The sequence below is a fragment of the Equus asinus genome, chromosome 4 (assembly GCF_041296235.1).
Source record: "Equus asinus isolate D_3611 breed Donkey chromosome 4, EquAss-T2T_v2, whole genome shotgun sequence".
Classification (NCBI taxonomy): Eukaryota; Metazoa; Chordata; class Mammalia; order Perissodactyla; family Equidae; genus Equus; species Equus asinus.
In genome coordinates, this window is record NC_091793.1 from 56,111,037 (window position 1) to 56,183,125 (window position 72,089).

Genomic DNA, 72,089 nt, shown 5'->3' on the forward strand with positions numbered 1-72,089 from the left:
GAAAGATGATGTAAAAAGTCATTAAAATGGTATCAGTACAGGTGGGGTCTGGTTATTCTGTGGTCATATAACTTTAGATATGAATCGGGTCATATAGATCGGCATGTAGGCCAGGACACCTTGGGCTTCTCTCCCTCGGGCAGCATTGATCCTCATCAACAGTACATTTTTCAATGTTTGTCTCTAGATATACTAAAGGATATAAACCTCACACAAATTTAGAGTCTATTTACCAGAGTTCTTAGACCTGATATCAAAAGCATGAACCACAAAAAGGAAAAATTGATCAATTAGACCATATAAAAAAATATTTTGTTTTGCAAAAGACCGTGTAAAATGATGATAGGATAATTAAATATGTAATAGTGAATTCTGCATTATATTCTTTACATATATGCCAATCACCTAAGTCATTTAATGTTATCTTAATCAAATATATAAAAGTCCAGCATAGTAGTTGTGTTGCACACATACCAATTTGAAATAAAATGTGGTAAGTATTCTGGTTGTTTTCATCACAATAATCAGTTCACTTTGCATCTACCATGACTGAAAGCAGAAGTTCTCAAATCAATTTTCAAAAAATCATTTAATACCCCACCTCCAAAATAGCAATTATTTTTCTGCAAAAGCCACATTGATGTAAAGACAAAGAAAGATTTTGTCCTATACGGATTACTCAATGATAATGTAGACAGATGAGAGAGAGAAAGGGTGGTGCAAAGAGGCCTGTTTGTAAGTATAACATCGGGTCTGGGTAGGGAAAAACGAGCTCCTGATTTGACTAGTAGCGGGGTGACTAAACTAGAGATGACAGATAGAAAAATTATTGACAGGAATACTTCATTACTCTTATTGTTCTTCCTCATTCATTCATTGCTTTGTTTTGTTTTAAATGCAGAGCTTTTGATGTTAAGTTGCCAAGCTGTAAAGCAGATTAAAAAGTTAAGACAAAAGTTAAAGCGTAACAATAGAAGGCTATATTTAAAATTTGAAGAAATCAACTAGAAGCAGTATTTTCTAAGCAATAGAATTCTTTGTAATTTGTGATTATGTATTTCAAAACCGAAGAGAAATTGTCTAGTGAATACTCTAAATTACTGCGTATATTTTCAAAGATGTAGATGTGTTAACACTGATATTTGTAGAATAGCTTTTAAACGTCTACACTTTTAAAAAAATGTAAGCAAAATTAACATTAATTCATGATGGCCTTTGAATTTACTTTTATTCAACAATGAATTACTTATAATCAAAGGATATGTCAACAACTAGTTTTGGAAATTGGACATCTCTAGGTCAAAAATGAAAGAAAAAGAAAAAAAGACCCAGTTCTACACGTTATACAAAAATGTTCTCACAGATTTACATGTGAAACATAAGTTATAAGATATTTAGGAGATTATTCTTGCATTTCCAAGGAGATACTGACTGATAATGGGCACTTGGTTTTCTCCTTGATAGACTCTTGCATACCAGTAGTTTTCTTTGTCATCATCACTACTGAAAACGTGTAGCTACCTGAAGTTTAGCAAATGGAAGTACCTTTGCTAAAATGTAGAATTTCTTGCAGTGACCAGATGTTCTTCTGCAATGGATCAGCAGACTAAATCTTCTTCTTGTACAAAACAGTGAAGAACTTAGTTATAATTTAAAGCAAATATTTCCTAGTCATGTAATTATATTATTTCTTAAGTTTGTAGGCGAAAGTGAATTGATAAGTTCAATTTGAATAGGAACATATTGACTGGTCAGTTGAAAGTACAGGTCTGAAACTCAGAAGAAATATGGTGTCAACAGAAGAAAGTTGATGCCAATAGAAGTCAGTGGTACATAGATGGTATTTCAAGATGCGTGGGTAAATAAGATCATCCTATGTGAGGCACAAGAATGGGCTCAGGACAGAACCTTGTGTAGTGGCTATAATCTAAAGACTAAATGCAAAAGCAAAGAGAAAAACATGGCCCAGGTGTTCAACAAATATTTGAATAAAATCTAAAGGGAAAAGTTAAATGTTGAATGTACAAAAAGTAATCTCAAATTCTATTTGTCTCAAATTACATTTCCCATCTCTTTGCTCATTACCTATAAGAATTTTGAGCATCACTTATCGTATTGAGATGCTACTGATTAACACTCTATTAACCAGGAACCAGCTAGTGGTGTAGTAGTTAAATTCACATGCTTGGCCTCATTGGCCCAGGGTTTGCTGGTTTGGATCCCGGTGCCAATCTGCACACTGTTTATCAAGCCATGCTGTGGTGGTGTCCCATATAAAAGACAGAGGAAGACTGGTACAGGTGTTAGCTCAGGGCGAATCTTCTTCACAAAAAACAAAAAGGAAAAAACAAACTCTATTAACCATTTAACAACCATTGTCTTTATCGGATAATGGGATCTTCACCTCATATATATAAGGGTATGAGTCATATTTCTGAAGTATAAGGGGAAATGCAAATAGTCAAAATTACTCTTAAGTTTTTCTCAAATAACTCCACTTAAGAATACAACCACATACAGCAATATGCATTTTTGTAATATATTGTGCTTAGAACTACAAAATATATCATTCCATTGTGGAATGCTATTCAGAAATTAAATTATTCAGGGGCTTCACCACTTGGAATACTTCAGCAATTCACTGAATTGGTACTAACTTATCTACAATTGATTATCTGATTTGATTAGACTTAAAGGCATTAATGAAGAGACTGCTAATTTATCACAAATAGTGACAAAACAGTTACTTCAGTTACCACAAATAGCCACTTATAATCAACTGTCTATAAATGACAAGGCACTAAGGTAGAACACTTAGTGCGGTAAGGGGCATAACAGGCTGGTTGGCTGCATGCAAGCACATTGGAAAACTTGAGGAGAGAAAATAACGTGCTCAGGGCTTTAATTCCTCAGCTTGAAGCCCAAGTGGTAGGGAGCTCCTCTGATTGCCCTGAAAGAAGCATAGCTTCTGCAGCTGGCACACTGAAATTTCTGAAAGCCAAACTGAAAGCCTCATGTTGCAGATGGCTGAATTTTAATATGAAATTCAGCTTCCAATCTCCTGACATCTCTTTTGTTAAAATTAGGGTATTGATTGGGAAGGTAAGGGGCCATGAAAATTGAGATAGCAGACATACCAGCAGATTGTCACAAAGCTGGAGAACTTGAGCTCTTAATTCTGTGCAGCCTCCTCTTCAGTCCTCTTCTCTACTTGACGAGACGGCTCTCCTCTTGCCTGAAGAAATCTATTAGCGCCCCCCACCTCCATCCAGCCCCAAGGAAGTTGCCTTGGAAAGTACTCCTAGTCCTATATAGATTCCACCCTCACCACCTCTATTTGCTCTTAGACCAATAAACAGACTCAGATCCCAGCAGGCCCCAGAAGATGAGGTTCAAAATGTGACCTATGAGGAGGTATTGATATTCAAGAAAAGAATTGCACAATTTTATTAGTTAAGATAGACAGAAAGCTGGGGAACATGTGCAGGAATACATTCAAAGGGTAGGGGATCAGGTTGGAATCATGTAACGCTGGATCAGGAAAAAATTATTAACATGGCTCACTCTGCAGAGATTCCGGATTTATGGTGGTATCCTGAGTGGCTGGGATTGACTGTAAAAGTTTGCTTAGTTGGTTCACTAAACACCAGATATACCTGTGGCTTATCCTAAAGGAAGTCGAAATGCCAAAAAAATTGTTATACTGTAGAAGTGGGTGTCCCAAGTCGTACAGATATTGGAATGTTTGAGTGGATTTGTCATGTAACATCTGCTCACTAATTATGTTTCTTAGGACAGTCTAGAGGAAACTCTAAAGCAATTTTATGAGAAATAAATTTATGAGGGGAGCCGTGGCACCCTAAATGAGCTCTTTGGTAGCTATTCATTGTAGGCCAAGAATAACAGTGGGAAGTGCCTCCAGAGAACTCTTCAGGTATGAAGGTTTGGGCCATCCACAAAAGACAAAGAATCCTGGCCAACTGAAGCACTGTCTTAGAGCAAAGGGAATATGAAAAGATAGTGTAAGAAAGTAGTTGTGCATACCAGCTATGATCACATGATCATTTGTAAACTGAGGACTATAAAAGCTTGAATATTTTCCCTTTAGCTTACAGGATATTGTGTATGCATCTATTAACCACTTTTGTCATCTTCCCATCTCCCATGTCCCTACGTTTCAACATAATATGTGTTAATAGTTATGGACCTTACAATTCAGTATGTAAGTTATAATATATGAAAGCTGGAGTTCGACAGAATTAAAGAGAAATGAACGTTACCTAAAGATTAAGAAAAACAGTTGTATCCTCTTCCAATGAGAGGATTAGCATGTTTTCAATTGTGCAAGGGATATATGTGTCCTATAGGCAGAAGAATGAATTTGTTATTGTCTTTATTTGAGATTTATTCCAATTAAGAGAGATGAGAATGGATGCCAAGTGGAGAACATATAGAGAGTGGCTTTGTATTGCAGCAATTTAGCTAAGCTGGAACTATGTTTCCCAGAATCCTTTCTTTACATGCTTGACAAGCAAAATTTATTTTTGTTCGATTTGGAAGATGTAAGTGAAGCAGCAGCCTTATTTTTATCCTCTGAAAGTTGGTACGGGGCACCAGGCACTGTAGCAGTTCATGCATGTTATTATTAGCCTTGCAGCAAACTTTATTGGTGTGGAGCAGCACCAGACCTGCAATTTCTTCAGATCCTGCCAAGCCACTTTCTTTCAGATTTTCTGAGTCTTTGGCCAAGCGCATGTGCAGCTCCATGATGAAGAGTACTAGCTTCTCTATCAGAGGTTGGAAGTCGTGAGAGAAAGACACAAGTTCCAATTTGCTCTCACAGGTTCCATTTGTCTTCACTGATTCCAGTTTGTTCATGCTCTTGTCCATGTCAGCTTTCCTTCCCCACTTCTGGACAGGCTAAGCTATAGCAAATTTGGCTAAATAATTAACACAGAAACAACATCCATGCATGAACTCCTTCACCAATTTCACAGCTGTGTAAGGTCTGATCCCTATAATGTCTGTATCATCTATAGTGGCTCTGTTCCTCTTAATGAATGCTGACTAAGCTAGTGATGGATAGATAGATAGATAGATAGGTAGATAGATAGATAGATAATAGATAGACAAGTAGATAGTTTGATAGGAAAAGTAAATAATAGTGAAAGAAGTTGTATCAGAAAGAAATATTTCACTACTACGTTGTTCTGTATTGCCTGAAAGAATGTAACTTACGTAAATTCCACAATTTGGATACAGAAGCAAACAAACAAACAAAACTAAGATAGGAAAAATAAAAGAAATAAAGCAAGGCACAGATTTTTCTAAGATCTCTTTATAAAACAAAAATATGAAAATACCCTCAAACCATCCAGTTTAACAAAAAAAATGATTTAACAGCTCCATGACGCGTTGTTTAAACGGTACATTGAAAAAAACGTTATTCTAGAGTTACGTCAAATTTGAAATGATTTAATCTAAAGCCCTTAAATGTTTCTACTTTAATGAAGTATATAGCAGTCCGTCTTTAAAAAAGGACTAAAAAGCAAATTTAAATGATGGGTATATTGTTATATTTTTAAAAATCTTTTATTCTAGTGTAGTAAATAAGAAAACCAGAAGTTGAACTCGTATTTTCTGACCTCAGAGTGTATATGCTTACCTCTTTGACAACCATCTTTGAAATTCTCAGGAAAACTTATTTGAAAAATACCAAAATATGAATCAACACTAACCTAAAAATATGTTGAAGTCATTATTCCAATCTGTGAAATTCTCTCTCATTATTAGGTTACCTGAGAAGATGAGGTTGAAGAGATGGAAAGAAGGGTCAGATGAGGAGGACAGCCCATAGTTGTATACCTGTGTACAAATCTATATACATACATATGCATATCTATGCTCACATACATGTGTATATATGTATAAAAGAAGTAGAATTAGATACTTGATAACGAGACATGGAAGCACTTTCAAATATTTTCAATAACTTTAGTCGTTTCTTCTGATACCTGAAACCCCATTCTTAAACATATATTTATGCTTTCATATCTTCTTGTTTCATCTGTAGATGCTGTGCACTAATCTCCTACTGGAGAAGATGCTTTGGACCTCCTATGCTACACCGAACAAAAACGTTTTCCCTCACGTCATTCTCTCAATGACGTTTAATCACAGTTATTTAAGTAAATATGGTTTATGTTATCATGATCATGCAAATATTGGTCACATTTGATCCCTAAAATGTGCTATAATCACATAATTTGAGGGGGACTTACGACTGGTGTTTTTTGGGGAGAATAATTACCATGTTTTCTGTTTTTCCTGTTTTTCTATTCCTATCATTAATTCTTCCCCAAACCTAATACTTTATTTGGTATAGTCAATCACATTTAACCTGCAATTTTTTTTTATTTGGAAGCATCCTTCTGGATTTTTCCCTCTTCCACCTCCCCTCTGAGTTGTTGGTCCTTCCAATTGTGGCATGTGGGACACAACCTCAGCGTGGCCTGATGAGCAGTGCCATGTCTGAGCCCAGGATCCTAACCAGCGAGACCCTGGGCCACCAAAGTGGAGTGTGCAAACTTAACCACTCAGCCACAGGGCTGGCACCCGATGCCAATTTATTGACTTATCCATTGTTATCGAACAACTTACTTATCTAATGTAATCTCATTATACCTGCGTATAGTACATTGTAATAAAGAAAAGTCAATCTGAATGATTAAGGTGGGAAACACTATATAAATTAAATCTAGGTTTCATAGTATTATAGAGACTGTTTATAAGAAGCTATATAAAGACATGATACTAAGTACATACTTTTTGAGATGGTATAAGAAGTACTAGAAACAAACTTCCAGCTTGGGAAAGAAATCATTTCAAGTTAGACGAAGGGGTCATATTAGATAGGATCCTGGCTAGTGTGTAGGATTTGTTTTTTGTTTCTGAGATAGCAGCATGAGGATGGAAATCCCAGCACATATTTCTGAGCTCTTCTCTTCCAACTCCTTGACAGGGTAACTCAGACATAAAAATTACCGTGGTTACAAAAAAACCCAAAAACTAAAAATCTCCCAGGTACCTTTCATTTCTTGTGAATTCTCCACTGTCCAGCAGACTCTGACAGCCTGATCTTCACAGGCCTTGAAGGTCTCACACCAACTAACGTGAACAGAGAAAGGAAGATCCCGACCTTCACACATCCTATGTGTCATAGGAAAGACCACTTTCCACAAATACAAGTTAAGAAAACTTTAACCAAAATAAATGTGAACCCTTGAGGATGAGCAATTAGAGTAACTTCTAAGAGTACCAGAGGGGCAAATAGATGCCACAGGGGCACAGTGGTGGCTGAGGCAGACAGGCAGCTCACAGGCAGGGGAAAATGATGAGGCTGAGGCTCAGAACTCTGTGCTGTGCGGAAGACTAAATTTGTTTCCAAGAGTGTTAGACATTGTGATGGACAAAAGGGTAGCAGACTTCCTTAGACTCCTCTAACTAGTTTAGAGGAAGCCTGATGAAGCAGACGGACTCAGGCCAGCTGGGATGAACAATGGCTGGGATACAGTCTCAGATAACACAGGTATAGTTGGAAAAAGGACAGATAGACCAATAGTACTTGCTGAATGATTTAAAACCAAGTACACTATCACTGACTCCATAACACATGATAGGAGGCTAGCTTGGAACAAAATTAAACTTAAATACTCTTATATTATTCTTATTAGATTCTGAATTTTGTTAACATCATTTACAATAAAACCAGAAAAAGAAGTATATTTCTAGTATCCCATATGGTGAAGTTCCTATATATGTGTAACATTCAGTGTTGGAATCATGAAAGGGGGCTTCCCAGTACAATTTTTGCAGTATATAATTAGTATTCTACCATCTTTGTGTGAGATAAAAGGATTATGAATTGACAACTAAGAAAGCAAATGGTAAGAAAGCAAACCTTTGTGGGAGCACCATAGAACCTCTGAAGATGGAGGTTTCTGCAAGCATTAAGCTACATCACTAAGCCATTTCAGGCACTTGAGAATCTCAGGTCTGGAAGATTCTGATCTGTGGGACATTTGAGAGACGGGAAGCCTATTTTTCCCTGCCTTTATTTGCTGACAATCTGTAAAATCCAGGATCACGTGTAGTGGCCGTACATGACTAAAAAGCAAACAGTACTACAGATGAAGAGTAGCAAAATATAAGAAATACAAGCAACAACAACAGAAATTATCGAAGCTCTCAGATGAACTCGTGGGCAACATTTTGGTATCTGGGCTAATTAGTTGAAAGTCAATACAGGACACCAGCCATCAGCAGCTCGTGAGGCAAACCTGGTACATTAGCATAACAGCCCTGGGTCAACCAACAGTATTTCTCTTGCTTAGACTGAGTTTCATGCAGTGAAAGTGGAAAGTAGAAAATGATGTTAAAAATTAAAATGGAAAAAAAAATCTATAGGCATTTAGTAAACTTTATTCCATTAATAAGTTAGAGTTATGGTTTGATTCGTTTTGCTTTTCAAACAGAGTAGAATCTTGCAAGTAGAATCTTGCCTAGGAACACAAACTCTGGTCCCCAACTGCCTGGGTTTGAATCCTGGCTCTAAAACCCACTAGGTCTATGGATTTTGGTAATTTACTTAACTTCTGTGTCTCAGTTACCTCGTTTGTGAAATGGATATAATATTTCAAACTATCTCATAAGGTTGCTGTAAGATAATCAACTCATAAATTAGTTAATCTGCATATTGCTTAGGACAGTACCTGCACATAGCAGTTACCATGCAAGTGTATGCAATTGTTATCACTATTTTAAGAAATTTTATGAATCTGACTTTGTACCAGGCACTGCAGGAAACATTCTCAGTTTTTCCTGACATCCACCTCTCCCTCCCCCTGAAAAATCATAAAGATTAAATTTGGCATCTAACGTCATAATCGAACATAATTCGTCTTGAAATAGAAAAATAAATGCCTAAAGCTGTCAAAAACGACTGAGGTAAGTGTGTGATGTCACTGCGTAACAGCCAAAGTAAGACTATTGTTGAAATCCTCAGAATCGTCCGCAGTTAGGTTGCCCTCGCGTTCCCTGAAATCCTCAGAATCGTCCGCAGTTAGGTTGCCCTCGCGTTCCCTCTCCTCTCTGTTGCTGTGCTCTTTCCTCTGCTGGTAGGATTGTCTTCCAGGACTGACGCTCCTCTCTGTACTGGCTCCTCGTCTAGAGAGAAAGGAAATCATCTGATTAATTAATTAATACTGAGTAATTTATTGACTTTAGCTTGGCCTTCTGGGACAATATAATTAAGGAATTTTCAACTATCGGAGACGTCCAATAGCATTAAAGGATACTTTACAATGTGCTATGCTGACCAATCCTAGTGCTCTTTGAAAGCAGTAACACACCTATTATTTATTTATTTTTTGTGAAGAAGATTTGCCTTGAGCTAATATCTGTTGCCAATCCCCCTCTTTTTTGCTTGCAGAAGATTGTCACTGAGCTAACATCCGTGCCAGTCTTCCTCTGTTTTGTCTGTGGGATGCTGCCACAGTATGGCTTGATAAGCCGTGCTGGGTCCGTGCCTGGGATCCAAACCTGTGAACCCCAGGCCACCAAAGAGGAGAGCATGAGCTTAACCACTACACGATGAGACCTGCCCCTAATTTTTTTTCCTAAATCAATCTTCAGCAATCGTCGATCTATGATCAATAAATGTTTGCTGTATTAGTTGTACCTTTGTCTTGATGTATGTCAATAAGAGGTATAGATTGTTGCAAAGAACGGGCATTGGCACATTTAAATCAAACATAGTTTTTTATCTGAAGAAGTAAGGGTACACAACAAAGATATTAGTCACTTACCCGATGGAAGTGTAGACATCGTGGCCTCTGAAATCCTCAAGAGTCCCACCAGGAAGCACACGGTTGTCTGTGATAAGTTTGAGCGAGGGTGGGTTGCATCAGATATCCTGCAAGATCAACTTTCTCTTCCAAGCCTGGGCCTATCTGTAAGGTTGAGACAGTCCAGCTTTGAGCCTCAGCTGGAGCCATGCTATAGACCACCTCACCTGGACCAGGGGCACCTCATCAGAGACTTAGGCCTGAGCTGCTTTCTAACCCAACAGGTTCAGTCTCATGCTCCTGTATACCTCAGGAAAAACGTATTCCCTTACTCAATTTTCCGAACTAGAGCAAGGACGAGTTACCCAGATATTTCTGAGAATTGTGCTCATAAGCCCTTAGAACAGCTAGTGTATCCTACCCCGTGGTAGTGAATAAAGGGGAAAACTGTGAAGTGAGACTTTTCTTATGTTGGAGATTATACCGGAAAAGTTAATAATAATAATTTGAATAACGATGCTAATAGTAAACATAGCGTCAACTTACTTATATTTGTAAAGTGTTAAAACAAAGAACTTTGCCTGTATTTTTTTTTCATCACTACAACACTAAGCCAGGAGACTGAGGCTTAAGGCGTTCAAATGTGCACCAATACAAAGGCAGAGGTGCAGCCATACTCGGGCAGTTTGACTCCAAGGCCTGAGTCTATATCACATCTAAAATCGAATCCTGAGTCCTTCTGAGCTTATTGCCAGGCAGTCCCACCATGTACACTATGCTCTTGTCCTGCTACTGACTGTTTCTCAAGGAAAGCAGGGAAGTCATGTAGGTGAACTCACGAGTCCTGTGAATCCAGGACATTCAGGGAAACTAGCAAAACTCCTAACTGCTTACACAGCCAACCTGAGCACGCCACCCTGAGCTCCAGAATCCGTGCTTGTGGCGTGACCTAGCATCGTAACCTATGCTTCAGGGGACATCCCGACACTCTCAGAATTTTCCTGTGTCAGCGCTGGTGTTATTTTCTCAGGTTGAGTTTCATGCAATTATATATGGCCCTTTTTTAAAAAGGACTATTAAGCCATAGACTCCAAATACTTTTACAGGAAATGTAGGAAGATGATCTTCTTACCACAGGAAAGGCAATGTAGAACCACAGTCCCACTTTTCAGCACATCACTAAAAAATCACAGAAGTAAATACGCATTTTTGTGGTTCTGTTTTCCTGACAGAAAAAAGTACCTGAAGGCCACATCATATGAAAAGTATACCTATTTCCACTGTTGTTTCTGCACGTTCAAAAATCCTGTTAACAAGAATCTATCATACAATATGTTAGCACCAACTGTCTGTTAGCAATCAGCTCGCCCGTCAGTGATGCGGTCTAAAGATCCTGGTTTCACTGATACACTTCCAAAACAGATTTCTTAAAAGGTCATTTTGTGAATAATGTTTTAAATTACATATTAATATAAAAGAAAATCTCTACTGCACAATAACAATTTAAATTGAAGAAACACTTAATCACACACGTTAGGCTTCTTCTTACAAGGCCTTATGCAGTAAATATACATTTGACAATATAGTGTAATCCTTCGTCCTGTTTCCAGGCTAGTGGAAACTGTCCTTTTTTTTTTTCTGATGACAGTAATAGGCCACAACATATATTCCCTTGCCTTGTGCTATTAGCAGCCACTTAGAAGAGCGGCCTCTTCAACTGAGTACGTAAGACACAGCAGGCTGCGGAGAGAGCAGCCACTAATCAGCAGGTTTACTGGATATGCCAGCAGGTAGATTATTTTAAAATTGAAGCTGCGGAGATTTTGTTCTCTGAAGAGTCTGTGTGTTTTTTTGTTGCTTTTGCTATGTCTTTTGTAGTAGTGAATTTCACATTAGCACATACTACCAAGAAATTTTGACACCCAGATCAGAGAGAGTTAATTGCTCGCCAGTAGGGCCCTTGTCAGTGAGCTTGCACTTAACACTGGAGGAAGAGAGATTGACAGTCTCAATTACGTGGGTGCAGTAAACCAATCTTGGGAGTATGTTTTCAGTTCTTGGATTTGCATACATTTACTTATTGTATCAGAGCTGGTTGACCTAAGACAAAACATCTTCAAATCCCAGAGTGATAAATGAAGTAGATACTGGAGAATCATGGAGAAAATGGATTATTAACTAAATGCTTTTTCTCACTCATAAAATTTCTTAAGCAACACTGGGTCTAGCTGCAAAATAGCATTTTGTAATTATGGTAGCCAGTAGCTACATTATTGAGGTTTACCACACCCAAGGCACTGTGCATGAGTGTCACATGCATTATTTCTAATCCTCATAATCTATTAAGATAGTTACACTTCTTCTATTTTAGATATGGGAAAAATGAGTCTAGGTTAATTTAAATAACTTTCCCAGAGCTAGTTAGCATCCAACCAGTTTGTAAAAATATGATGGCCCAGAAAATTAAGAAATCTTAAATGATCTTCTACAGAGCCACAGTATTGCTGCCTCCTTCTGGTAATAACCACTATAACAGTGATTTTTATAACAATATAAAATGTTTTTATGAAACAGAAAATTCAACTACACCTGAATTAAAAAGTAAGGAATTTTTTGGCTTTATAACTGAAAAACTCACAGGCAAAGATTTGACCTAGAAGGTTAATATGATAATCAAAGATCCTATTTCTTTTTATCTCTCCATTGTATCACCCACAGTTTTGTCTTGGTCTAAGGCTGCTGCCACTGCAAATGTAAGACAGATGCCAGCAACCACTCAGGTCCATAGTCTTCCTCATCATGGCCAGTGGTGGTGAAGCAGAACCTTGACACAACCATCAGAGGGAAGTTTGAGCTTTGCGCTGATTGGGCCTTTCTAAATAGATCTGTAAACCAATGCCATGCACTAATTGCTAAGACATCTCTACATGCCACTGTGGCACAGGGAATGGAACTTCAGAGCCTATATCTTGGACAAAGACTCCAATCTGAAGTGAGAAAAATCTTGGTGTTTTCAAGAAACTTAAAATGCCAATGAGATTGAAAATCACTTGAAAAGACAAGAACAGCAAATGTTGTGGCTGGAGATATTGACAGAGGCTAAGTCATATGACGTCACCATAGGTCATATGCAAGCATTTAGGTTTTATTCTATATTTAATGGTTAAGTATTCACAGATTTTAAACGAAAAAGGCATAGATCTAAATTAGGTTTTAAAAAGATTAAGCTGGCTTTTGTGTGGAAATATGATTTCTAGGGAATAAAAGCAGGGAGTTTTGTTCATACTTGTAGTCTAGGAAAGAGACGATGGTCTCTGGGGCCAGAATTGTGTCAGTGCAGATGGAGGTTGGTAAATTGACTTGAGATATATTTTGTAGACAGAATCAACGGGACATGCAGATAGCTCTGTGTAAGATATTTTGAATAAAATATTTTCTTAAGAAATTATATCTGAATAGATTACCTAATTAACTTTTTCAGGCCTTTTGGGGGAAAAACTGAAAATGATTAATAAAAAGGAAAAACAAAAAAGCAATCTAAATAGAGAAAACTACATACCTTTTTAGCATTCTCTTCCCACCTTGATTATAACTGAATTTTGAAGATCTCCACCACTTAGTCAATGGCTGAAGTCCTATCTCTGCCTGTCATCTCCAGCAGGACTTGGAGAGTATTAATCCAGAGGAGATTTTTAAGGCCTGTATCTATGCTTATCATAATGTTCTTCCCGGAATGCTGCAGCCCATCTCTAAATAAACTTTGCAGAATGATGCCACCGTATTAAGAGACACTGGAAATCCAGTTAGTGAAACTATGGATTTACAATAATAGTGTCATCTCCAAGAACAAATTATGATATTGAGGGATAACAGCAACAAGCAAAATTTAAGTTGTGTTTAAAACATTGTGCGAAAAAAATAGGATTATTAGAGGTGAGATAATAAGTGCCTTTGATGTGTCCTGGAGGCCAGATTTTCTGGTTGAGAGGTCATCCTTTGAAGCATCATCACTCAAGGAATTTACAGGATTTTGAAGACAAGATAATTCAGATGGTTTGTGTCCTTTTACTTGGGCAAAAGCAGATATTTCCCCACGAGGAATTGGCCGCATGCCTCAATGCCCTCGAAAACCCCACTGCTGATTGAGCATTCCCTGTGCAGCCCAAGTTGTCCTCTTGACCAGGGAAAGCTCTTATCATTCAGATGTTAGGAGCTTTCCTATGTCTTCTCACACCAGAAACTATGAACGTACCTGAAGAGAATAGCATGGCACCTTCCAAAAAAACCATAAAAATTTGTTCTGAATCTGCAACCTAAAATATATGCCCTCCTGCTTTATGCTACAAAATAGAACCATGTCAATTCCAGTCATTAGTTCCATTTTGAAAACTAACATTCATAGGAGATTTATTTCGATTTGTTCACTCCATCTTTTTATCTATAGTCTAAATTTTATTAATTAATGACAGTGCACCATTACAGAAAAGCATATGTATATCACGTCATTAATTGTTGCATACTTGGTTTTATGATTCTGAGGAGGGAATATACACTCCACTTGCATATAGAACTTTATTTTTTTAATAAGTAGCCTTATTAATCTCAATATTATCATTTGTCATTGACCTTTTCTTGAACTTTGTCTACTAAATCATACTATGCCCTTTAAAAGGACTCATGAGAAGGCTTTATATCTGGGTTCAGTCAAACAAATGATAAAATTCTGAGCAAATGGTTTTACTTGTAGACACAGTGTATCTTAAATTTGTTTTTTTTAAAGATTGGCACCTGGGCTAACAACTGTTGCCAATCTTTTTTTTTTTTTTTTGCTTTATCTCCCCAAACCCCCACTGTACACAGTTGTATATCTTAGTTGCAGGTCCTTCTAGTTGTGGGATGTGGGATGCTGCCTCAACGTGGCCTGACGAGCAATGCCATGTCTGCGCCCAGGATCCGAACCCTGGGCCACCGCAGCAGAGCGCGAACTTAACCACTCAGCCACAGAGCCGGCCCCCATATTTGTCATTTTTTTGTATGGCTCAGCTTCTAAGAATTCAGCGGCATGTTTTCTTCTCAACTTCTACAATTGCCTAGAACTTAATAGCATGCTTTATGACATTATCTCTGGGATTATTTTAATTTTTAATAACTTATCCATAGTGCTTTCAAATTAATTACAAACTTGAAATCATATTATATTTATGTATTAGCCACCTCAAATAATCTTTGACAAAGAACATTCTACAAAAATAAATAAATAAAACGATAAATTTTCAAAAGATTACTGTTCTCTGAGTGTTTGAATCTGGCAAACATAAGTGCCAGCTGCAGAGGAACATTAAGTGCCAGCTCGTTCTAGCGTGCTTGGGTTGAGGGTACAGAATATTCCAGAAAGTGTTTTTATAGTTATAATCCTATCATATAGCACTTTAAAAAATGTTAATAAAACTAACCACACTATTTGATAGAGTGAAGCAACATAAAATATTGAAAAAGGATCATTTTTCTGCTATATTGGCTTATAAGTTAAACAATGGGATTTTGAAAATTACTAAAAATCTTTCTTGTATATGAAAATTTATTTCTAAATTAAAAAAGATTAAGTAACATAAAATTCACTTTACACCATCTCTGTTCCCCTTCTTATTTATTCAGTCTCAATTAAATGCTCATTTATATCCAGTGAAGTTTGTTGCTAAAATGTTAATTTATTCATAAAGACCAGAACTAAAACAAATGCACCTCTTCAATGAGATAATTTTTTTTAAAAAATACCTCTTTTTTCTCTTGATTCTATCAGATATGCCCACTGGAGCAGACTTAAAACAATATGGAAAAACATACCTGCCTGAGATCCCACTTTATTTTTATTTTCTCCACAGTAGGGAATCATTCAGTAACATTTCAGAGTCCTTAAGGAACAACTGTAGGTGACAGAAGTGTGGCCCAGGTTTTCCCACTACACAGTCATAGTTCCCATCCTATTGGTGGAGTCCTCAGCAAAGTCAGTGAAGTCATGTGCAGTTCAATTCAAAAATAAGTATCAGGTGTTTCTATGCAACACTATGATGTGTTTCAAGGGTAGATTCTCTTCAAAGACAGATAAAAATACCCTTCAGATAATTTGTGGCTAGGAAAACAGATAATTTTATTAAAAACTATCTTTAATATGGTTTGGTAAGAAATGCAACTAATGGGTAAAAAAAAAGTGCTATAGAAACAAGTAGCAATAAAAAGAAGGAAAAACTTACTTCTAACTTGCCTGAGGGTTTGAGGAAAAAAATTAGAAAAAAGAAAATAGTACATTATTTATTTAGTTAAAAAATGTCATAGATTACATGTTTGCCATCAATGCCAGTCTGTCAAAGATATATTTCAGCAATATGAAATTTGGACATCTGGTAAATCACCTAATTTTTTAACAAGGAACAGAACTCTCAAGTCACTGTTCCACTTAATGGTCACAGGCTATTAGCATAAATAGACTTGTTGGCCACGGACATAAACGCAAAGTCCAAAATTGCTTTTCACACATTTCAGGCTGACATTTATTGAACACCAACTTAGTGCCAGGGTAAGCCTATTTCAGTCTCAATAAAAACACAATTTATTGCAAATCATCTTTCAACAAGTCATTCTGTTAGTTTTTCATTTAGTCATTCAACTAATATTTATAAACACTTAGTGTGCCAGTCAGGCACTCTGACAGCCACTAAGGGTTAAAAAACCAGACACATTCCCTTCCATATTATTATTAGTGTGCACAAAAACTAACATGCTATAAAGAAGAGAAACAGTTATAAAAATTGTAATGGATCATTTGATAGTAAAAGATACATGGGAAACTGCCTCCAAAGTGTAGTTGTACAAAGCAGAGGACTCAGGTAAACTGAGTGAAAGGGGAGGAAAGCATAAACAGGCAGAGGCGAAGCATATGCAAAATCACATGTGGAGAGATGGCCTGGTACGAGGCCTCAAGGAAAGCCACTGCAGCGGCATTAGGAAGAGTATGGCGTAGATGAGTTGGGAGGGGTACGTGGATGCCAAACGTGCAGAGACTTTAGACAATGTCAAGGTAAGAACAGCAAGAAGCCATTGAACTGACTTATGTATTGGAGTGATACTTTTGTATTTGCTCCCATAAAAAATTGCTCTGGATAGAAAAAATTTGAAGGGATAAATAAGAATATTGTTAGATTAGAGAAGAAATGATGGTAACTTGGACGAGGGGAAACCATGAGACGTGTTCAAGCTTGTGAGATTTTTAGTAGGTTAAATTAATAGACTTTTCTAGTGGTTTGGATAGCAGGAATAAGGGAGCAGCAGATGTCCTAGATGATCCCCAGTTTGTGGCTTACATAACCTGATCGACTACGGTGCCATTTATGAAGAGAAAGAGTGGTAAAGGACTAGGTGTGTGGATAAAGATCATAAATTTAATTTTGTTCTTTATCGTGGAAGAAGGCCTGTGAGATATCCAAGAACTGATTTCAATTAGGTAGTGAAATATATGTATCTGGAGTGAAAAGAAAATTCTGATCAGAGAGATCATTATTTTTGAGAACTCTATTTAATGTAATAGCGGCAGTCACACATAGGAACAGAATTGCCTAGAAGTACAGTCTCGCTTGTGACAACTTGAGATCCTGGGACTGAGATTTGAGAAAATCTAACAATTCATTGTGGATTGAAAAGGATGAGAGGTAGTAAAGTCTGGAGAATTTTTAAAATAAAATCTAAAGAGAGCGTTTGGAGAAGGAGGGAGTACTCAGTAGTAATCTAAAGACCCCTCTCCTTCCAAATAAAGAAAAACACCTACTGTATTTAGTGACATGGAAAGTAATAAGGGGCTTTGGAAAGAATTTCATCAACAGAGAGATAGAGGCTGGAAGGCAGATTAGTGTTGCAGTGAGAGGGAGATGGAAAAGAAAAGTAGAGTGAAGGGTAACATATAGGCAAGGCTTTTGAGCCCTTTCTGCAGAGTAAGAAAGAAGACTAAATCTGGAGAAGTTTAACAGGCCACGTAAGATTCTGTTCCTTTCTTTTTCTTTTTCCATTTTTAATAGGATATACTTGAGTTGATTTAAAAGCCAATGTGAGTGATGCAATTATGAGAGAGACATGGGAAGTCAGAAGTAAGAATAGATAACCAATATTGTATTGAGAAAGCAGAGAAGGAATGAATTACCCTTAAACAGGAGGATGGATTTCACTGTAACATGAAAAATGAAGACAGAAGGGGAGCAGACAACACTAATAATCATAATAATATAATGAATGACATAAGCTAACATTTAAGAACTGTATCCATGAAAAAAAAGTAAGGCATGAAAAATTTTGTCTTTCCCAAGCTCATCTTGTAAAAGTGAGTAGGAAGAAATTGAAAGTTGGATATTTGTGGGGAGTAGAATAGGGTTGTTAGGTGACCAGAAATGTAGAAGGAAGGCAGGACAATGTTGGAGACCCCAATTAAGGTTAGTGGTTAAGAATTTATAGTGGAGGGGCCAGCCCTGTGGCCAAGTGGTTAAGTTCACACGCTCCGCTGCGGCGGCCCAGGGTTTCGCTGGTTCGGATCCTGGGCGCAGACATGGCACCACTCGTTAGGCCACGTTGAGGCAGCGTCCCATATGTCACAACTAGAAGGACCTGCAACTAAGATATACAACTATGTACCAGGAGGGATATGGGGAGATCAAGTAAAAAAAAAAAAAGAAAGAATTTATAGTGGAAAAATTCCTGTCGTGTTATATGAAAATCTCAGGCAGGAATTAGATGATCAGATCAGCCTTGGAAAATGATTAGGTTCAAAGAGGATGATATTTTACAAAACGTGTGTGACAACAATTCAGAGAGGTAAAAGAGACTTACATATAGCAAACCTGTTCTTGAAAAAAGGCATCATGAAATCAATAAAGCTGAATAGAGAGGAAATGGAGGAGATATCTAATGAATTTGATGAGAGCAGCAAGTTCAAGTAACTGGAAATCCTTAGTAAAGTTAAAAATGCTGGAAGTAGCTGAATAAGTCATAAGGAAAAGAGACACTGGCTATGAAGTGGGATTATTGGGTTAGTGATTTTTGAATATTGATCAGATACAGGTTATGAAAAGACTCAAGGTATGAACACAGGAACGAGTGACTTAAGTGGAAGAGATATAGAAGCTCCTTGAGCATCAGAAATTTTAAGAACTGAGGAGCTCTGGAGCTGGACATACTGTGCACATGAACATTTATGTAAAGCCACATGAAGTTAGGACTTAGGATAAAGACAAACATCTAAACCAGGGACCAAAATCTTTGAGGCATGGAGGAGACTAGCTCGAATGTCCATGGATGACAGCGTTAGGGAGAGGGAGAGACGGCTCAGGCTCAACTGCTTCATCCTCAAAGGATCTTCATATTCTTCTCTTTTTGTTTTCAACAAAGATGAAGTACTAACGGTCTGGAATTTCTAATGGAGAATAAGAAGATTGCCAGGCTTGTCTCCTACCTGAAAAGCACATGAATTATTTAAAAAATAAATAAAGTAAAATAAAAGAAAAAAGAAGAAACAGGCATTGCTGGAGCATTCTGTAGGGGAAATGGTGTTCTCAGAGTCAAACCTGATTTCTGTTAAGGAAAACAAGTAAAAAGGGTGATACAAAAGGAGACAGAGAAGACTTATACATTGTGACAGGGAAAGTATGGTAGAAAATTCAAGGTTAATATTGACAGATAAATAGGAAGATGGAATGCCTGAGAATTTAATTTCGGTAATCCTCTGAGAGACAAGGAGGAATATATCTTGTTTTATTTGGCCAGAGTAATATAGAGCCAATTGTAGAGTCAATACTGAAATATAATGGAGAATATCAACATATTTATAACATTACAAGCCAGCATGAATAAAAGAAAAAAACATATAAAAATATGATTGTGTTATCTATCAAACCACTATTACGTGGCTCGGTACCAAATGAATAGAGACCTAAGGCATAGAACATCAGTTTAGTAGAAAAAGAATCATAAATGCTTGCGTGTGATAACAAGTCTTAACTTGGCCTTATAAGTTATCAAGCATAGACTTTGTCTTAAAGGCAATGGAGGAGGGAATTTTAAATAAACGCCTGACAATCAGATTTAAATTTTTAGTAAACTCACTCTGGGAATAAAATGCAGGATAGATTGGAAGGTGATATGTCTTAAGATTAACATTCCAGTTAGAAGATAGTTGAAATAGTTTATTCATTCATTATCTTTATTTGGTTCTCATTTGTAGTTCTGGGCATCCAAATTAGAGATCCAAAATTTTAGAAAAATATGATTCATTTCATTCAGAAGATCAGTTTCATGGTAGACTAGGGACAGTGTTGGGGACAGTGGTTGAGGAGGAGGCTCATTACAATCCTGAATTTATTTAGCAACTTATGTGCTGCCTTAAGGCACTGTTCAGGCTTTCGAAAAACTCTTCTCTTGTGTAAAACATTGAATTACTGTTCCCAATCTTTGTTTCTTCCCTGGAATAGGATGTTATAGCTATGTTCATTGTCATATACTTTCCCATGGCTCACAGGAAGTAACACGTCTTCATCTCCACTGACTTTGGGCTTGCTCATATGTCATGCTTTGACCAATAAAAACCGGGGCGATGTGACAATGGGCCAGTTCCGAGCTGAGAATTTAAAAGGTATTGTGGGTTTTCATTTCATCTTCTTAAACACCTTCCCTTTGCCCTGAGAACAATATGTCTCAGATAGTGACTGTTTCTTCAATCTAAGTCCTCAAATGAAAAGATATGTGCAACAGATCTGATTGTGACCTGCAACCTAGAGCCTGGCCCAACTGAGCCCAGCCAAACCCGCTCAGCCCAGCAGAGTCCAACAGAGCCCAGAGGAACCCAGCAGAACTGCAGCTGAGAAACAGTTTGCCGGGGTTAACCACTATTTTGTGCCTATTTGTTATGCGTTATTGTTGCAGTAGAAACTGAATATCACATCTTGATTTTTACCTTTTGAGATTATATGCATACGTAATGTATATATATGTATATTTCTGTACATATTTGTGTACATATGTATATTATGAGATATATATATATATATATATGTATTCTCTTTTACTAGATTGCAGTACCTTGTAAAAAATAGATGACTAGATACCTTTCAATTGACCACCAAAAAGTATTCATACAGCTTTGGATCTGTTTCTATTAATATTTTAAAATATTATCCTATGAATACAGGTTTCCTTTCTCTTCCTTTATATTTACACTTTTTCAAAAACTCAGAATCAATAAGTGAATTCTTCTTCCACTGTAAATCTCCATGGCCCTACCCCAGGTGACAATCTATGTGAAACTATTAATATTGACTAGCTAGATACTTCTATGAAATATAACTTTCCTAGAGTAAAGAAATCACAATGTCCATTCCCTTGAAAAGTGTAGATTTTCCAAAGGAAAATGAAATAAAATAATCCCCTTTGCACCAGAATTAGCACATTTTTCGTTTCCTGAATTATTGAATCACGTTGTACTTTAATACTTATTTTTCTTTCCAATGCATTAAATAAGAGATTGTTATATACTCTAAGTTCAAATACAGAAAATAGTTAGCCCTGCTTTTATATAAAATTATCACTTCCCTCTTTCTGTAGTGTCCAACTCAGTAGATGCATATTCATAGTGTTCATCTGCTTGAACTTAATGGGTAACAGTGAGAAATTTCTGGTGCATTTGATGGAGTCCAGCCACGAGTCATTCAGTTTTTGAACGTGAGTGACTGAAACAGATTAAAGGAAAACTTCACACTGTAAGAAATGTTTCACAATTGCTTCTTTCTGACCTGAAGACATTGATATATGACTTCCTAGATGAAATAAAATTCCTGTTCTCTCTACACATGGACTGGGTGCTTTTCTATTTGAAAATATGAGTGGTTAATGTTAGTCTTCCATAGCTCTAACACCTTATTTGAGATTAGTGATGGTCAAAACTTGGGATATGTATTCTCTAAGCTTTCAGTTGCCTAACTTTCTAAAATCCTATATGCTTATTTCTCTTGCTTTCATCATCAACTGTGTCTTGACAAAGAAGAAAAGATTTTGGATTTTCTATTTATTATAATAATCATAAGAAAAACCCATTGATAAAACTCTTATGAAATTATGCTGTAAATAAAGACCATTGGCAACATTATGTTTTTTCACTTAAAACACAAAATATGGAAGAACTATATTTACACTGATATCAGGGTCACTACACCTTATATTTTAGCATTTCCAGTCCAAGATGAGCGAAACACTAAAGACCATGTGGGGTGAAAACTTTAAAAAGCAAAGCAGTGACATACATTATAGATGATTTTTACTCTTAGAAGATTTTCATATACTTGTACTTTGCCCACAAATAAGGAAATCACAGAAGATTAGACTGTTTTATGATCATTTCCTAGAGTTAATATTGTATATAAAACAATCGTATCTGTGGTATTGATCTCCTGAGTTGATAGAGTTGATCTGCCCAGATAAGTGAGTAACTTCCTTCTCCTTCAACATTCAACATACTTATTTCTTGAATATATACACTTCTTAGGACAGAATGGTCCTCCTGGGTAGAGAAACCTATATTTTTCTCAAGATAAAAAAATTATGTTCTTCATTGCAAGAACCAAAACAAGTTCTAAAAACAGATCTAATTTATGCTAAGGGAAATATCAATTATTTAGGATGTTCATAAACATTATCTATATTCATATTATTGTAATAAAGCAGTTTAGAATATATAAGATATAGTTCTATCTCTCCCAATGTAGTTTCTGACAAAATAAAATCAATTAATTTTACTGTTAATAATCCTTCTGTGAATGAAAAAGAGGATCTGTTGTATGAAATCCCCTTAGATATAGAATTGATATAGGGACAGCACAGCAAAACAGTCAAATATTGAAATCTTGTCTTGTTAAGTTGCAACATTTTACTGGTTAGGGTAACTCCAGCTGCTATGACAAACTGAAAATAGATGGAAGCTTAAACATAATAGAATGTTATTTTCTCTTCTCATAATAGTCCAGAATAGGTGTTCTTGGATGACAGAAAACTTTTGTTTTATGTTGTAAATCAAAAACTCAAGTTCATTTCACCTTGTAGCTCCATCATCTCCACAACTACATGGTTATCTTCACCTATTCAGTGGAAGAGCTACATGTAGGGTGGTGGTAGGGGTACACGTGCATCTTAAGTGTCTTGGCTCAGAAATTGACACATAAAACTTCTGCTCATATTTACTACTAAAATACAGTCACATGTTTCCCATTTAATTGTAAAGGAAGTTAGGTATTATAGACTAGCTGTTTGCTAAAGAAGATCATTTTTTAATGAAGAGATAATAGTCCCAACCATAATATAAATTCTCATCTCTCCATCCATTTGAAGATTTCTTTCAACATATAGAATGCCCTCAAATTCCCATGCAAGGAAGACAATCCAAAATACCAGGCTGTAACTATATCCAGCTCAAAGTCTACAATCTATTAGTGATGCGTAGTCCAGATATAAATGGTCCAGAAACATAGACACTGAACAATAAGTAAGATATCCTCATCACATTCAAGATACAATAATGAGGCACCATTAGAATAACGGAAATAAAAACTTCTGTTCAAAAAAGGGAGGAAGTGAAATAAATAATAGTGTGGTTCATGACAATTATGCCATTCTGCTGGTCAAGTATTGTGAAGATCCTCCTGGACTAGCTATGGAGAAGATTAATAGACCTTGAGTCTTGCCTCTGAGAGGAAACTCCATGTTCATTACACTTGTTATGTCAGAAAACTTGGAGGGTTTGAGATATTTCCCCCACTTGCCAGATAAACAAGTTAGCCTGACACAGTATCCTGACAGAATGCCACAAGACCCCTGGAGCAGTGAGTCAAAAACAGCAGACATAGCAGCAATTTTCATTAGTTCTTCATAGCCCAAAACCAATAGGACACTATAATGTGGGCCAGATGTTACCTGCAAATACAGTGGGAGTCAATGCAGGAAAGGACACCAACTTTTAGGAGATGCTGAGGTTTTTGGAGCTGCTAGCACATTCACCTATCATTCCCTGGAAAGACAGAGCTTACTAATTACCTTAGAGTGTAAGTACATCTCTGGGAGAGGAACAGGAGGGCTTTATATTTACCATGCTGGAATGTCTATGGGGAGGTACTTCACTAATTCTCTCTGGAAGGGTATACTACTTCCATCTTCTAAGACTGTTTGCTGTCAAATATGTCCTTTCTCCTGAGGCCCAGACCTCGCAAAAACATGAGTAATCCATGAATTACCTTCAACAATTTTCCATGGCTATATTTAAAATAGGTGTTGAGATTAACTTCCCATGAGACTGAAAAGTCTCTATATCTCATTTCCTATTATATGTTTAGTGCCGTGGAATGTTAAAGCTGATATATTCAAAAGTACTTTAGCTTCAAACCATGGTTTCTTTGTAAATAAAACTCTCTAAAATATTTAGTAGGCTTCCGATGTGTTTTCTTTTAGTCAATTCCTTCGACCTGTACCACATCCATCATTCTGTCTTGTATTTAATTTTCCATTTTGCTTTATTTCTTTTACTTGCCCCATCCTTGACACTCCTTTAGTGATGGGCTACCTTAAGCCATATAGAACAACAGTCATAAGTGGGCAGCTAATTACCCATAGACGGATCTTGGCTGAACATTAATAGACCCTTGTGTCAAATCTTTATCAGTCATGTTTCCTGTTTTGGTGGGTCCAGAAACTGTTGTCATGGAAAACTTATGGATTCTCAGTATCCCTTTTATTCCAGCTTATGTAGTTCAATTCTGCTCTAGCTGATATTTTTCTTGTAGTGTCTTGCTATAAGGTGCAAAGAGCAACTAACACACTATAACAAACTAAGCCTATTTAACTTTCACCTAGAGCTACAGTCTATCAATTAGAAACAAAAACCAATACGCAATTTCAGGTGACAAAGAATGAAGTTATAAGAATCGCCCCTGCTGGAGAATGTATGGCATTGCAGGCAATAAATCTTAAAGACCTGTTTTCAAGTTCCTAGGTGGTAAGGGAGTATTGCCTTTTAAAAAAAAAAAAAAAATTAAACTGCTATTTATATACTCAATTTTGCATAATCCCAGGGTATGTTAGCTCGATAATGGCAATATTTATTCTTTAGAGGTTGTAAATTTGTTTCACGTGCACTAGAATACATGTGATATTGCATCTCTAGCTCCCCACTGTATTCCTGATACTCAGCAATGCCCCACTGCATAGAACGAATCTAAGTACTTGATGAATTAACGACTAAAAGTAGGTAATCTTTTCAACAATGCTGTAGCATAATCTTCCTCATAAGTATTTTATAGATGAGGAAACTGGGAAATATAAGATTAATTGATTGTTACAAAGTGAGACAGGTAGTCTGCTTAAAGTCTATTACTTGTCAAAGGAACAATAAAGTCTAACTTGCATGAATGAAAACCTTGTGTTATTGGCTACGCAAATATAAATATGGCTATAGATGAAATAGAAAGAGGATGTAGAATATGAGTATATATACACACGTATATATGAACCTTCTATACATATGTAAATAGACTCTTTGCAAATTATTAGCTAAAAGTGCCCATAAACTAGACTTCGAATTACAGAGCTGAAAAAGACTATAGATGGCTTCTAGTCTACCTGTTTCCTTTTACAAAATGGAAAGAAAGTGTACATGTATGCATAAAAATTTGCGATGCCTATTTATGTATGATTAGAATTATTTCTACTGCATTAATCATTAGCCAGTTTACTTACAGTGACTGTCTTATCCAAGTGTGATATTACCCTCATAAAGTAGGTGACATTCACAGGTAGAGCAATCAAGCTCAAGGTACATATGCTAGTGACACGGCCACTATTTTTGGCACTCTTGTACTCACATTGTATACAAAATTCATCCAATAAGATTAAGTGATTGGATCAGTTGTTTCAAAGTTCTATTTTTAAACTCTATGATTCTACTTGGAAATATTCCAAGTCTTTTTTAACCTGAGGAAATAATAGCCGCATATATGCCCTTGATGGTCATTGCTTGGGACCAAGTGTAAGAAAGTAAAATGTGGAAATGTTTCAAGGGTTATTTAAATAGATGAATTTTTTAGCAATTACTATTTCTGGAAATAGTCACATACTCTTTGAACTTTGGGATTATTATTTTTTAATCTGTCACTGTCAGGCTACGTGACAAGAATAAGTGTTCGTCACCTCTATAAGGATACTTCGAATATTAATAGGAAGGTAACTAAATATTATCTTATTCTATTGCTTCTATGTGTGATTTATTAACAAATGAATTTAATATCAATAAAAATAAATGGATTAATAGCAAAATTGAAGTACATGCTATATTTTAATATCTTTTTAGTAGCAAAATTTTTAAAGTATTAATTTTTATATTTTTGTCTACACTTTTGCTTTAGAAAATACAAGAAGCAACAAATAAATTCTTAGGGCAAAATTTTATGAAGATAATGGAAATACCAATATAGCCATGATTTGATAGTTTACAAAAACAACATTTCTAAACCAGGTCTGAAGCCTATATCAATGATACAATTACATATACACCGTATTCTGATTATAGAAATCAACTTTAAACTGAAATAAGAAGTTATCTCTAATTTCATTTTTTTCCATAAATGCTTTTGCTTTAAATTGAAGTAGTTTTGAATTCTTTAGTTGAAACTCCATTATTCTTACTATAATGATGGCAAATGCAATTTTTATAAAATAAAATACCAAGCCATACATGAGTTTTATGCCTCCAATAGTAAAATGATCTTGAGGACTACTGTGGGGTCAGTATTCAATGCATTTTTTTAGAATAAAAATGTCTTGTTGTTCTTCATCAATATGCTTAGAAAAACTACATTTAACATTAACTTGATATTAATGAAGCATTCTTAAAAATGTAAGAATATCACATGCTTTATTAGTGCAATAGCTCATTCTCTCAATTCAGGAAAGAGGTATTAAAAGACATCTTGGGATCACAGACTTTGCACAGGTTGCCAAGCCTCACTTCCCCACAGGTATGTGTCAAAAGAAACCAGGCAGGCTTTTTACCACTTTGCACTTCAGTTTCTCTTTTATAGATAAAATGACGATAATAAATGTACTCACCTTTATAAAATTGTAATGGTTATATGATTTAAAACAAAGTGATTAGAATAACGTCTAGCACATAGTAAGTACTTTATAAATGTTAGCTAATATTATGATTGATGTGTCCAAAACAGAATTCCAAAGATAATATTTCTCAAATGTTTTCATTCATCTGTGGCTCTGTTTTACTTGTGGCATTCCTGAATCTGTGGACAAATAGATAAATGTTCCTTCAAAGCAGTTGCCTTATATTTGGAAAATATTTAATTCATGGAAAAATTCATCTACTTTATGTAGTATTAAATCTTAAAATGATTAAAGGAATTTTCAGGCAAAATTTTATTTGATATTTACTTTTAATAGTGTGAAGGGTCATTCCAAGACTGTGAGTATCCAATATTGGACTAATGTAGCATTTAATCAAATCTAACATTTACAAAGATAGTTACATACATGGAAGGATGGGATTGTCAGAAAATTTGAGGGATGGGGTGTGTATTGTGCTCCTCATTTACAGCTGTGTCTTGAAGGAACAGTTGGAATTAGCCCAGCTATGAAAAGTGAAAGGGTTATAATGTAGACTGTTCTAGGCAATGGAAGCTGTATGAGAAAACCTTCATGCTGTGAACACGGTAGGTGTGCAGGCAGTTTTAAGATACATGATTACTGTGCAAAGATGTGAAAGGGAGGGAGAGTTTTGAGGGTATTAAGTGTCATGCTAGGGAAATCGAGCATTATCCTGTCAGGGTGCACGTTTGAAGGATTGGTATACCTTCTAACCATCAGACATAATCAAGAACATCTGTTCAGAGTTTTATCTTCATGTTTTTTACATACTACTTTCTGCAAATTGCCCTTGAAATTTATCAGCATTTAGCTCAGTAAAAATTTGTCCCCTAGACATGTCCCTAATGGTCATGGCATGAATACAGGGGGAAGAGCCCTTGAAACTCTGTAGACATTGGTTACTACTGGGAAATTCTCAGACTAGTTGACAAAATTGTATTTGTATTTCAAACCAAAATGATTAAAATTTCTAGAACTCATATTCCTCTAAGAAAAAGACATCTAATGGAATTTTGCATCCATGAATGAATGAGCAAAGGAGTTAAAAGCATAATTTCAATTTTGAATGAGAATGACACATTTAATACTGACAATTTTTTAAAGAGATATTTATTTTATTTTATATTATTTTCCAGCTTTGTTGAGGTATAATTGACAAAAATTGTATATATTTGAGGTGTACAATGTAATCATTTGGTGTAAATATAAATTGTGAAATAGTTACCACAATCAAGCTAATTAACATATTCATCCCCTCACAGAGTTATCATTTGTGTGTGCATATATGGTGAGAACATTTAAGATCTACTGGTCGTAAATTCCAAGCATAAAATACAGTATTATTAACTGTCGTCGCCACACTGTATATTAGATCAGAACTTACTCACCTCACAACTGAAAGTTTGTGCCCTTGACTTGAAAGTTTCTCCCCTTTCCCCCCTCCCCTCAGTCCCTTGCAACCACCACTCTACCCTGTTTCTGTGAGTTTGACTTTTTTGGATTCCACATAAAAGTCCATGCAATATTTGTTTTCAGTGTCTGGCTTATTTCCCTTAGTATAATTTTCTCCAGGTTAATCTATGTTGTCACAAATGGCAGTATTTCCTCCTTTTTTATGGATGAACAATATGTATATAATATAAATCTCTCTCTCTCTATATATATATATAATATATATATAAATCCATATCAAAACTCCAAAGGAGTTTTTCACAGAAAAAAGGCTTTCTTATGGAACCGCAAAAGACCCTGAATGGCCAAAGTAAAACTGATAAGGAAGAATAAGCTTGAAATATCTCACTTCCTGGTTGCAGATTATATTACAAAGCAATGGTATCAAAACAGCACAGTACTGGCATAAAACCAGACACATACACAAATGGAACAGAGTAGAGAGCCCAGAAACCGATCCATGCATATATGGTCAACTTTTTTGGATAGTTCGTTGTTAGCATATAGAAACATACCTGATTTTTGTATCTTGATTTGTATCCTGTAACTTTATTGGATTTGTGTATTAGTTTTAACAGTTTTTTGGTGGAGTCATCATATATAAGATTATGTTATCTGTAAAGGGAAATAATTTTACTCCTTCCTTTCTGATTTGGATCCCCTCGACTTCTTTTTCTTGTCTAAATGCTCTGGCTAGGTCTTCCAGTAGTGTGTTGAATAAAAATGGCAGGAATGGTCATCCTTGTCTTGTTCCTCATATTAGACTAAGAACTTTCAGCTTTTCCCCATTGAATATTATGTTAGCTGTAGGCCTATCATGTATGACCTTTACTGTGTTGAGGTACATTCGTTCTACATATAATTTGTTGAGAGTTTTATCATGAATGGATGTTGAATTTTGTCAAATGTTTTCTTTCCATCTATTGAGACCATCATGTGATTTTAATCCTTCATTCTGTTAATGTGGTATGCCACTTTTTGATTTGCTTATGTTGAACCATCCCAGGGATAAAACCCATTTGATTATGGTGTATGATCCTTTTCATGTGTGTTGAACTTGACTTGCTAGTATTTTTTGATAATTTTTACATAGATATTTAACAAGGATATTGGCCTGTAACTTTCTTCTCTTGTATTGTCTTTATTCGGCTCTTAGCTCATCCTTGGGTAGGCTCCCACTGGGTCACTGAGCAGGTCCCTAGGTGGGCAGGATTGGACCTGATCCATGGCTGAGAGGGACTGGAACCAAGTCACACGGGTACTTTAGGGTCTGCAGTTGGGATCAAGGTCTACAGCTCTGCCTCTGGGGCCATGGATGGGCATGCAACCTGCCAGATTCCTGAGCAGGCAGGACTGCCCACAAACCATGGCTAAGAGAGTCAAGAGTTGAGTATCAGAGCTGCTTCAGAATCTGTGGGTTGGTGACCTGCCTCTGGGGGCAAAGATGTGCATGACTTACAGTGGGTCCTTAGGCAGGAAGGATCACTCATGGACTGTGGCTAAAGTGCTCGAGCCAGGTCTTGAGCTGCTTCAGGGTCCACAGGTGAGCCCAAGATTGGCAGGTCTGTTATCCAAGGCACAGGTAGGCATGACTCATTCTGGGTCCCTTGGCAGATGGAGCTGGTGGCAGGACCACGGCCAAATGGAGCTCTAGCAAACTCTATATGGGGATGAGTCTGTTTCCAGTCTGTAGCCAGACCATGGTTGGTGGACTTGCCACCTGAGCAAGGGCCTAGCTTCTCAAAGAGGCCCTCCTTCCTCTTGGGCTCCACAAGCATTTTACAACTTCCTGCCTGAATCCCAAAGTTCCCACAAAGGTGTTTGTCTATGGATGGCTGCCAAATTATTGTTGCTGTGAATGGGATACTATCAGAGGATTTCTTATCCTGCCATCTTTCTGACATCACTTCTAATATTTTTTACTATACAAGTTTTACTTAAGTCACTAAATTAATGCATTAGAAGATATTTTGTCATTATAGGCACATTTTTATTAGTTTTACATATCAATTTTCTTAATTGTGAGGTAGAAATAAAAATATTGTCCTTCCTTACAGGGTATGGTATGTGGATTAAGTATTAGATTGATTAATATTTGTAAAGAGTAAAGGTTCTGGAAATTATTATATTTCTATATTTACTAAAAATTATGATTTTCTGCTGCTTCTTTAGCAGGTGTTTATATCTTTTCATTAAAAAAATATTATGAGCTGAAGCAGAGTCTCCTCATAGGTTCTGAGTAGAAGATTTGATATATAAAAACTGTTGGTACCAAATTATGTGTAACGTTTAACTGTGAGGGTTGATTACTTAAATTCAGCTTTTCTTGAAACAATTCTAAGTAAGAAACAAATTTACTCAGCTGAAGCAATTAATATTTGATCAACAACATCAAATACACAATAAACAAAAAATATCCCCTACAATCACATCATTTTTAAAGCTTCAAAATTATTACAAAAAATACAGGTAAAAAAAATGGGTAGGAGGTCAGCCCAGGGTCATAGTAGTTAAGTTACAAACTCCACCTCTGTGGCCCAGGGTTCACAGGTTTGGATCCTGGGCAGACCTACACACAACTCATCAAGCCGTGCTGTGGGGGCACCCCACATACAAAAAATAGAGGAAGTTTGGCACAAATGTTAGATCAGGGCCAATCTTCCTCACCAAAAAAAAAAAAAAAATCACTAGTGTTTAATGTGAACATATTAGAATTGGTCTTATCAATTTTAAATTAACTGTACTTTCTTCAAAACAAGTATATCCACATTTCTCTAGAACTTTGCGGTTAGATAAACTGATCTTTAAGTCTTCTTTCTGAGACTACATGATTCTATCCTCTTTTGTTTGTTTGTTAGTTTTTCATTAGTTTTTCAATTCCTACATTCATGCACTGGTCAAAGAGTTTACCAGCAAAGGTTTTCATTTTTCTTGGCATTTTCAGAGTCCCTACATACTTCTCTGCGTTCATTTCTCTCTTGAAAATATCATCAAGCTGTAAACCAGTCTACTCTGGGGGAATTCTTCAAGGTCACTAACAAGGTGGCTAGCTCAGAACATTCTTAAATTCGTTCCATGCAGCGCTTGCCAGTATTTGCTGAGGTGCTTGGCTTGGTAGAAATGCATTACAGCTTTCCATCTCCCTGCTGTGGCTCACAATGGTTATCTAACTCACCGTTGTTTCATTTAATGTACGTGGCTTACGGGTGATTTTTGTCTCGAGTTGTCTAATATATCTATGTCCATATTGCCAAGGAGCAAAATTATTTTGTATTCAATTTCTTCTTCCAGATGCTATTAATTCCAGATACAGATGGAAAACTTCCATTGCAACCACATGAGACCATTCTACTTAATAACAGTTTTCTTTTCTAAAGCTTAAATTCATTTTACATATTTGGCAATGAAAATTCCATCCTCAAAAGTCTTTAACTTAAATTGTTTCATTGTTTGAGCTTTATTAACTTGGGTCTACATTTAAAAATGTGTCTTCTTTTTTACAAAGTGAGATAATACTAACTATTTAAATGATTATGTTTTGATCTTCCTTCATAATGAAAAATGAGAAATGAGGCATAGAAGTATCTGGGTAATGAACTGAATACAAGTTCCATCCTTCAATAGGCAGTGAAATAATAAAAGGAGTCATATATACCATGAGTTACATTTTAAAATGTTCATTATTATCTCTTTCTTTAAAAAAATTCTAACTAAACAGCTCTTTTATTAAAGAAGTTGCACTGTCCCTGTTTAATAAACTTTAGATCTCACTTCACAATTTTTTTTCGAGCTCATCTTAAACTAACTGTATGTTTAAAGAGAAAGTATAGCTGATTTTAGCTACAGTTTCTATTAGCTTAGCAAACAGATGGGAGTAACAAGGGTTTAACAGGATGGTTTTCAGTGTAAGAGAGAGATTGACAGCAGGTGTGATCGGGGTAGCAAACCTATTTCAGACAGTAAAGCTGGTGACAAGGATAAGATACCTGTGATAACGGAATAAGCCAAAAAGATCCTCAAAACACATGCACAGAGGCTACTGCTGTCAACGGTCCTGGGAAACGCCTAGGTCCAAGACAGTGAACAACAACAGAGCTGCTCTAGAGGAAATCTAGCATGGATATGGAGAAGGTGAAAGAATTCTCTACGGCACTTCTCTTAAACCTCCTGTCTTAGGTTCTGGCTTTATAGGATCCTGCATATCAGTGGCAGGCTGACAAATAAAATTAAGTGAGCATGTGAGAGAACATATGGGTGCCTGTGTTACTCTTGATCTGATGCTCAACTCTGGCACAATACCAGGAGTAATCAAACTATCAAGTCTCCTCCCACTGGTGGGCCCCAGAGAAAGCCTTCTTCTCTTGCCAGCGTGTTGAAATCACAAGATGCGTTGACTGTTCCACTGCTGTCATGGGAGAAGTACAGTTTATTTTAGAGGAAAGACAAATTAACAAACTTGGTAAATCTTTTTCAAAGTTCATTTTGCGAGGACTATAACAGATCCTTGCAAAATGAATTTATATAAAAAGTTTAAAAAAACAAAAAGTAGTTTTTTTGACTATTTAATTTGAAAGGTGAATTTGAAGAAAAAATTTTTTTAAAACAATCATACAGAACATATAAAATATACAATCAAAGTAGCATTCCAATATTCTCAGGAAATTAGAATAAGAAAAAAATCAATGGCATGATTATGAAAAAGAATATATCCAAACTATTCAAAAAATGATCTCTATAGAAATTATTTTCTGGCCATTATCAATAATAGTAAATTTTTGGTTAAAATTTTTTGAAAAATATATTGAACAATAAATTGAATTATTTCTTGATTTATTTATAATATTACAACTTGAAAAAGTTAAAGAATTTAAGAAGTAGTGTATGAATTTATGCATTTTATGAAATAAGTAATAAACTTATGTATGATGAAATTGAAATATTTTAATAGCTTCTGTGATAATATTTTACTGTATGAGATTTCCTTAGAATCTTTGAACATTGTATCTGTGGTTAATGTCTGAATATTAATAGTGCTTAATCTATGGATAATTCCAGTTTTTCCTGGTTTTAACAAAGGAAAATGTCTCCAAATTGAACTTATTAAGACTCTCTTAGAATTTTGACAAGTCAAGAAACAAATAAGTTGACACTATTGTCAGTTAAACACAAATTATCTTAAAATCTCGGTTGTAATGTTAATTGGTGAAATATTACGAATGTATATTTATACTAAATTATGGTTTACGTTTATTATTCATCAGACATCATTGGCTCATGAAAGAACACTAACATGTGAACAATGATATTTAAATGTAGTTGTATTTCTATTTTGCTGTTTTCAGTAACAAAGAAACATAGTTTATAATGTCTTGTCCAATTTTGCTTTTATAGAGGTCTACCATTTAACGTAGGCAGATAAGTCATGCATTACTTAGCGATCTGTTAGCTTCGCTGGTAACTTCCATGTAAGCTTCATTTGCACTCACTTAACGCCCTGCAGATATTAGGGGCAGCCTGATTATCTGAAAGAATAATTTCTTTTGTTAGAATTTCTTTTAACAGCTTTATGCATCCCTTGATCACTTTTTTGCATTAACTACTTATGAAAACAACAGTCAAAATTAAATATATTTTAGAGAATTAATCATGGCTCATGTTTTTCTGTTTCTCTCTTATTCACTCTTTCATCACTTTCACATGAGACTCACGTCCCGCAATATTGGAGCTTGTGTGGGTTTTTTCCCACGCTCCCACTCATGCCAGGAGTGAACCAGCCCTATTTTTCTAACCAAATACACATGAATTATAAAAGAATTGCTGTATCTTATTTAAATTAATTGATGTAAAAGTTATATCAGCTATAAAAATATATATCAGTTATGTTCAATGACTAACTATATTTTCCCAAAAATAATAAAATTGTATAAATAATTGTCTTTGATAATTTGAAATAATAACCTTGTTTAAATAAGTTTTTCTTCCTTTCATGTTAAATCAATTACTTAGGAAGTATAGACAGGTATGAAGGATTTGGAGAAAAGTTTTGACCTATTCACATGAAATATATCTTGATATATCAGCATATACAATCAGGGGTAGACTCTAGGAGTAAAATGTAACTCCATAGAGGACATCTATAATGATAATTTGAACCATGGCAATTATCAATTTCTTCTGATAAAACAAAGCAATACTGGGGCTGGCCCGGTAGCAGAGCAGTTAAGTTTGCATGCTCCACTTCAGCAGCCTGGGGTTTGCCTGTTGGGATCTCGGGCACAGACCTATACACCGCTCATCAAGCCAGGCTGTGGCAGGCATCACACATATAAAGTAGCGGAAGCGGGGCACAGATGTTAGCTCAGGGCTGATCTCCTCAAAAAAAACCCCCCCAAACAAACAAAGCAATACTTTCAATAATTGAATAATAATAATAATAATAACAATAATAGGTGCTAATATCAATTTCTGTCCTACAAATGGAGTCCCCACATCCAAATTTAAAATATGCATCCCAATTTAAACTGGAAATGTATTTTTTTACAATATTTTAAGAGAACATAGTTAATGCAACACTTATTCATTCTAAAGCAATACACATATATTTTAAAATTTACAGGATATTATCACTCAAAATCTAACACTTTGTTTTTAAATCCAGGAATAGTTTACCAAACACTTGTTTCATGTTGCAGTCAATGAAAGAGCCACTAATTCTCTAAAAACTAAAACAGCATTTTTATCATTCAGGCATTTAATTAGAAGTTCAAAAATAGATTAATTGTAATTGAAAAAGTAATAAAATATAGTTTGGCATTTTTTAGAGAAATCTAAATTAGCACAGTTAATGAAGTTACTTTGTTTTTTGCTTTGTCAGTAAACTTAGTCCCTTTCTATGTCCTTAGAGTTGAAAAGCAAATAATCTGTAAAAGTAGATGATCTCTTTTTCTTTTAATACCCTTGAAATTGCAAGGTCTATTAAAGCGGGTCTTGTTGTTTATAACTGAACTTTAAAATGAACTTTTGATACCTTATGCATTTTTATTTCTTTTCCTTTGCCTACCAGAGAGACTTCATTATGTTACATCATTTTTTCCATCTTTCTTGTCTTGTTAAACAGACTAGAGACAATTTTAGATCAGCATAACTGTATCAATCTCTAAGTAAATATTACAATTAACTTGCATGATTACATATGAATATATATAAATGACCCAGCTGCTTTCTTGTTTAAAATGTCTTCTGGCCAATAGCTGCCAATCCAGCTGCCCTCAAATTTCATTCATTCAAAAGATATGTGTCAACTGTTTATTCTAGTCTAATTATGGGACATAAACTTTGTCTCTAAACCATGGAACATACATTTTGTTTGAGAGGGGGTAGATAGACCATAAATGAGAAAGAACATCTCACAGAAAACAAGAAAGCATCACCTAGAGATACATGTTCTGATGAAAATAGAAGAGAGTTTGTGACACTGAGCAAGGGAGGAAGTGCTTTTAAATTGATTGGCTGGGGAGACCCGCTATGAGGCATGCTTTTAGATGACATAAATACTCAGAACCCAACCACTGAAGTTCTGAGGGAGGAGTATTACAGGCACAAGGAACAGCAAACACAAATGCTTTGAGTTATCTGAAAAGGAGCCAATTAGAGTGGTAGGGACTAAGGGCAGAAATGTTTAGGTGGGTTCTGAGACAGGAGCAGGACTAAATGCTTGTAGGCCACTGCGAGAAATTGGGACGTGATTACAAGTGTAGACGGTTTTAGACTCTTGAGTTTTGGATGTTTTAAATAATCGCTGTGACTGATGCTTGGAGCATTGAGGAAGATGTTTACATAGGGAGTAGAGAGAACGCTATTGGCATAGTTTGGTAGGCTGGTTTTGAGATAATCACGGTCAGGCCAAGTATGTTAGTGGTGCAGTGGGAGAAAAGTGAAAGAAAATATTTGTGATATATTTTGGAGGTAGGGCTGAAAACATTTGCTGAAAGGAAACATGAAAATCAAGAAAGATTCTCAGTCTTTTGGTTTAAGCAATTGAATTACTGTTGGTGCCATTTACCCAGAAAGGGAAGCATGGGAAACAACACATTCGGGGGACAAAATGATGAGTTTCATTGGGATGTCTTGAATTGGACACGCGTATTAGTTATCTAAGTGGAGATGTCCAGTAAGCCACTGTATGTATGAGTCTGGGTTTCAGGTGAAAAGTTAGGGCTGGAGACAGACTTTTGGGAGTCTCAGCAGATGGATGTTATTTGTAGTCATGGAACTGCATGAAGTTACCCAAGGGAGATATATTCAGAGGGGAGAAGGGGGTTTGACAACTGAACACTGGGGTACTCAGTCATCTAGAGTCAAATGGCACAAAAGGAGGATCCAGCACCAGACACTGAGACGGAGTAGGCTCAATAGGTGGGAGAAAATCGAGTGCAGTAGAGAAAGCAGCATACAAAGGAGTGCACTGATTTAAGAGCAGGAAGTGGTATTTTACACTAAGTGCTGTTGAGACATCAACTAAGATGAGAATGGAAAAGCTACATTTGCCAAGATGGAAATTACAGGTTTCTTTGACAAAAGAAGTTCATCATAGTAGCAGAGATGAGGTGAGAAGGGAAGAGAAGATGAGGAAGTACAGACAGTAAGGACAGACTATTGGTTCAAAATTTATTTTTTCATGAATGGAAAGAGTGGAATGAGGTAGAGTCTGGAAAGGAACATGATAGATAGATAGATAGACAAATAGATAGATGATGATGATAGATAAAGGATCAGAAGGATAGACAGAGAGAGAGAGAGAGAGATAGGTAGGTAGAGATATATTTTAAATGGAGGAAATCATAGCATGTTTGTATATTGATGCAAAAACCCCACAATGGATAGAGAATATTTATGAAGGTGACAGAGAAAGTCGCAGGAACAGAGTAGTTTAGAAAGTGATAGGGCAGAGGTAGATGAATATGGCTCGTAATATTTAGAAAAAAGGCTAAGGATACAGGGCAGTCCTGGCCACAGAACACGTGTTCCCACAGCCCAGGGAAAGAGTCTGGGATGATGGAGCGCAAGACTGGGTTAGATGATTGATATGCAGGGTAGTTTGGAGATAAAAAATCAGCTAATGCTAGACAATGGGCGAGGCCTAACCATGGAGACTGACTCAGGAAAACACAGGAGTGAAACATAATGGGATAGGACTGAATCTCCCTCAGACAGTACTTCTCAAACTGTCTGTGCTGACAGACTGTTTTTCCCCTGTGCATCATAGAAGAATACTGGTGTAAAAAACGAATTTCTGGGAGAGAGATCACATACTTGTATGCTGCAGCAATGTCAGTTTCTATAAGCATCTATAAATGCTTACTCCAATTTCTGTTTTACTTCTTTGCGGACCAGTAACATAAATTTGCCAACTAACGTCAATTTGAAAAACACTCTTGGAGTAACACTGCCTTGGATAAGTGTGAGAAAACAGATAAAGCTGTATTTTGGAACAATGTCCTCAATTTTTGTCTGTGACTCCAACAACAATAAAATCGACACAAACTGAGCACATTTATTCAGTGAGAGATTTTATTTTTACTTGAATGTTATATGCATGCACCACTGTGCTAATATATTATGTAATAGCATTTAAATAAAGACAAGGTACTTACTTACAAAATACCTATGAAGTCACTGAAAAAAAGATGAAAACTCATATAGTACTTAAAATTAAGGCTGTCAGAAAATGTAATGCAAAAAGTAACTGACACCAATGATAAGGCATATGAGTCTGAATTAAGAAAAGTTTTACCCAGGCTCCATGTTATGGCACACCCAGTGTCATTTGTGAAATACCACTTGATTATGTTAAGGCTCTACTTTGTAACTCTCCTAATATCTGTCACCTGACTCAGGACATGCAGATTCCAGACGCTGAGCAATAAGACTTTCTCAGCCCTGAATACTGTTACATCTGCCATATTTCTGCATTTAGACAGCGGTCATACATCCCAGAAAAGGACGGAAAGGAAAGGTGGGATTCTGAAGAAAAGTCAGTGGTCGCTGAAGGGAGTTGTGGGGTGTTCATGAGAATTCGAGATTTCTAGAAGTAGTATTTTGAATAAAACTGGGAAATATGAAATGAATTAAAATGTGAATATGAAAAATCCAGATAGAAATTAATCTTACTGAGCATTTAATATATTTTTCTCCTTTGAACTATTTTTATTCAGAGTTACATAGAACAAAGAAATTGAGATAGAAAGAAGGTTGCATTTCAGTAGGGAACAGATTTAAAAAACCTAAATTCTATTGAAAATCAGTAATTGGCTTGGGTCTTTACTCATCGCCTTGCCCTCCATTTACAGAACTAAGAATGTGACTCCCCATTTCTGTAGAACTAATAGTCACAATACTTGCTACCACATGCCTAGAACAGTGAAAAAGACCAATGCTTCTCCCTCCACTGTAGATCTCAAAGCACAAGTCGCCTGGAGATGACTAGAAAAGAAGTTTTACATTGGAGGAGATATTTACTCTTTCATACTAGCTTCGACAGGACTTCTTTATTTGTTTATTTAACACGTGAAGACTGACATATTTGCTAATATATGCAAATGACTGGGATAGATTTGAGATTTTAGGCATGTGTGAAGAAGTACGATCTTACCAAGCAAGTTAACGGGGCAGTGTTGCAAATTAATGTTTATTTCTCGTGACATCCTACTGAGTCTCCTTCGTCCTGGCTTATAGACTGACAGACTGTATATTGCTTGTTTGAAAGTTTCTCAGAGACTGCTAGCTATTAACCACACCTATGTCCTCTTCTTTGGCATATACAAACTGCCTCGTTTCCCAGGCTCATTCAGAGTTGGATATGCCCGTGTGACTGAGTTCCCATCAATAGCATAACAGCAATAATGACGTGTTCTATTTCCAGTCATGGTCAGTTAAAACCTCGTATCCACTCTTTTCTTTATTCTTCTGTCATGCGTATATAGAGGACAAGGAAGATCCATGCATTAGTAGAGATGTACAAAATAGGAGCCTGGGTCATTGAATAAACTCTTGAAGCAGAGATGATTTGTCAACTATTGTTTTGAGAGCAAAATATAAATTTCCATTGTGTTGAGTCATCTGTTTAGTTCTGTTTCTATAGCACTTGGCCTATTCTAAGTAATGCAATGAATAGTAGCCATGATATAAAAATGAACAGAGTATATGGAAATAATTTGTACACTACAAGGAAGGGTAGTAGTATCTAGAAGACCCACAAGAAGAAAATGCTTCTGAAATTATATAGTGCAGGAACCAAAGAACGCATTTAGAATGTTGTTTGCATCCTTCATGAATTACAAGGAACTTGCTCTTACATATAAGAACAACAAAATCATAAGGAATGAACCAGAGGAGATTAAAAGCTAATAAGATAAATGAAAGATGAGAGTTAAAAAGAAAAGTCTACATTGTAGGAAAGGAAGAGAAAATTTGACACTACAGAAAATTGAATCAGTAAGCTAGAGGACAAACAGGAGAATCCCTCCTAGGATTCAGAGAATAAAGGGGAACGAGTTTAAAATGCTGAAAAAGAAGAATGATAAATACCAAGGTTAGATAACAAAGTGAAAGGATACCAATAATTTCTTTACTAGAAGCAAATGACTAAATAAAGATCTCAAGCTAAAGAAATACGATGTGATGTCATGATTTACTAAGAAGTATCAATTAAAAGGATCTATTATGACACAATTTTGAACTACAATGATAGAAAATTATCTAAGCGACCAGGAATGGAAAAACAAACACGTAGGTACTAATGAAGAAAGAAAAATCAGTTGTCCTCATGATATTATTACACAAATACCAGAATTCATGACACACAGTTTTCAAAACATCAAGTGAAAAAAGATATGACCTCAAATTGTCAAGCCTTGCTAAGTAGGCTTTCTTGTGTGGACTCAACAGAAAATAAAAATATTCTCAGGTACATAATGTTAAAAATTGAGCCTTTCTTGTATTTTTCTTTCTAAAAATGTAACATATGTACCTAATCAAAAAAAGATAAAGCAGAGTTAAAGAAGAAATATAATTACAATTTAAATAATCAAATGTAAGTGCTAAAAAAGGTAAGAGCCAAAATTTGCAGTCATTTTTGTAAATCTATAAAAAAAGATGGCGTATGTTAAATAGATCATAAAAATAATGAAAATTCATCTCTTTCTGAAGTGACAGATCATAGGGAGAGTTCTTCAAATGGATGGAATACAGCAAAAATAAAGTACATTAAATTTTTTGTTAACATAGGCTACTCAAAAATATTATTTTTATCTTAACTTTATCCAGTTATTTATAAAAATATAGGCTAAGACAACTTTAAAAATATTAAAACTAGGGTCCAGCCCTGTGGTGCAGCAGTTAAATGCGTACCTCCCACTTCAGTGGCCCAGGGTTCGCCAGTTCGGATCCCAGGTGTGGACATGGCACCACTTGTCAAGCCATGCTGTGGCAGGCGTCCCACATATATAGTAGAGGAAGATGGGCACAGCTGTTAGCTCAGGGCCAGCTTTCCTCAGCAAAAAGAGGAGGATTGGCGGCAGTTAGCTCAGGGCTAATCTTCCTCAAAAAAAAAAATTTAAACGATTATAAATTACAAGATTGAAGGTGATTCAAGAGAGTATACACAGAGAAACACATACATATACAAAAAAGCAAGAAAATTTTAAAAGCAAACCAGAAATAAGCTGATAAAATAGATGCAAGACAATTTGTATCAGTCAAAACACTAAATATGAAAGAATTTAACTATCAATAAAGACAAAACTCTCAATATGTGACAAAAATAAAATCCAACTACATGATTTTTAAAATAATTAAACTTAAAATTAAGTGGCATTAAAAAAAGTATGGAGGTTTGCCCGGCACACTAGTGGTTAAGTTCTCACGTTGGGCTTCAGCAGCCTGGGATTCACCAGTTTGGATCCTGGGTGCGGACCTACACAACGCTTATCAAGCCATGCTGTGGCAGGCAACTCACACATAAAGTAGAGGAAGATGGGCACAGATGTCAGCTCAGGGCCAGTCTTCCTCAGCAAAAAGAGGAGGACTGGCAGCCGATGTTATCTGAGGGCTAATCTGCCACACACACAAAAAAGGGCATATATATATTAAATGAAACAAATTGAAGACCATTTTACAGAATAAATTACATGATACGATATTTCCCCTTGAAGGACTCCACATAGGAACTTAATGCTAGCTACACTTAATGAGTCTTATACTATGCCAGAGACTATGCTACAATTTTACAGTGATTAACTCATATATTCCTCCTAACTACTCTGTGAATTAATCACAATATGATTTTCATTTTAAAAATAAGTAATCAAGGCAAAGGAGTTAATTAATTTTCTCCAAGATCATGGAATTGGAAAATTATGGAGCTCAGACTGAAATCAAGGCTGGCTTAACTCAAAGCCCAATATTTTAAGTTCAGCATCTCTCTATGACAAAAAAACTGTCATAAAATTTATGTCCCTTGTATATACTGCGCTGGATATAAATATGTAAGTAAGTGAGAAAAACAGTTGAAGAAAACAAACATACCTCTTTTGGACATTAACACATTTAGTAAAATGTAAAGTATAATATAAAGGAATATAATATAATGTAAAGTATAATATAAATAGTTAAAATAATGTCAGTAGCACTTACAATTTAATAGATTAATGAAATCTATTTTGTTCTAATCAATGTACTACATACCACAGAAATTTCATATAATGATAACAGAACCTTTTTCTATAAGAAAAATAAAACACAAATCTATGGGCTTTGCCCTGGCAATGGAAAGTAGGCAGCTGAAGATCACATAGCTGTAACAGAAGCCAGTACTTGTATCCAGAACTATCTACGCCAAACCCCTTAACACAAAGATACACTGTCATGTCGTAGTAAGATAAGGTGGGTTTAAAGATACATATTTTTTAAATATTTTTTCCAGCTTTTTTGAGATATTATTGACATATAAGACATGTAAGTTTAAGGTATACAACATGATGATTTGGTAAACGTATATATTGTAAAAAGATTACCACGATAAAATTAGATAACATCCCCTTCCTCTTACATGTCTATGTGATGAGAGAAAATGAAAGGAAAAGTAGTGAGGATTCAACATAAGAAACTGGAAAAAGGAGACCAAATAAAACTGAGAAGGATCTTAAATTGTGTTAAAGCTAAAAATTAATTAAATTAAAGGTAAACATAACATTGACAAATACACTCCAGAGCTATTTATCTGATTGATCAATAAAATAAATAAACTTTTGGTAAAAAAAAGCAAGAAAATAAAAAGGCATAAAGAAAGGAGGAATTAGAACAGGTATTTAATTTCACAAAAATAGGCAATTAAAAAGAAACCGTATAAGATACTACTACAGACACTACAGAAAATTCTAAAATCTTAGTAAAGTGGACAAGTTTGGAGAAAATATGTGCTCAATTTGACTAAAGTGTAAGTTATGATACATGAGAATAAAATTTTAAAAAATTAGAGATAAATAAGCAACAATAATTGAAATATTATTCCAACAAGAGGTTCTTGACTTTGTGTTAGAGTCTGGATCTATCACATAGTATGTAATTTCTTTGTCCTTGAAAGAGGAGAGAAAAATGTGGAAAGCCTCTCAATTCATTTCATGAAGTAGGTAAAAACCTGACACTACATCCTCATAAAGATACTGGGAAAACAACAAAAGCATACGCAAAGCCCTGGAATTCCACGCCCCACCACCAAATTCCCACACTGCTCCTCTCTGGCATTAACTCTTCCTGTGCTGGAACCTACAGGAGATACACAAAGCTGTCTTTCCTTGTTACAACTCCCCTTAGTGCGGACAGTCCCAAAAAAGACTTATGGAGATCTGTGGAGCATCTCATGCTCTTGATAACACTGCCTCTTTCTTGGCCTTGTGCTGTCTGCTTACAAACTGTTTAACAGATAAATCCTAAAAAGGAAATTATAATTAGAATTGATTACCCAGTTTCCCCTAAGAAAACATCAGTACTAATCTAATCATTTAATAGCCCTGTTTATTTCAGAAACAACTAAAATCCCAAAACTTCCACAATCACCCATAGGGCTCTATACATCCCCTAATTGAACCCCATGTCCTACCATTTCCTGACTGCCCAAACACAGTCACTGTACCTTCTGTCAACAGAAAATCCCTTATATCTTTATAAGTCCTTCTTAGTACTTGAGAAATTATCAAATTTTTACTCTTTCAAACTCTGTAAATCCTCCACTGCCCCTCCTTTCCCTGAAGCACACTCAAATGCTGGCTGGGGTTTTTTTTTAATGTTGTTTTTCTTTCTACCGTGTTCCTTCCACTACCCGGTATGTGGGTCTGGACCGAGGGGAAGGGGTTCACTCATCCTCAGTGTACACTCATATCGCCGCTGCTCCTCTCTCAGCACCTCAGTTCTTTCTCCTTGGTTTATACCCCCACTCCCTCATTATGGTGGAATGCAAGGTCTATATATGTTCCTGCATTATTTCCCTCAGTCTTTGAAGATTTTAGTTCTGAGTCATTGTCTTGTTATCACCATAGGAAACTGAAACATCCATATAGGACATCTTTCAAATGCCTCAGCTTCTCAGTCCAGTGACTTACCCCCTTCCAATGACATTATCTTCTAAACCACTTTGGTGACCCATTCCCATTGGTAATTAGTGCCATTGAAAATAAGTGCCATTTAAAAAAAGTATCAAAAACAGTGTGGCCCAGTGTTCATTCTCAGACCTCCACTTCTACTTTTCCATGTCACTTAATATACTTTCCCATTTTCAACAAAGCTTTGGACAGTTTGGGGCCTCTATTTCATTGGAGCCTCTTTGTGTATGTGGACCATCACTTTCCTTTTTTCTTTATGTCCCTTGTTTTACAACTTATATTCTATGAAACATTACTCAAATAACACTTGAATATTCCATCCACCAACTGCTTCCTTTCCCTTCATCATATTCATCTGACATACTTGATCCTTGTGATCTTCACCAATGCTTCTGGTCCTCCTAACATCCTGGGTCTAGAGAGTTTTACACTCCTTTCAATTGAGCAGTTTTGACCAATGAAACATGGATGCAAGTGCCATATGCCACTTTTTGGTACAAATATTAAAGAACCAGTGTGTGATTCCTCATATTTTCTTTTTCCTCACTGAGGCAATCACAGGAAGATGTGTTAGTATGGCGGTGCCAAAATATCAAAGCAGCACAGAATTCTGAGCTAATACAAGGACAACAGTTGCCCTGGAGAGTTTTTTGGATCCACATCAGCTTTTGTGTAAATTATATATTTTTATTCTGTTATGCCAATAAAAATATTGGAGTTAATTGGACTGGTACCTGGAAAATCCCTAATCTTGGTTAATCTCACCTCAGTTTATTTGTACTTCTAGCTGAGGAGCTAGAACATGACAAGAGAAAAATCACAACCTTCCTGACTGGTCTGACTATAAATCTCAGTGGCCTTTTCTATATTTCCTACTATCTTATCTCTTCAACTCTTCAGGATGACCATTTCACAATCTCCTCTCTCTCCCAAACCATCCAATTTACCCCATTCTAATTTTACAGCCTGTGTTTTTATTTAGTGAGGATTTAGAAACTATGATAAAGTAACTATCAAATTCTCCATCCCCAATACCAAATCTGCCAATCAACCTGAATTTACACCCACTTACTCTGCTTTTGGTCACATTAAAGGAGAGGAGCTGTTCTTGCTCCCTTCTAAGCAAACCTCTCAACCTTTACCTGGGTCACAGACTCTCCTGTCTCCTAATGAAAGGCTTTGTTTCTGAAATTCTCCCCTCTGTTTACATTAATGTATTTTCCTTATTTATTGGCTCATTCCCAACAACATAGACATGTAATACATATTTTTTTAATTTTTAAAAATTAACATATTTTAAAAAAATATGTTGACTATCCCTTCATCCCCTTTCTACCTCCCTGTAAAATTCCTAAAATAACTGATAGCTTCAATCCACTGCAACATTTCTAGTCAAAGTCACCAAGGAATTTCATCTTACCAGAATGCGTGATTAATGCCAGTCTTAAACTCAACCAACCAGCCAAATTCTTAACTGGATTTTACATATTTGCTCACCTCCTTCTTCCCTCAAGAAACTTCTATTTTAAAGTTATCTTCAGGGACCTCACGACCTTAGCTTTATTTCTAAATTGCTGCCTTTTCTTTGTTTCTTCGCCTGGCTCTGCTTTCCTTGCTTGAACTCTTGAACATCAGAGTATTACAAGGCTTAATCAGGAACCTTCTCCTGTTTTCTCTTCATCATCCACGCTCACTCCTTAGATGATCTTATTCAGTCCTATGTTTTTAATATGCTTATAAAATGCTGAGTACCAAATTTACATTTCTAGCCTGAATACTGTCCATGAACCTCTAAACCAGATATGAAATTTCCTGTTAGAAGTCTACATTCAGGTGCCAGATAGGCACCCCAAATTTGATGTGTTCAAACTATTTTTTATTTAACCCACAAAGGCCTGAGTCATATCCATCTGTAAAAGAGGCTACTACCTACCACGCCACTCAGACCAGAGCCTAGAAGTTATCCTTGATTCTCTAATTCTCCTTGGGTCAGCTGGCAAACCAAAGCAAAGCATTCTCTTCTTGTGAGGATGGCAGTGGTGGAAGAGAAAGAGTAGAAGCCTGTGATGCTTCTTGAAGACAGGTTTGGAATTGATATTCTGTTACTTCTGCATTCATACCATGGGGCAAAAACAGTTTAAATGACAAGCCTATAGTTAAGGAGTAAAAATTGAGGCCAAAAATTGAATCTACCACACAATCTATGCACCATTGGTAAAAGTGTTTCTGAGTTAAAATATTATTGGAGTCCTAAGCAATAACAATGCTTGTTTAGTAAAGGTTTCATGTGTGTAAGCATCTTCATATGCCTTGTATAGTATCCATGTTATCCCATTTGGTCTTCAGGCAGTATTGCAATGTGCATATTGTCACTATTTTACAAAGGATAAAACTAAGGATCAGAGAGGTAAAATATCTTTTCCCAAATCATTCAGTTATATTTGAAAAAAGCGTTGGAATCCACTACTTACTCTTGTTCAGATTCTAACCATCTCCTCCCCCTTTCTCCACTGCATCCTAATGTCTCTATATCTTATTAAAGCAAAACAAAACTAACTTTGGAAACTAACGTTGTAAATTGCCTACATATGAACTAACAGTTATATACTTAATTACAAATACATATTCACATTATTAATAAATCTTCACTTTGTAATTTCACAGTGATTCTTATACTCAGCTTTGATGAATGATGCTGTTACTATTACATTCAAATCCTTTGAGGACATCACTGCTAAATCAATATCATCTCAAATGTATCATGTAAGAAGTCTGAAAGAGATTAAAAAATAAAGTCACCCTGTACTTTCAGAGCATTATCATGATGACACTTTTGTCTAGAAGCTAGATGGTAAAATGGGATTTTTTGTAGTCAAATGGTACATGAGAAGATTAGACTTTGGGTTGCAAAACTAAGTTCTGTTCTTGTTCTGCTGCTTACCTTAGCAGTTACTGAGCAAAACTTACTGGGCTCCTTTTAGTATATAAATTTTTGCAACTTGAGGAAGATACATGATGTAGAATTTTTCAATAAAAGACATCATTTTCTAATATAGTGAAAAATGTAAGACTTGTCATGGTTTAACCATAAAGAAATAGCTGTATTTATCATCAACTCTGCAGCACTGAGGACAAGAAGAGGGATCTCTTCCAAGCATACTTTACGAAGGGGCCCAGCTGGCTTTCTCCTCTGTTCTTCACCTGCGCTGTTTGTCTCAGTTTGGCTAAACTGGCAGTCAAGGAGGTTACCCAGGAAGGGCCTAGGGACAACTTGCAACTGTGGCTAGAGACACAATGGTAGGAAGCTTACAATTTTGCACCAAATATTCAGTTTCCTATTTTAATATTTCACTCTCTCTAGTGCTTGACGCAAAATTCATGTCATCATGCTACAGCCTTGGCTCTGCTCCAGAGGGCAATTCAGAAGTAAAACTTCCTTGAAAACTCTTTTTAAGTGTAGTTAAATCCATGATATGAAGAATCAGTCATGTTCCATTTCCCATTATTTTCACAGCACCTAGCAAGTGGCTGACACTTGGTAAGCAATCATAAATGTTTAAGGAATTAAATCGATTAACTTGTGTGAAGTTTTCATGAGGAATAAGGAATGAATAGATGTCTAGTGGAAAATATTATGCTTACAAGAAAGAAAAGTTATAAAGGAAAATGATACTTTAATATAAGGTTTCAAAATTTCTATTAGTTATTACAGATTACAAAAAAGTGTAATTCTCAAGTAAATAAAAGAAATAAGCAGTTTCCTTGAAAGGAGAAATGCGACTACTTGTGAAACTTGGAAAAAGATATAAAACATAAAGCTCCAAGAGCAGTTGTATAAAATGACTCTAGCAGGAAAAAAGAAAACCCAGAAGAAAAGAAACATCATAGATCTGGCTTGCAACAAAATCGATAATAAAGAAAAAATGTCTGCAAGAGGAAACAATTTTGAGAATCGCGTCAATCTATGAAGAAAATGGGAAAAAGTTGAAAGAAGCGTCAACTTTTCATATAAAGGTATATTTGTGTATATGTGATTCACATCTTACAAAGATTAAGTCCGTAGTTGTTACAAAGAGATAAGTACTTAGTGCCTGAAAACAGGTTCAGATCTCAACTCTGACACTGCTTGATTCAATAATTTATGACACATTTTTTAAAAATCATGAGCTAGATTTTTCTCATGTATAAAATAAGAGTTAAACAACATAATCTTGACAAAAGATCATATAGACATGCAAATCTTTACACAGACTATAAAATTCCTACCTCAAGATTATAATCTGCAAATGAGATAATAGATTTACAGGTATTTTGATACTAGAAATCATTTCACAGATATAATGTAGCATTGTTATTTTGTATTCATGTAAGTATATTTTCATCTCCATATTTTCAAAGAATGAAGGTGAGGGTTATTTAAAGAAATAGTACTATATCATGGAATTGAAAGGAAATTTGTCAATGGCTTCCAGTCATATTTGCAATAAAATCTAAACTCCCTACCTAATTTATAGATTCTTAGATAATCTCCCAGCCTTCTCTTTTTGTCATTTTATAAGGTTTCTCTTTTGTTCATTACCCTCTGGCAAAACTAGTCTTCTTCAGGGGGTCTAAATTATGCTGATTTTATTCCTGCCTTAGGAGTTTGTTCTAGCTATTTCTTCTATCTTTACTGGCTGACTCCTGGTCACTTCGACATCAGGCCCTCCCTGATCACCTGATCCAAAGTAGCATCCCCCGACTGCGTCAGATCACCTGACTTGAATCCTTTGTAGAATACTCATCACCACCTGAAATTTGCCTGTGCCTTCATTTCTTTGTTCTTATTTATTGTTAACCTCCTCCCCTTAGAATTAATGTCCATGAGTACAAAAACCTTGTCTTTGCTCTTCATCACAGTATTCCAAGCACCTAGAACTGTGTCTGGCAAAAAGTTAGTTCTCAACATATGTTTGGTAAATGATCATAGAGAACTTCCAAGCTGAACACTTCTTTGGGGAATAGAATTTCAAGAGCTGCGATTTGTCCAAGGTGCACAGCCAGTTTCTTGCATCTGAGTTCCATTACCTCTCTATTTTACTGTACTAATTAGCACTAATTAACTTTCTTTTTGGTTTTATTATCACAATTCACAATTTTATGTTCCAACTTACTGCAGGTGACATAAATGTACTATGTTTATATAATGCTGAGAAATATTTTCAGAGTTCTAAGAAAAGAGCAAGGATCCTGCCGACCAAATAAAAAAAATGCTGACAAGTTGATCTGGATCAATCATCCCCACAAGTAACAGAAGCAAAAAGGAGTGTGTGTAAAAGAAACACTTTCAGTTAGAAGAATCCTAAAGGCACGTAAAACTCCAGATGAGGAAGTGACATCGGAAGGAGTCAGAACAAAAGGCTTATTGATTTTTATGATTCCAAAGTGTTGTTTCTAGTAGTTTCAGCACAGGCATTAAAAAAGTGAAGAAGGAATGGTCATAGCTTTTGATGGATAGTTAAAGACAAGAAAAAAATCCATACTAAAAATTTATTGACTAAAAAGGTTAAGAAAAACAGTCATCTCTCACATTAGGAAGGACCAAAAGCATAAGTACTTAGCCATTCACTGTGAATGTAACAGAAAAAAACGGAAGGTTACCAATTGCTAAAACATTTTAAGTTAAATCTGATAAGAGTATCAAACATTTTTATAACATTAAAACCAAGCTATATTCATCCTCAAATTGAATACTCAATTCTTTGTAAAAAGTATTTTTAATTCCCCTTTTAAAGATGAGAGTAGCAACTTCAGCTCTGATATATAGAGAGTTTGGAACTTATCACTCCTGTCCTTATAGTAAGAAAAATCTCGACAAAGACAAAAAAAGCCAATGACTTTTCTTGGACACATCAGAGAACTGAAGTCACAGGGCAAACTGCCCCCCTTAAATCTGGAGAGAAAGGTTCATCCAGAGAGATATAAAATCCAAGATTTGCTTCTATGGAACGGAAGCCGCTGGTTACCATAAGCTGAGAGTAACAGTAGGAAATTACTTGATCAGTAATTTTAACTAATTCTCCGAGGCTGAGTACAGACTAGTGTGCGACCGAGCAATCCTGGGGCAAAAGTCATAGCGGGGCCTCACACTGATTAGCTTTCCCTCCAGAAACTCCACTAGGTTCCCATGGCCAGGATTCAAGAATGATCCTCATTATGGCCTTGGCAGTGGGAAGAGAAGAGTAGCCATAGTGAAACCTTCTCAGATCCTTCTCCCTAATAAAGGCCTGTTCTCCAGGGAGAAGGATGTCACCAGTGGGCAATACGGAAACTTTATCCCAGCTAAGGTAAGGGAACTCCATCCCACTCTAGCCTGTTACAGACTTACTGACTCAAATAAGGGGAAAATCCATAGTCAACAAGAGAGAAAATTTCAAGTAAATAGATTGGAAATGCTGCAGCTAAGGGAAGGAATAATGGGAAGGGTGAAAAATAGCTAGACTCCTTTAATGGAGACAGGAGCACTTGTAAAGGCTACACTCCTGAAACACAGGCTTAATAACAGACAGTGACTTAATCACAGGATTACAGAAGACTCCTCCTCCCGGCACTTTACCACCACACCAACAGTGCTCCAGCATAATGGCAGAGGATTACAGCTGCAAGATACAGGGCCTTCCCCAGGAAGCAGTACAAAGCAAAGCCCCAAAGCCAAGAAGTGAGAGCAGAATAAGGACACTAGAGGAATTTACAGTGTCTGGTACTTATAACTACAACAAACATTGGATGCATCCCAACTCTTAGCCAGATTAACATAAATCCACACATTTGTATTACCCAATATAACATATCCAGCTTTCCACAAAACAATTACAAAACATGTCAAAAGACAAGAAACCACAGTCTGAAGAGACAAAGCAATCATCAGAACTAGATTCAGATATGACATGGATGTTGTGATTATCAGATAGGAAATTTAAAATAATTATGATTACCATGTTAAGGCTATAAAGGGCAAAGTAGACAACATGTAAGACTATGTGGATGATGTAAGCAGAAAGATGGAAACTATAAGGAATAATCAAAAGGAAATTCTATAAATCAAAAATATAGTGACAGAAATGAATGATGTTTTTGAGAGGTGCGTCAGTAGGCTCAACAGTGAGCCCGAAGGCAGGTCAATAGAAACTTTCCAAATGGAAACAAAGGAAAGACAAGATGAGGGAGTTAAATAACCTTAACAATCTCATACAAAGTAAGTAGCTAGCTTTGAACTTCAGCTCCTTAGTATCCAAATTCTACTACCTGCTTTTGCCTTTAATTATGCACTTCAGCATGGTAAGAATCATTACTTACCAAAAATAAACACAATGGGATACAATATTTGAAATAATAATATACTGAACATTTGGTGATTCTCCCTGATTTAAAAATAAACCCATGGTTTCACCAGCATAGAGAGTCTCATAAATACGATTTATATAAATGGTAAGAACTTTAATTTGATTTGTATTTTCTCAGATTTACATTAGTATCAATTTTATTCACCAAAGATCACCAAGACCAAGAAAATGCCCAACACATGGAAGGTCCTACAGGAGCATCTGTTTAACAAATGGACATAACAGTTTAAGAAAAAAGAAAATATCCAAAACCATTATTCAACCAATCATTTTTCTCATTTTAATTTCACTCAACAAATAGTTACTTTATGCCTACTTTGAATCAGAGGTTCTACTGTTTGCTGATTTAACACAGTAGAGTGTAACACAGATAAAACGTCACGGTACCTGCCTCTGAATTTGTTACAGTCAAGTAAAAGGACAAATAATTAGGTGGCTGGTGATGCTGTCTGTGAAGGTATATAAGAAGGAAGATTTGGAAATGTGGAAAAAAACCCTGAAACCTGAAACCAATTGTATCATTGGAGTGATCACTCAAGTGACCCTTGTAGGAACAGGTAATGATACACAAAGGTGAAATCTTTTTCTCTATATTCCGGCCTTTCAGTCTCCCTTGAAAATCTCCTATTGATAGAATCTACCAGAGATCCAGCTGGCAGAGGAGAAATGGAACTTGCCGTGTCCCAATCTCCATCACAAAGTAAAGGGTAGGTTTGGACCCAGGAGACCATAGCTTAAAGCCAGCACAGTCCACCCCTTGGATGACTACTTAGCATCTACACACTCCCTTCTGCTATATTTGACCTTCAAAACAAAATAAAACAAAACAAAACAAAAATGCTTTCTCTTACCCAGACATAACTACCCTTAGTACAAACAAAGATGCTGTCCTCCTCTTCCAAAGTCTGACTCTTCTTCATATCCATCTCTGGGTGACATGTATGGCATCCATTTCTAAATGATGTAATTGCTCCTTAAAAATAGCAACAGTCCTAGTTTTAGTAACCTAAGGACTAAATTATAAAATTAAACACCAACAACAGTCCTTATAAAGAATAATTAGACAAAGAGGGAAGCATGGGAAGAGAGAGAGGAAAGAAGACAAAGAAGAAGACAGTAAATGTACACAGCTAAATACACAACATGGAAAGAAAAAAATACACATAGCAGCTAGAGTTCTCATTTCTGTAACATATCACAAAGGCATGGTTTATAGGTACCTTTTCTTCTTCTGTTATCCATTTTCCCTCAGTTAGGACTTCAGCTGGTCAGGGTCTTGATCTCATACAGTGATTTGGAACTTTATTATTGAATGTTTTGAATACTCAGTGGATTTGACTTTTTATCCAAATTTTAATATTTGTTGTAGGAGTAGTAAGAGGTGCCTAAGAGAATGCCCTGCATTTCAAATCTTGTTTTGCCTTCTACCACATACTGGGTGGTTATGAGGAGATGTCTATTCAACCACATTGATTTTTTAATGAAAAAAAAGAATTTGTTATTAAATTTTTTGCATCTTTTCTTGTTCTCTAGTTGCAAAGTTAGACTTAGGGAAAGCAAAAATGAATATTTTTTAACCAATTAATAACAGATGATATGGAAAGAAAAATATAAAGTAGAGATCTTTCTCTTTCTAATCAAATACAGAAACTTCTTTTCTTATATTGATTGAAATGCTATTTCTTCACATAAACTGAGATCATTTTGCACTTTTTCTTCTTCTATTCCAGGAAAGAGCTCAAAAGTGCTGACGCAATCCTTTTATTTTTATTTTCCTTCTTTTTAAACATGCTTTTATGTGACCGGTAAGGACTATAGGTTATAGAACAAGATTCCAAAGAAATGAAAAAATGAACTATATATAATTTCAGTGGCCTCTTGAGGCTTTTCAGAATTAAGGTCAACCCAAAAATCCCGTCTGTATTAATCACCTCCGTCACCCCTTATTCAAACAAACACATGGTCTGCTTTCTTCTCCTCTCTGTCGCCCCAGAGAGATTGCCATCCCTGCACTTTCCATCCCACCCCTCTTCAGAGTGTAATGACCCTGAGGTCCAGAAGGGAGATGATTTACTCCTCTCAACACCTTCGAAAATCACAACAGGCTACTGTTGGAGCCAATCTCAGAGAACAAAGGCCCGTCATGTGTTCTCCTGGCTGCCCCTATGCCATGCAGGTTAATCACCATAAACAAGACAAGTAGCACTCCCAATGAGTGGCCATGTAAACATGCGGGGAGGAAAATGAAGTAAAAGCACCTCCAAGGGTAGATGTTAAATATGTATATTTTTGACCTTTTATCTTCTAAATGCCTGGTGAGGTGCCTTGTAAGATGTATGAATTCAATGAACAGTTGTTGAAAAGAATTGACTTGAAATACTGTAGTATGAAGCCACTAAGTTAATTTTTTCTAATAATCTATTTCCTTTATGTTTGGTAGGTAAGTGGGAAGGGAGAGCTGAGCTATAAAATTATGCAATTTCATGATCTGCTGTGATATCCATACAGAGTCACATATATTCAATCCCTTCAAACTGTACCTGGGTGTCAATTTACTCCATATTTTTGCATATTTGAAATGTGACATAAAAAAGACATGAAAAATGTGTTCCTATTATTTATGGTTAAGTTTTCAAAATTACTTCACCAAAAAAAATTATATCCAGTGATTTTAGCTTAGGTTCACAATGAAGAAAACATTCAGGCATATATAAACATTTTGATTTTTTTAACTGCAAATTGATAATCACATATGAAGTGAGAATTCACATGGTTCTCATAAAGTCTTTAAATGAACCAGTTTGGATTGATTGCCCTATGAATAAGGAAATGGGAAAGGAGTCTGGAAAGCACATCTGTTGCTTGCTTTTTATTCTTTCTTAAATTACCTCACCGAAGACCCTCTTTCAAGAAATTTACTCCAATTACTGGGAGAGAAAGTACTCATTACTGATGTATCAAGAGAACCCTACTTCTTTTGTTTTTCTCAAGAGAATTTATTTGATACAAGTATGAATATGTACTCATGATATATCTATAGTACTACGAATTTCATGCCTGCCTAGCTAGGTATTCTCTTTAATTTCTAGGTAAATATTGATCCGTCTGCTTTAAAAAAAAAATTGGCACCTGAGCTAACAGCTGTGGTCAATTTTGATTTTTTTCCCTTCTCCGCAAAGCCCCCCAGTCCATAGTTGTATATTCTGGTTGTAAGTCCTTCTAGTTCTGCTATGTGGGATGCCACCTCAGCATGGCTTTATGAATGGTGCCGTGTCCACACCCGGGATCCCAATTGGTGAACCCTTGGGCCTCGGAAGCAGAGCACGCAAACAACCACTTGGCCACAGGGCCGGCCCTGATCTGTCTGCGTTTTGAATCTTTCATAAATATTCAATAACGTGACATTTTTAAAAAAGAATTTTTAAATTAAGTTTGCTCATACCTTTGAACAATAATCGTTGTTCCTTTTCACCAAATATTTCTGGTTCTCCTTCTAGGCCAACAACAGAATCGCACTTTCCTGCACCCATATAATTTTGGGCCAAGGTGATAGAGCAAAAGGGCCTTATGTGATTCCTGGGCAGGGGCTTTAAGAACCAATGCATGAATTGTGTACTTCTTTTTTCCTAGATGTGGACTCTTCTTGCTTGGGTCCTTTTGTAAGTATAGAGAGTAGAACTTCCCGCCAACCTGTTTTGAGAACATATAATTAGCCGGAAACAAATTTTGGTTGTAATTAGCCACAGAAATTTGGAAGCTATTTATTCCAAAGCATAACCTGTAACCCAGTCAATCTTAGGCACATGTAAAAATCCTACTTTCTTTGCAAAATGTTGACATAAAATATGTAGCTGCGTTTTCTGTACTATATGCTCTAAGCTTTGGTTAGAGATGTGTATAAAGGATAAACAAGAAATGAAGAGACCGAGAGAAGGGAGAGATATTGAGGACAATATAGAAGCAATATATTGTTTTAACAGCTATAGCACAGTTAGCAAGAGCCTATGTGATCTACTGTAATGTTGATGACTGAAAAAGCCTGATGTAATATTCAACCATCAAATCTAACCTCTCTTCATCCCCTCATGCTTTCTTCTTAAATCAATGTTGCCAAGGGGGATGCTTTTTGAACATTTTAAAATTCTTCCATCTTAATGACAGTGAGGAATTAGATTCAGAAACACCTTAATTTGTAATGTACTTCTCAGGCCTCCACACCAAATATGATGTTCATAAGGTTACTGGACATATAGAATGCAATATTTTCTCAAGAGAAATGACTCATCTTTATTTTGGATGTTTATTCCATTTCTATTCGCCTACAGGGAGAGAGGAGAGAATTTGCTAGATTATAACAGATATTAAAGCAATGCCCAATAGGAGAATAAAAGTCGAGTTGAAAGAGAATTTGCTGAAGCTAAATTCAGTACAGATTCAATGGACTTAAGAAGAAGGGCACCAGCAATAGATAACCCAAGGATTATAAAGAATTTTACATATGGTAATCGTATTACCACAGCAGGACTCCACCAGCATCCTTCATCTTTTCCCCATTAGATTGCCGTTTCTCAGGTCTGCCACTGCTAAAAGGCAACAGGAATGTCTGTTCTTGCATGGCCTTTCCATCTCCCAAATTTCTTCACTGCTGTTTGTCCACAATATATCTGGTAAGTATATTTAGTTTCTAGTTCTTTCCCTTCAGATATTGTTTTTAGTTTTCTAACTCACTTAGCAAATGTTAACTTATTGATTGAAATAAATATTAAACAATATTATTTTTAAGCTGAAAGGCAGTAAATTATAAAGGTCAGAAGAGCAGTCTCATTGAACCACATTAAAACTGTGTTTGAATGCCAGCTTTACCACTTTAAAAAATCTGTACTTTGAACAAGGACTTATTTTGTTAAATTTGAATTTCAAATAAATAACAAATAATATTTTAGTAATCTCATTTCTTCCTACATTTTCCTCTGCTTTTCTATTTGTCATCTGCACTTAACTCAGAGGTTATCTTCTTCAATTGACACTGTCTGTGGCAGATCAACTTCTGAGGTGGCCCCCATGACCCTGCCTCCTGGTATTCATGCCCTTGTATGACCCCTACCTTTGAATGTGGGGGACTCTTGACTTGCTTCTGACCAATAGAATATGGCAAAGATGACAGAATGTACGTGATTACATGTGCATGTTATTGTATTATCTAAGATTGTAACGCCCACGTACTAGAGTCTCTCTCCCCTGCTGGCTTGGAGGCATATGTTGAAGCTCATCACATTGCAAGGAACTGTGGGCAACTTCCAGGAACTTGGGATGATCTCCAGTCAGCAGCCATCAAAACACTGAAAACTAGTCTTAAAACCACAAGGGTGAATTCTGTCAAGAACCTGAGTGCTCCGCCCTGGTTTTTCCCCATTTAATCATGAGATGAGACTTCAGCCCCAGCCAACACATTGATTGCAGCCTTGTGAATTCCTAAACAGAAGACCCAGGTCAGCCATGCCCAGATTTTTGATTTACAGAAACTGTGAGATACTAAATGTTTTGTTTTAAACCATTAAATTTGTGGTAATTATTACTCAGCAACAGTAGATAACTAATACACTATCTTCCACTCACCTTACTGGTTGGCTAAGCTGAAAGACCATCTTGCACGCCAATACTTGAGTGCTTGATGATGCTTTCTGCTAAACAACGAATCAACTCTTCCCTTGTCCTTAGATAACATTTAAAATATATTATTCTAACACTTATTCCATTCACTTGTATTTGTTTCTGTGTTTGCATATTATATTATCTCATCTATAAAACAGGAATGCTGGCATATATTTTGCTGAGTATGGTGAGATGCGGCTATTTAACGTTGCCCAGAAATCAAAAATAACAATGTCTTGGGCCGGTCCGGTGGTGCAGTGGTTAAGTTTGCATGTTCTGCTTCTCGGCGGCCTGGGGTTCGCCAGTTCAGATCCCGGGTGTGGACATGGCACTGCTTGTCAAAAGCCATGCTGTGGTAGGCATCCTACATATAAAGTAGAGGAAGATGGGCAAGGGTGTTAGCTGAGGGCCAGTCTTCCTCAGCAAAAAGAGGAAGATTGGCAGTAGTTAGCTCAGGGCTAATCTTCCTCGAAAAAAAATAACAATGTCTTTGTATATCTTAATATGATTTCCTTATGGATAGGGACTTCTGATATATTTGTCTTTATATCCTCAGCTCATGGCACATATTAGGTACTTAGAGTATACTTTAATGAAAGTTAATGAGAAATAGATCTCATTTGTTAATAACTTACTTGGTAAGCTCAAAAAAAAAGTGTTTATATTTTTTCGAAAGATTTTCACAATTTTCCTAGCCATGTATCTCCTAACCATGAATCTGTGAGAAATACGGACTTTTATATTGGGGAAGGGGTTGCAAAACACATTGCAAACTCAAGATCTTTGGCTGTTCTATAAATATATTTCAGTAATATTTATATATATTTATAAATTGAACAAAACCATGTATGACCTTATATAGTAGCTAAGAAACTACTAGTCATATTGCTATCCACATGAATGAAGAATGAAATACATAACCATGTTTTCATTTTTTTGCAAGCTGAACAGACCACATCAGTAGAAAGTAGATGGGTTAAGAGCAGCATGCTTTCAAACTCTTTCTCTTTCTTTCTTGACTTTCTTCATTTCATCCATCAAATACCTTAGTAGCTGAATATGAATAAATTTTAGTTTTTAATTGGGAATTAATTGGGAATTTATGGTTTATAGTCATGGAAAAGGAGCAAAGAAAATTTTTTAAAATGAAATGAGAAGGCTGATAAGGATTAAATAGCAAGTATTGCAGAACACCAAGTACATAAAGTTATAGAGGCACCAACCATAATATGGATGACTATCCAAGTCATAAAATAAAATTTCAAGTGACAAAGATCACCGTTATCAAATATCTCGTTGGTAACATGACAGCATCATGTTTCTAGGTCCCTAGTTAAAAATCCAGCTCTTGGTATCTAGAAACATTACCATCTTTAATAGCCAAGACTTTGACTATGATAAATGCAGTGATGATGACATATCTTAACAAGCAGTTTGGGATAGTAATCCTTGACGTGAAGAAGTATTTATCTCTACTGCTGTTTTTCTTATCATATATTCTTTCTCAAAATGAGCTAGAGTATTCACAGCCATTCTGATCAGCCTCTTTCTTTTTCCCTTCAATGCAATCATGAAATAGATTTTGTGTACCATCATTTCAATTTTATTAGGTTCATTTTCTATGACTTTGAGTTTTAGGTTCAGATTATTTTATTGAAATCAGCAGCCTTATCATTTCATTTCATTCAAAAATGGAAAGACCATCATTTTACAAAGTTGGCAGCTTTTCTGCTTCAGAGATTTTGTAATTTAGTTGGCTACTCTAATAAGATTATGTTTCATGTATGCTGAATACACCCTTTATGTTTGTGTTACTCCTTAGAGAACTCATAGAGAAAATAAAGTAGTATATTGCATAAGAGATGACAATTGCACTGACCATTAACCTCAATAACTTGCAAAGGCTATAGAGAAGCTTATAAAATACTTTGTAGTCAAGTTTAAAGTAGTACAAGATGTTTGTTCAAGTCGAAGCACTGATATATAAAGAAAGTCTTATATTCTCTCTCCCAGTGAACAGACCTATCATTTCAAACTGTAGTGTATTTTATATATGTATATACATCAGGAAAATGTTTGCCTAGGGGCGTCTAAGGGATTTTGGCTTACACATTCAACTGCAGTGTATGTGGAAAATATTTATTCACCTAGCACAATATTGTGTCAGATTTTCAGAGTTCTAATTAAGATGCAAATAGATTTTATACAAATAGTAAATTGCCTATAAGCTTTAATGCAACTATATTAAAAATGCAGAGATACACGCATCCTTTATGTAGCAGGAAAATTAGATAATTATCACCAAATAAACATATTTTTTATACTTGTTCAGCATAAAATAAGAAACCATTTAAACTATAATTTTCTTTAGACACTAATGTCCATTTAATTTCTGCTTTGCAAGCAAAGGCACATATTATGTTCCAATTGCTTTACAAGAAAAATTAATTGAAATTATAAATTTTTGTAATTACACTATTTTCTGAGTATAGTACATGTGGATATCAACTTAGTATTTACTTTTTAGAGCTATGTTAAAATAGCTTCAAGCCAAATTTAAGTAAGACTTTAAACATTGATTAATAAAATAAACCATTAGTAAAAGTAGGTGTAACAATAAATAAATAGTTTGCAGATGGAAAATATTAGCTAAAAGGAAATGAGAAATCACAACCTTTCAAATGTCTGTTATATAGGATCACTATTTTTTAACTTACAGATCAGGTTATACTCAAAGAAGTAAGAACTGGGTAACCTGATAGCTTTCTCACCAATTTTCTGATTCTGTTATGTTTGCAAGGCATATAATCATTCATATAATAGAAACTTTATGCTACTCTTTAGAAGAAAAATTTGAATTTGGCAATGAGCAAGATATAAAGGTACAGGAGGGGAACATACATAAATAAATAACTTACATACTCTCCTAATGCATAATTCTCAAATATAAACTACCTCAAAAATCTGAATTAAGCGTGACACATAGCAAAGAGGGAGAAAGAAACCAAAATGGAAAAGCAACATTATAGCTGCCTTTAGGACATTTTAAAAAGAGCCTTGGGTTTTAAAGGCTGCTTTGTGAATAAAGGACAAGACTTTGAAACCAAGAAACGTTTCAAGTTAAAATTTGGAATTTGGCATAAAGTTAATTTGCTCAAAGTTCTCTATCATAGATGAATGAGAGGACTGGGAGATTCAATCAGTCATCAAGAAGGAGATGACAAGGAAAAAAACTGTTTGCTCCAGCTTTACCCTTACATAAGAAAAAAGAAAGCTTCTATGAGATATAATCTTCCTTTATGTGGGTTTGAAGATCTAATGTATACTATTGGTAGTGTAGAGGGAAGTCCCAAGCAAAAGAAATAATTCAATGTGTATTAATATCTATTGAAAGGTGAACTGCATGATAACAGGAAGTTTTGATGTTGTGGTTATTGACATTTATTGATAGATTTCCACAATCTAAAACATTCCGTCGATGCAAAACAACCAAAGACCATTCTATAGATAAGAGAGATAAGGTGAGTTTTACTTGAGCCAAACTAAGGATTATAAGCCGGGAAGGCCTTTTCCAGAAAGGAATAAAGCATTCTGGAAAAGCATGGTTTTCAGTAACGTCTCATACCTTTTTAGAACAAAGAACATACATTAAACATGCTCAGAATACATATTCCTCAAAATTTCAAAGAGGTATTCAGTTGAAAATTAGCAGTTAAGCATGACCCTGATGTTGGGAAAGGGACTGATAGGCATGTTACCAATAGGGAGTTATCAATAGGACATAGGGGGAAGTACACATTCTTGTCTTAAGAGAGTGCATTCTTTACTTTGATGGCTTGATAAATAAATGAAAAGCAATAGGATATATTGGAGTATATGAGCAAGCCATTTGGTGTAAAAGTAATTTGACCTGACCTTGTTTTTCCAAAAGGGCCTGACGTGGCCTGTTGAACACGCACTGTACATCTGCTTTAAATGTTAGCAATGTCCCAAATACAAGAATGATGCCCTTAAAGATAGGGATGTATCTTCCCCCCATATTGGCATTTCTTTAAAGATAAGCATCTCTTCCTGGAAACTAAGGATTAGTTACTGAACTTCCGTGCTCACCTTGTGACCACCAACCTTCTGACCACTGATCTGATGTGCCAGCTAAGCATCTTGTGACAGTAGTTAAATAGATATTCTTGTCATATGTGATGTCTGCTCTTTGTTTCAAGATGGTATATAACCACTTTGTACACCCCACTTCTTTGGTGCCCCTCCTTCCTTGGCAAATGAAAGCCCTGGGCTATAGTCCTCAAACCTAGTTCTTAATAAATCCACCCTAATTTTGATTCATAGATTGATTATGGATTATTTGCATTGACATTTCTTGGCGTAGTTATGGCAGGATTTCAGAGAAACCTGCTGGAGACCACCTGGAGTCTACACTGAATTGGTATTTGATACCAGTCGGGGAACGCCCCTGGGATCACTGCATGACTCAGGTGACTTCAGTGAGTTCTCCTGAAACCTGTACCTCCTTATTTTATGTCAATGGTCCAGAGTCTATATGAGCTGTTTCAACTCTTAGACTAGGTATCTTACCTTAGGTAAGAGGAACCTAGGTGGGATTCCTAGGAAAGAGAAACCTATGGGGAATGTCCTAGGCCAGGGAGCCTAGGGGGAACTTTGGAGTGAAAGAAGAAGGCTGACCTTTCTAATTTGGCATTTAATTTCAAAGAATTGTATTTATAAATTCTAGGCAAACTGCTTGATGGAAAAATGAGAATCTGAACTTGTTCAGCTCCAAAGAGAAGGGACACCAGCTCCTCCCAGTGCTAAGGCATTCTCAGGTGATTGAGAACCTAGTGGGAGTCTCTGGGGTTGAGCCTTGAGATGTGCAGCAGTCCCATAGGGAATTTCCTCATGATCATTCACTTTAAATAATTGACAGCTCCCCCCGGGGTTGCGCTTATGAGGGTTGGTTGTCCACACTCCCTGAGGCCTCACTGTAGTTTTAGACTGCTGCTAGGAGAAACTGACACATAAGACAGTGTTTATGACCTTTCTTTAGGGAGTTACACTCACAAGCAGCACATTTCTGACCCTCTACCCTGTCCCTAGTAATTCTTCAGACTTCACAGTAAAGCAAAACTAAAATAAAAATGGGAAATCAAGCTTCTAAAAGATGATCAGTTCCCAAATGGGCAGCCTCCCCTGGGAACTCCAGTTGGCTTCAGGCTGAAACTTGCAGGTGCTTAACAAAATGGGGATAGCTGTCAATGGCTGGCAAGACAACCTGGCATAATTTAAAATCACAGTGGGGACTTTGGGATTCCTTTATAAGAGCCAGATACAGAGAAATCTTTAAAAAGTTGAGCTCACCAACTTCTGGCATAATTGCTCAAAAACTAAAGGTTCTGGAAGCTCTAAATATTTACAAAGAAGAGAAAAAAAATCTTACCAAGCTTATTTTGTGTCCCTATGGCTTGGCTTAATGTCATTTGGTAGGGGGCCCAAAATATGATCAGACAAAAATGCGGTTGCACCCCATTTTGCGGTCAGAGATAGTCAGACAGAAACGTGGATTGCACTCTATTCACAGCTAAGGGTCCTACCAAAATGCCACCAGCCTCAGGGGAATTACATTGGCCATTAGAAGGAACATTCAGATTAGATGAGATTTAAGAAGGACACTTAAAAGCAAAGACTTCAAAATTCCAAAATAATCTTATCGGAAGTTTTGTTGTAAAAAGCTAATAGATAATTAAGTTATAAGAGATATCTAAAGGAAAATATATGAGGCCATAGCTTTACAGACACCCCTGTAATCTACTCCCAGAGTCAATGAGACTCTAAAAGACTTTCTGGGAAACTGCTGAGTTAAAGGTTACTGGAATTGTTCAGTCCTGCCAGGTAGTTACTGTTTGTCCTAGCTGAAAGTATACTTGAAAGGATTTAGCAACTTATGATCAGTCATTCAGCCAAACTGGAAGCTGATATTCAGAGCTTGCTAAGAAATTTGTAGGCCTTCTTTCCTAAGTTAAAATAAAACTAAACACCCAGAGGGAAAGAAGCAAATTAGGATTATGTAGTTGGACAGGTAGATTTACCTATAATGTCATTTAAGTTTATAGCCCAAATTTCTGAGACAGTAAGAACTGTCTTCAACTTACAAAACTTTGCAAAAATGGAAAGCAGCTCTAGAGGCAGTTAAGATTCCACCCATTTCCTTTATCTCAAAAAGACTGTTATCTAGCCCATTACCCAGTCCTAAGACTGAAGGAAAAAATAAGAAAAAAGGCAAGAAAAATGCCCATAAGAGCACCGTCTCCCAAAATCTGATATCTTGAGTGTCTTCTCCACAAATATTAGTGGAAAAAGCTTAAAACAAAATTTGGATTCAATTATTCTTTTATAACTAATGAGCCTTATATCACTGTACCTGATTCATGGCAGTAATTTTAAAAGAACAGCTGTGGAGTCTGTGTGTGTGTATGTCTAGTGTATGTTACATATATGTGGAATCTTACCTACAGATGGTATAATTTCTAAAGAGCTCTATTTAATTGGCTCAAATTAAGCACTTATATAAATATAATGAAAACTAACCCAAATGCCTTTCAAACTAACATGACATAAAATAAACTTTGGTAAATAAAAGTTTATTTAAGACTGTTGGTTTGATCAAAATGAACACATTATCAGCATGAATTATCAACATGAAAACAAGTAAACCAAACATATGTAAAAAAGATAAGAGTATTGAGTGAATTTTTAACAATAATTTAACAATATTGCTATTGTATATGTACTTAAAATAATTTCAAAACTTTTTGGTAACTTGAAATCTTAGAGTTTTGCTAATTAAGTTAAATGATAAAATTTATTGAGTATCTAGGTCATTTCCTTGTAAGATAGAATATTAGACATTAATTATTAAATACAGATTTATCTACTTTTACCTTCTCATTACAGAGAAACTAAAAAAGGTTTGAGTCTATTAGTAAACATGTATGTTATTAAAAGATTGTACTATGAATTAGCATGTTTCTAGAAATTATAGAAAGTGTTTATAAATTTTCCAAGCAACAAAATGCTGATGTAAAGATAGTTCATAAATGCTTACTTTTTAGTTTTTCACTAAAAATCAAGGTCTGTAAGGGTTAAAAGTTCTAATTAATATATGCGATTAAAGCTACTAAAAATTAATAAACATCTTTGTATTCAAGGAAAGTAAGATGTTTTCAGTAAAAAAGGTATAAAAATAGGAATATTTTTGTTTGTTTTGTTAAGAAAGATAAGTTTGTCCTACAGTAGTAGAAAGGAAAGAAGACATGGGATAAAATCTAAATGTAAAAAGAAAGTTACAGTTTTGTGGAGGAGGACCCCTGAGGAAAGTATTTTGTGCATAGTCAGGTTGGCTAAGACTGAAATAAATTTAATCAAGTAAATGAACTTTAGTATCAGAAGTAAGCTGGTACAAAAATTAAAATTTCATTCTCTCTTTCTTAGAAGGAGAATTTTCCTGAATTTTAGTCTGCTCTTGATAAAGAGATTATAAAAGGTTTTCTTTATCTTTGAGTGAGTCTCATCTTGGGTAAGTAAGTGGATAACTAGGCATTGTCTCTTGCCTGGGGGGCTGGAACTGCATGCTGAGCATCCCTTGCATGCAGGGAAGGATTTTCCCTGAGCAACATCTGTTGCCAGTCTTCCTGTCTTTAAAGCCAGGTGGGCTCGTTCAGCGCTCTTCTGGTATGGCCACCTAGCAGCTGTATTTGTTCCTTCCTTCGGGCTAGAAGATGTCATATCACGTATAGAAGCTGTCACTAAATTTATTCAACAAGCCATTAACAATAGTCAAGCAGGAATAGCTTTACTAAATAATAAAGCATCTTTAATGAAAAAGGCTGTCCTTCTAAATAGAATGGCCTTGGATATTCTAACAGCATTCCAAAGTGGTACATTTGCAATCGTTTGAACTGAATACTATGTTTTTCTACCTGATGAATCTTCCAATGTGTCATATCTACTAAAGCACATGAAAACACAGGTGAATGCCTTAAGCAGTGTGACAACCAGTCTTGATTTGTTCAGTTGGCCCCCTTCAGGTATTGGTTTCCTTTTTCGATCCAGATTGCAATTCTTATTTCTATTAGTCCTTGGAATTCCTTTTTTTTTGAGGTAACAATGGTTTATAACATTATATAAATTTCAGGTATACGTCATTATATTTTGATTTCTTGTTGACTACATCATGTTCACCACCCAAAGACTAATTACTGTACACATGTTCCCAGTCACTCCTTTCACCCTCCAACCTCCCCCTTCCATCTGGTAACCACCAATCTAATCTCGGTATTTATGTGTTTGTTTGTGGTTGCTGTTGTTTTTATCTTTTATTTATGAGTGAGATCATAAGGGACTTGATGTTCTACATCTTACTTATTTCATTTAGTATAATACCCTCAAAAACATCCATGTTGTCACAAATGGCAAGATTTCATTTTTTTTTTATAGTTCAGTAGTATTCCACTGTGCATATATATGAAATCTTCTTTGTCCATTAATCCCTTGTTGGGCACTTAGGTTACTTCCAAGTCTTGGCTATTGTGAATAATGCCGCAATGAACACAGGGGTGCATATATCTTCATGAATTTGTATTTTCATGTTCTTTGGATAAATACCCAGCAGTGGAATAGTTGGATCATATGATAGTTCTATTTTTAATTTTTGAGGGATCTCCATACTGTTTTCCACAGTGGCTGCACCAGTTTGCATTCCCACCAGCAGTGGATGAGAGTTCCCTTTTGTCCACATCCTCTCTAGCACTTGGTATTTATTGTCTTGCTAATTATAGCCACTCTGACAGGTGTGAGGGTGTATCATTGTAGTTTTGATTTGCACTTCCCTAATATTAGTGATTTTGAACATCTTTTCATGTGCCTTTTGGCCATCTGTATATTTTCTTTGGAAAAATGTCTGTTCAGATCTTTCGCCCAATTTTTAATTGGATCATTTGCATTTTTCTTGTTGAGATGTATGAGTTCTTTATATATTTTGGATATTAACCCCTTATTAGATATATGGTTTGTAAATATTTTTTCTTCAGTTGTTAGGTTGTCTTTTCATTTTGTTGATGGTTCCTTTGATGTGCAGAAGATTTTTAGTTTGATGTAGTCCCATGTGTTTACTTTTTCTTTTGTCTCCTTTGCTTGGTCAGACATAGTATTTGAGAATATGCTGTTAAGACCAATGTTGAAGAGTGTACTGCCTAAGTTTTCTTCTAGTAATTTTATGGTTTCAGGTCTTACATTCAAGTCTTTAATCCATTTTGAGTTAACTTTTGTGTATGGTGCAAGATAATGGTCTACTTTCATTCTTTTGCATGTGGCTGTCCAGTTTTCCCATTAGCATTTATTCAAAAGACTTCCTTTTCTCATTATATGTTCTTGGCTCTGTTGTCGAAAATTAGCAGTTCATAAATGTGTGGCTTTATTTCTGGGCTCTTGATTCTGTTCCATTGATCTGTGTGTCTGTTTTTGAGCCGGCTTTGTAGTATATTTTGAAATCAAGGAATGTGATACCACCAGCTTTGTTCTTTTTCCTCAGGATTCCTTTGGCTATTTGGGGTCTTTAGTTTTTCCACATAAATTTTAGGATGATTTATTCTGTTTCTGTGAAAAATATCATTGTAACTTTGACAGGGATCGCATTGAATCTGTAGGTTGCTTTAGGAAGCATGGACATTTTAACTACATTAATTCTTCCATTCTAAGATCACAGAATATCTTTCCCTTTCTTTGTGTCTCCTTCAGTTTCTTTCAATAATGTTTTATAGTTTTCAGTTTACAGGTCTTTCACCTCTTTGGTTAAATTTCTTGCTACATATTTTATCCCTTTTTTTGCAATTGTAAATGGGGTTGTACTCTTAATTTCTCTTTCTGCTATCTCACTGTTAGTGTACAGAAACCAACTGATTTTTGTATGTTGATTTTTTATCCTGGAACTCTATTGTATTTGTTTATTATTTCTAAAAGTTCTTTGGTAGATTCTTAAGATTTTCTATATATGAAATCATGCATCTGCAAATACTGACAGTTTCACTTCTTCCTTTCCAATTTGCACTCCTTTTATTTCTTTTTCTTGACTGATTGCTCTGGCAAGGACTTCCAATACTGTGTTAAATAAGACTAGTGAAAGTGTGTATCCATATCTGGTTCCTGTTCTTAGAGGGATAGCTTTCAATTTTCTCCATTGAGAATAATTAGCTGTGAGTTTTTCATATATGGTCTTTACTATGTTGAGATATTTTCCTTCCATACCCATTTTATTGAGAGCTTTTGTCATAAATGGATGCTGTATCTTGTCAAATGCTTTCTCTTTATCTTTTGAGGTGATCATGTGATTTATATTCTTCATTTTGTTAATGTGGTGTATCAAATTGATTGATTTGTGAATTTTTAACCATCCCTGTATCCCTGGAATAAATCCCAGTTGATCATATTTTGTGATAATTTTAACGTATTATTGTATTTGATTTGCTAGTATTTTGTCAATGATTTTTGCATTGATATTTATCAGTGATACTGGCCTGTAATTTTCTTTTTCCAGTGTTGTTCTTGTCTGGTTTTGGTATCAGGGTAATGTTGACTTCATAGAATGAATTAGGAAGCTTCCCCTTCTCTTCAATTTCTTTGAAGAGTTTGAGAAGGATAGACACTAAGTCTCCTTTAAATGTTTTGTAGTATGTATCAGGGAAGCTGGCTGGTCCTGGACTTTTATCTTTTGAGAGGTTTGTGATTACTGTTTCAATCTCCTTACTGGTGACTGGTCTATTCAAATTCTCTATTTGTTCTTGATTCAGTTTTGGAAGGCTGTATGATTCTAAGAATTTATCCATTTCTTCTAGATTATCCAATTTGTTGGCATATAGCTTTTCATAGTATTCTCTTATAATATTTTGTATTTCTGAGGTGTTCATTGTAATTTCTCCTCTTTCATTTCTGATTTTTTGAGCATTCTTTTTTCTTGGTAAGTCTAGCTAAAGATTTGTCAAATTTGCTTATCTTTTCAAAGAACTAGCTCTTGATTTCATTGATTTTTTCTTTTTTTTTTGTCTCCATTTCTACTCTGATTTTTATTATTTCCTTCCTTCTACTGATTTTGAGGTTTGCATGTTCTTTTTCTAGATCTTTTAGGTGGATTATTAAATTGCTTATTTGAGATTTTTCTTGTTTGTTGAGGTAGGCCTATATTACTATAGACTTCCCTCTTAGAATCACTTTGGCTGTATCTCATAAATTTTGGTATGCTGTATTTTCATTTTCTTTTGTCTCCAGGTATTTTTTTATTTCTCTTTTGTTTTGACCCAATAGTTGTTCAATAGCATTTTGTTTAATCTCCACATTTTTGTGGCTTTTCAATTTTCTTCCTGTAGTTGATTTCTAGTTTCACACCATTGTGGTCAGAAAACATGCTTGGTATTATTTCAAGCTTCTTAAATTTGTTGAGACTTGTTTTGTGGCCTAATATGTGATCTATCTTGGAGAATGTTCCATGTGAATTAGAAAAGAGTGTGTATTCTGTCATTTTGTGAGGGAATCTTCTGTATATATCTACTGTCTATCTAGTCTAATATGCCATTTAAGGCCGATGTTTCCTTATTGATCTAGTTGGATGACCTATCCATGACATAAGTGGAGTGTTAAAGTCTCCTACTATTATTGAGTCACTGTGTATTTCTCCTTTTGTGTCTGTTAATAGTTGCTTCATATTTTTAGGTGCTCCTGTGTTGGGTGCATAGATATTTACAACTTTTATATCCTCTTGTTGGATTGTTCCCTTTGTCATTATGTAGTGCCTTTCTTTGTCTCTTATTGCAGTTTTTGTTTTAACATCTATCTTGTCTGATACAAGTATTACTCTGACTTTCTTTTCTTTATCATTTGCATGGAGTATCTATTTCCATCCCTTCACTTTCAGTTTGTGAGTGACCTTAGGTCAGAAATGCATCTCTTGTATGCAGCATATATATAGGTCTTGTTTTTTTGTCCAGTTGGCCACTCTATGTCTTTTGATTGGAGCATTTAGTCTATTGACATTTAAAGTAGATATTGGTGAGTATGTACTGGTTGTCATTTTGTTACTTTTTTTCTTGTTGTTTTGGTGCTTCTCTGTTCCTTTCTTCTTCTCTTGATCTTTTCTCTTGTGGTTTGATGGATATCTTTAGTATGATGTTTGGATTCCTTTATCTTTTTTGTGTATTTATCATAGGTTTCTGGTTTGTGATTAGCATAAGGTTCATATATAACAGAATACATAAATAGCAATCTACATTAAGTTGATGGTCTCTTAAGTTTGACCTCTTGTTAAAAGCTCTACTCTTTTACTGCTCTCATCCCACATTTTAAGTTTTTGATATCATGTCTAACTTCTTTGTGTGTGTGTGTGTATGTTAACCTCTTATCTTGGAAATAGATAATTTTAGTACTTTTGCCTTTTCAATTTTCATATTAGCTTCATAGGTGGTTGATGTGCAATCTTTACTGTATATTTGCTTTTATCAGTGATTTTTTTATTTTTTAATATTTTCTTATTAGTACTTGTGTTTTTTTCTTTCCACTTAAAAAGTCCCATTAGCATTTCTTGTAAGGGTAATTTATTGGTGATAATCCGCTTTAGTTTTGCTTGCCTAGAAAATTCTTTATCTATCCTTCCATTCTAAATAACAACCTTGCCCGGTAGAGTATTCTTGGCTGTAGGTTTTTTCCTTTCAGCACTTTAAATATATCATGTCACTCTGCTAGCCTATAAGCTTTCTGCTGAGAAGTCTGCTGATAGCCTTATGGGGTTTCTTTTGTATGTAACTTGTTGCTTTTCTCTTGCAGCTTATGGGATTCTCTCTTTGCATTTAGTTCTTGACATTTTAAATATAATGTTTCTTGGTGTGACCTTCTTTGGGTTCATCTTATTTGGTGCTCTCTGTGCTTCCTATATCTCAATGTCTTTTTCCCTCCTTAGGTTAGGAAAGTTTTTAGCTATTATTTCTTTCAACAGGTTCTCTGGCTCTTTGTCTCTCCTTTCTCCTTCTGAGACACCTAGAATATGGATGTTAGTGCACTTGATGTTGTCCCAGAGGCCCCTTATACTTTTCTCATTCTTTTTAATTCTTTTTCCTTTTTTCTGTTCAGCTTGGGTGATTTCTTCTAGTCTTTCATCCAGCTTGCTGATCTGATCCTCTCTATCAGCTACTCTGCCATTGATTACTTCTGGTGAATTTTTCATTTCCCTTATTGTATTCTTCATTTATGATTGTTTCCCTTTTTATTTTCCAATTATTTTCTGAAGTTCTTGCTGTACTCATCTGTTCTTCTTCCAAGATCAGTGAGCATCCTTATGATCTTTAATTTGTACTCTATATCTCTTTATCAGGTATATTGTTTATCTTTGTTTCATTTAGTTTTTTTCTGAGCATTTGTCATGTTCCTTTATTTGGAAAATATTCCTTTCTCTGCTCATTTTGACTTTTTGGTGTGTTATATCTATGTTTTAGGTAGGTCAGCTACATCTCCCAATCTTGGAGAGGTAGCCTTAAGTAAGAGATGCTTTATGAGGCCCAGCAATGTGCTTCCCTATTGTAACCAGTTCCAAATATTCCAGGAGTGTCCCTTGTGTGGGCTGTGTGTCTCCTTCTGTTACAGTGGGGTTGCTCTTACTGCAGGTGTATGGGAAAGTGAGGCTGTCCCTCTGGCCAGCTGGTTGTAAGGCTCATCTGTGTGTGGCTACTCCAGTCCCTTCAGCCGCTTTATTGGGTGGAAGGAGGCCCAGCACACTTGGCAAGGTCCAAAAGCACATTCCTGCTACAGTTTTTCTGTTAAGTGAGTAGGCTGCAAGCATGTCTGGTTGCTAGGCTCAGGGCTCACAACTGCTGTAGGCCTCCAGCCTGCAAGGCTATGGTCAGCTTTCTTAATAGTGTAGCTGGGCGGGGCCAGCCTCAGGTGTGGCAGCACTCAATTGTTTTCAGTCTTGGAAAGTGGAGACGATTCCATATGTGGCTTAAGATTGCTCCTGGCCATGAAGCAACACAGGTAGGATGTGGCTTTTTTCCTCTCCAGAAAGATTTTTCTGCCTCTTCCACTTCAGTCAGCACTGTCTCTTGTTGTGGGGGTTCTTTTTATCTAGTTTCCATTTCTCTCTCAGGGGGAATTGTTCCAAGGGTAGTTGTAAATTTGTTGTGTGGGGAAGAAAGTTAGTTCAGAGTCCTCCTACACCACCATCTTCCCAACAATCCTCTGAAATTCTTATACTAGTTATAATATTCAGGTCATTACTATTTCTTTACTCAGTGTTGTAAGACTGGTATACAGGCTGGACTAATGATCACTCAGCAATTTGAGATGGTCAATTAATCTTACAACCCTGGATGAATTTCTTTTTCTGGTGAAGACTATGCCAAAGAAATCATCTTAAAAGTAATCTTTCCAAATATTTATCATTATTACTGTACCAATTCTATAATTGTAAACAATGTGAGCAGGAGGAGTCACATAAAAACACATGTACAATGTTTGTGCAACAATCAAAATTAACTGAAAAATTATATAACCTATGGAAAGCTTCCTCTGGTGATATATACCTTTATGCTGCTACAGCTATTCCCTGCAAATGAGGATAACTGGGCAAAAAAAATGAGATAAAAGCCTAGCACCAAGGGACATGATTGGCCCAGGACAGGCAGCAATCACTCAGGCACTGAGGGACAATATTTTGATCATCAGTGCTTTCTATCAAATCATTAATGATCAAAAGGGGAAAATGATAGATAAATGAAAAGCAATAGGCTACACTAGAGTATATGAAGAAGCCATTTGGTGTCAAACTAGTTCAACCT